This window comes from Bos mutus, chromosome 5 (assembly GCF_027580195.1).
Source record: "Bos mutus isolate GX-2022 chromosome 5, NWIPB_WYAK_1.1, whole genome shotgun sequence".
Classification (NCBI taxonomy): Eukaryota; Metazoa; Chordata; class Mammalia; order Artiodactyla; family Bovidae; genus Bos; species Bos mutus.
Genome location: NC_091621.1, coordinates 15,766,482 through 15,837,208, shown reverse-complemented (window position 1 = coordinate 15,837,208; position 70,727 = coordinate 15,766,482). Strand labels below are relative to the sequence as shown.

At 45.9% G+C, this 70,727-nt stretch overlaps 3 protein-coding genes and 1 pseudogene across 6 annotated transcripts in view; all 4 read left to right on the top strand.

Moving 5' to 3' along the window:
• The window catches only part of LOC102266587 (retinol dehydrogenase 16), a 9,065-nt gene extending 5,170 nt beyond the window's left edge, over positions 1-3,895 (top strand). The window contains exons 2-4 of one of the 3 annotated variants that reach the window (XM_005901714.1): positions 1,835-2,093; positions 2,952-3,115; positions 3,678-3,895. In XM_005901714.1, coding sequence (XP_005901776.1) covers positions 1,835-2,093; positions 2,952-3,115; positions 3,678-3,895 — 641 coding nt within the window. Of the gene's footprint in view, positions 1-1,834; positions 2,094-2,951; positions 3,120-3,677 lie in introns of all 3 variants that reach the window. The other 2 variants (XM_005901715.1, XM_070369953.1) reach the window with 2 other exon arrangements.
• A 36,046-nt stretch (positions 3,896-39,941) lies between these two features.
• LOC102267044 (retinol dehydrogenase 16) lies at positions 39,942-46,830 on the top strand. 2 transcript variants are annotated; one of them, XM_005901717.3, is made up of 5 exons: positions 39,942-40,160; positions 40,795-41,110; positions 43,132-43,390; positions 44,258-44,421; positions 44,989-46,830. In XM_005901717.3, exons 2-5 carry the CDS (start codon positions 40,798-40,800, stop codon positions 45,204-45,206), a joined length of 954 nt encoding a protein of 317 aa, XP_005901779.1. In that variant the 5' UTR covers positions 39,942-40,160; positions 40,795-40,797; the 3' UTR covers positions 45,207-46,830. The 2 variants fall into 2 exon arrangements, with proteins under 2 accessions (XP_005901779.1, XP_070226053.1); XM_070369952.1 differs by having other exon boundaries at positions 40,770-41,110.
• Positions 46,831-47,010: 180 nt separating this feature from the next.
• LOC102269472 (retinol dehydrogenase 16-like) lies at positions 47,011-51,096 on the top strand (annotated as a pseudogene).
• A 2,804-nt stretch (positions 51,097-53,900) lies between these two features.
• On the top strand, positions 53,901-62,392 carry SDR9C7 (short chain dehydrogenase/reductase family 9C member 7). The gene is made up of 4 exons (XM_005901718.3): positions 53,901-54,201; positions 57,883-58,141; positions 58,763-58,926; positions 62,175-62,392. Exons 1-4 carry the CDS (start codon positions 53,901-53,903, stop codon positions 62,390-62,392), a joined length of 942 nt encoding a protein of 313 aa, XP_005901780.1.
• The last annotated feature ends 8,335 nt before the right edge of the window (positions 62,393-70,727 follow it).

Here is a 70,727-nt window from a genome sequence, read left to right as displayed (position 1 = left end):
CTGCATTTTCTTTTTATTACAATCGTCCCAAGTTTTGAAAGGGAAGAAAAGAACTTTAATTTCTCTTATCTTACTACATGATCATTGTGGAAACTCAGGAAAGTGTAGGGATTAAGACCAAACACTCTGAAACAAGTTCCTCCCCCCAAAATAAGTAATGTTAACATTTTGAGGTACATAGTCTTCTGTTTTCATGTGTTAGTATCTTTTTCTTTCCTCTGAATAAGTATATGTAGATTTAGAACATTTCAAAAATTTCTTCAAAAACATCATAGGTTATGATTGAGAAAATACTATACTTTTAAATAGCATTACTTATGAAAAAGTACTTTATGGTATGATACATAATCATTTCCTACCTTTTATTCACCATAAATGATAACTCAATAAACGTCTTTTTACCCAAGTCCCTACACTATAACCATGTATATCGATTATGTCTCTGATAGCAAACGGTTGAAGAATATTCTTCCTACAAGGTAGCCGTGTTTCTGAGCAGAGGAGGAACTCAGCTCTCTGTGGATATTTCTGGCAGTCCTACCCCAGCAACCCTGAATGCCTGCTCTTGCTGCCCTGAGGCTTCTGGTTACTGTGTTTACCCTAAATAAAACCTTGAGATTGTCTCCATTCGTCCCACCCTCTCCTTCCCCACTGTGTTCACAAGTCTGTCCTCTATGTCCCTGTCTCCACTGCTGCCCTGCTAATGGGCTCATCAGTACCAATATAAATTACCGTATGTCAAGTGGGAAGCCAGTGGAAATTTGCTGTATGATGCAGGGAGCTCAGATCAGGTGCTTGGTGACCACCTAGAGGGAGGGGATAGGATGGCAGGTGGGAGGGAGCTTCAAGAAGGGAACTTTTGTATACCCATGGCTGATTCACACTGAAGTATCGCAGAACCAGCACAATATTAACCTTCAATTAAAGAAATTATCTTTCAATGAAAACTTAGGAAAAAAAAGAGCAAAAAAAGAAATCCTTAGGATTGTGCCTTTGATTCCCGCAGCGTAGTTTCCTTCAAGCTGGTGAATCTTTCCCGAGGAGATGGGCTAGAGTGATCTCTTATATGAGTGGGAGGACAGGTAGGGTTTTCTAGGGTAGAGGGTGAACTCTGTGTTCTGTGGGTGATGGGTAAAGAGAGGGAGCCCAGCCTCCCCTCCAAATACCCCATGTAATCCCCCAGATTCCTACAGAGACATGACTCAGTATTGATGGGGGTGTTTCAAGCCCAGGCTCTAGAGGTCAATACTAGGCCTATCCACAATTTCCCTCCAAACCAGGATTCAAGTCTTATTTATCCACACAATCTGCATCCATACTATACTCATATTTGTTTTTGTCTTTTATCCAATGTCTCTTTTTTGTCTCTCTTGCCCTCACTCTCTCGCTGTCTCTCTCTGTTTCCCTCTCTTTCCCTTATATTAGCTGTTAACCACTCAGTCCTGGGGGGTCAGAAAATCTGAGCAGCTAGGGAATATTTATCATGTCTGCAAAGAGAACAGGGACTGTGAAAGACACAACTTCACCCTCTGAGTTAGAGACTGTAGACACACAAGTTTTCCTCAAGCTCAATACTTCCCTTCATCAGCTCTGGGGTGCTAGTTCCTTGTCACCAGGCAGTAGGCGGGGTGTGAAGACTGAGTCAAGAGGGAGCACACCTTCTGTCCTCCCACTGCTCACAGGGTCTGGACTCTCCAAACCCCCAGGAGCATGTTGGTCTCTGCTCCCACCCCTCTCCTAAAGTCCTTCCGGGTTGGAGGGTGAATGGTACCATGGCCCAGTCCTCTCTCCTGGGCCCAGCACACTGTTGTCCTTTTGTCCTCACTCTTCCCAGGTCTCTGGGGTCTGGTGAATAATGCTGGCATTTGCACACCCACGGCACCCAACGAGTGGCTGACCAAACAGGACTTTGTGAAGGTTCTGGATGTGAACCTGTTGGGGGTGATTGACGTGACGCTGAGTCTGCTGTCCCTGGTGCGGAAGGCGAGGGGCCGTGTGGTCAACGTCTCCAGTGTCTTGGGCCGGGTGTCTCTCAGTCCTGCAGGCTACTGCATATCCAAGTACGGTGTGGAGGCCTTCTCAGACTCTCTCAGGTAATGGCCTGGGGTGGATGCCCTTCTGTTTTGCTTCTGTGCGCTGAGCCAGAAGCTGGGGGATGGGGGTTGGCAGGGAGTGGGGCGGAGGTTCTGCAGAGATTTTCATACATCACATATCTAATGGCTCTTCCTTCCAGGTCCCTCTCCCTTACTCTGTGTATGTCTTTCACTGGGAAGCACCTTCCTATGTTTCGCACACCCAGTTGTTCCTTGACCTGTAGAGTTTGATTCAACTTATCCTGCCTTACAGGAGGGCCCACGGTCAGAAATTATTGGAGGCACAATAATGGATAGATTTGCCTGTGCAGGCCTTCCACGTGCTCAGCTGCTGTGGTATTTAGGCTCTCGGAGCCGTGGCGGGAAGTGTACTCCTTGAAGCAATTAGTTAAGGAAGCCACCTAGTCAAATCAGTGGTAGAGACTACTGGCTGAGGAGAGAGGGTGGCTCTGATGTGTAGAAGCTCTGTCCACAGGCAGGTGGATACTCCTTAGAGGACAGAGGGGATACTGGGGTGGGAGAGGGGAGACAGGAGGCGTGCACTATGGAAAGACACAAAGTGCAATGTGGTGCTTTTTGGGGGGAGAGGAACAGGAGGAGGCGGGATTTCAGTGATGCTCTGCAGCACAGTTGGTAGGATGTAGAGCTGATGGGCATGTGGTGTTAAATAACTGGGGAAATGGTCAAACTTGGTAGAGAAGCACTAACATCACCATGAGATTCTCTCCCTGGCTTCTGCATCTCACAACTTCTGAGAGCTCCCAGCCCATCTCACCCACTCCTGTACTGGTCCCTGACTGTTCTTTCATGCTCTACTTGAACGACCTCTCAATTCCTTACCCTTTGTCTTGTCCACAGAAGGGAGCTCTCCTACTTCGGAGTGAAGGTGGCTATGATTGAGCCTGGTTACTTTGTTACCAATATGACCCAAGATGAAGGTTTTATTGGATACCTCCAGGCATTGTGGAATCGGGCCAGCCCAGAGCTGAAAGAACTCTATGGAGAAAACTTCCCTGCTGACTGTGAGTGAGCTGTGGTCCTTGGGGAGAGAAACCAACTCTTGTCTGGAAGCCTGGGTCCATCATTAATGCCTTGTCTAGTCTCAGGTCCACCCTCCAGGCTCTGAGTCCCCCCACACTATGGGGACATGAGCTCATCTCCAGGGTCCCGTGTGGTCAACTGATGACAGAAGGAAAGGATCCAGGCTTGGCAGACCAGAAGGCCAGTTTCTCTTACAATATTCTTTTATTTGGGAAAGTAACTGAAGTCATAGAGTGATGCCACCCATGGAATCATGGCAAGCTGGTGTTAGAACCACCTTGTTTCAGATGCCTCAATTTCTTATTTCTAGTGTTTTTAGAGATCTTCGGATTATGTAGTATATCTACAGGATGAGCTCTAGAGTAGGCTTACTTAGTGTGGATAGAAATATGGGGGTGTTTGGACACTTTTCAGTGAAATCAATTGATTTAATATGGAGGATGATTTTGGGAGAAAAAGGAATTTTTAGAAACTTTGAAGTTGATCTGGAATTGGGAGGGTTGGAAAATGAGAATAACTTAGATGGTGTCTCCTTCTGGACAGTCTTGAAGACATTGAGTTTACTGAAACCACGGTGGACTCAGAATCTGTCCTTGGTGACCGACTGCATGGAGCACGCCCTGACTGCCTGCCACCCCCGCACCCGATATTCAGCTGGCTGGGATGCCAAGTTCATCTACCTCCCCATGAGCTACCTGCCCAGCTTCCTGGTGGATCTCATAGTGTACTGCTATTACCCTCAGCCTGCTAAGGCCCTGTAACCCAAGACTGGGGTGCATGATAGGGGATAGTTGGGTGCTGGGTGGAGATAGGGTGTATGGGGGAGGGAAATAGAGTGGACAGGAGGCTTCTCATATCCCCAGGACACCCATCTCACCTTGCTTGCCACCTCCACCCCAGGCTTCTCTTGGGACATTGCTTAGGATTCAGAGGTATTACGAAGAAAGACACAGGTTTTGTGGCTGAGGATCTTGAGTCAGGAGTTCAGTCTCCCTTTTGTTCCTTGTGCCTTATGACCCACATCCAGCTGTGCAAAGCCATATTTTGGGGAGGGTATGAGTCACTGGGGGTTCCAGTCCCCCTTGCTTTGCCTGTGTCCACCTCTTCACAGTATCTTTGCTATATCCAGTCTCCTTCTTCCCCAGGATAGAAATGGGCAGGGGAGATAAAGGCCTTCTGGTAAATGCCTGAAGGTATCTGTTGACAGTGGAAGGTGACCAAGCCTGACCCATCAGCCTAGTGCCAACTCAGTAAACCTCGGCCAGAATAGGATCCTGAAGAGGAAATAAAGGCAAGAATTTCCATTGATTATCTTTTTCCTCAAAATTATAGTAGAACATTTCAACTACTCGAATGCATGCCAGAGCTTCATGCTTAATCTGAAGACTCCTGATTTTCAATTTATTATTTATACACACACATACATAGCCAGTCTCACAAAACCAACTAATATCAAATAAAGCGTCATTGATTCACTTTATGCCTTGGGCGTATGTGTTCAGGAAGTTTGGACTCATCCCCAGGACTCCTCTCCAGAATGTAGAGAGCTTGTGAGGTTACTAGGCCCTGGTCATCCTGCTGGTCCTACAAGTGGTGGGGGCAGGGCTTCACTGAGATGGGTTCCATGGGCAACTGTGTGGACTGTCACTCAAGGGCCCTATCTCAGACAAAACAGAATAGCAAATGCATTGAAAACAAAGTGCAGTGGATAATAACCTGCAGGTGGCAGGGGTTTAAACCCTGGTCCCTGATGATTCCACATGCCACAGAGCAACTAAGCTCATGTGCCACCACTACTGAGTATGGGTTCCTAGAGCCCTTGAGTCACAAATACAGAGCCCGTGTGCTATAAGTACTGATGCCCGTGGGCCTGGAGCCTGTGCTCCACAAGGGAAACCACAGCAATGAGAAGCCCATGCACCTCACCAACAAGTAGCCCCTGCTCCCTGCAACCAGAGAAAACCCATGGAAAGCAAGAAAGATCTAGATCAGCAAGAAAAACAAGTGCAATGCACACCATCCTGAGCCCTCAGCCTGGACATTCAGAGATCCCCAATCCTCCCCTTCCGGAATGCCTTCCCTGGGGGCAGAGCCAGGTCTGGTCTGATGGACATGAGCAGCGGCTGGAACCCGTGCCAGAGTCCACACAGCACCCACCAGGCAGTCTTCCTCTTCCTCCCCTTGGCCGTCCTGGTGGTTTTGGAGATAAGGTTCAGTGACTCCCCACCACGAATATCATCTCTTCCCAGAATCAGACACTTAGGACCTGAAGGCAGGCTTTGTCTGTCCATTCTGGAAGCTCACTCCAATAGGGGGACAGCAGACAGGTGGGGCTGCAAACAAGGTTGCACAATTAGCCCTCACTCGTGGCCCCTTCCAGCCCCTTTTGTTACCTAAGCCTCTCTCTCTTCGGAGGACTCATCCTGGGTGGAGATGAGTGGATGGGTGTGGAATGCCCTGTGTCTTGACTGCGGTCCTCTTGAGACTGGGAGAGTGCCACCAGGGGATGACAGCCCTGCTCCCGAGCGTGTAGGCTTGACAGCTGCTGACTTGGAATGTGGCCACCCTGCAGCACCCAGGACAAGGATGCAGAGATTTTTGTCAGTGAGTCTCCCTGAAAGATTTCTAGTTCTGGGCCTTGCAACTCCCAGGTGAGTGAGAGTCACCCCAGCCTCCTGTCTCTTCCTGCTCTCTTCCGACCTCCCTGTGGTTGTTCCCAGCCTGAAGCTCCTGAGACCCCCACAACCACCGTATTACTTTCAGGATTCACGAAAGGAAAGCTGATCGTGTGGGGGCTGGGATGTGTCTGGTGCATGGCCCCTTGGGAATTTATGGTTGAAGAAATTCGTGTTCACTGAGAAAAAAATCTCCTGTTTCTTTCAAGTAATAAAGTCATGACTCTACCCCTTAGTAGGGTTTGTGTTTGTCTAAGATTTTCATGGCTCCCTGGCTTCCTGCCAGTTTCCAGGGCACATCGTTCATCCTTAATTGTCTCTGCATTACTATTACCAATTCCCACCTGAGGGACAAAAATTTCAGAAAGACAGTCTGCCCCTTGCAGGTAGCTGCTGCTTCTAAGTCACTTCAGTCGTGTCCAACTCTGTGCGACCCCATAGACGGCGGCCCACCAGGTCCCCCCTCCCTGGGATTCTCCAGGCAAGAACACTGGAGTGGGTTGCCATTTCCTTCTCCAATGCATAAAAGTGAAATGTGAAAGTGAATTCATTCAGTTGTGCCTGACTCTTAGCGACCGCATGGACCACAGCCTACCAGGCCCCTCCGGCCATGGGATTTTCCAGGCAAGAGTACTAGAGTGGGGTGCCATTGGCTTCAGTTCAGTTCAGTTCAGTTGCTCAGTCGTGTCTGACTCTTTGCGACCCCATGAATCGCAGCACGTCAGGCCTCCCTGTCCATCACCAACTCTCTTCACTCAAACTCATGTCCGTAGAGTCGGTGGTGCCATCCAGCCATCTCATCCTCTGTCATCCCCTTCTCCTCCTGCCCCCAACCCCTCCCAGAATCAGAGTCTTTTCCAATGAGTCAACTCTTCGCATGAGGTGGCCAAAGTATTGGAGTTTCAGCTTTAGCATCAGTCCTTCCAAAGAACACCCAGGACTGATCTCCTTTAGAATGGACTGGTTGGATCTCCTTGCAGTGCAAGGGACTCTCAAGAGTCTTCTCCAACACTACAGTTCAAAAGCATCAGTTCTTCGGTGCTCAACTTTCTTTACAGTCCAATTTTCACATCCATACATGACCACTGGAAAAACCATAGCCTTGACTAGGCAGACCTTTGTTGGCAAAGTAATGTCCCTGCTTGCCTTCAGTAACCTGAAATTCTGAATCTGTCTTCCTCTCAGAGTTTGTTGACTGCTGGGATGAGCTCCAGGGGCATCTGAGCCTCTGTGTCCTTGGGGAAGCCTCTCCTTCCACCCATTGCCCGTCATTTTTCCTGACTTGGCAGTCACAGCTGTGATAAACGTGGGTGATGAAAGTGATAAACGCACTGACCCCAGCTCCTTCTGTCCCTGTCCCTCTCACCAGCTCCACGGCCCTGGTGGCTCACCCCTTGTTCCTGGATGATATCCCCCCTCCACATAGATGTTCTGGGGTCTAGTCTTGGGTCCTTTCTTCAGTCCCCCGAGGGGTCAGCTTCCTTCTCCTCTCCACCATCACCCTTATAGAAGCTTACTTAATTTCAAATTTGGGGGGTTTACAGCCCTCCCTGCTTAGGGGAGGCAAACACTCCGCATCCCGTGGTCCCTGTACAAAGTTGTCTCTACTCTCAGTCTTTTCTCAGTGCCTGAGAGTATGGATTCTGGGTGTGTGCTGGGCAGGGTCTGAGCACCTGAGGCACAAAGGGCAATGGAGCCGGGTACCCAGGTCTGTGAGCAGGGCATTTTCATGGAATACAAGGGCCACAACTGTTACAGCAACTTTGTGTGAGTCCTTCCAACATCCGTCCCAGCATCTGGGAGAAGTTTCACCATTGTCTGTATCCCTGCGTTCCCTTTGAGTCCCCTCTCTTTGCCTCAGACACACCCACTGCTCTTCTGAACATCTTTCTGGTCCAGAGAACCACTTCATCAGGAGAGAACTTACTCTGTTTTGCTTTCTCCTTGTAATCCTAGAGAGGCAGAACTTAGTCTTTCAGGAGGAAATTCTGTGAGCTGCTCCAGAGGAGGAAACCAGATCAGAGGCTAAGCCAGCTGCCCAGGGCACACAGCTAGTTGGCAGGAGAACTGGGTTTTGAAGCCATGTGTTTATTTTAAGTGTATCTCTTTGTAAAACTATTCATGAGATTTGGAGACCCAAGTCACAGGCTCCAATAAGAAAACGGGAAGAATTTAGTTGTGAACCATGAAACCTGGCATGTAAGGCTTAAAATGTGTGGTCATGGGGCTGAAGAGAGCAGAGCAGAGAGAAACAGGCATGGATGGAAGGACCAGCAAAAAGTAACTGGGGAAAGTATTGTCATCCCTGAGAGGCTGTGTTAGAAATGCAATGGTGTCTATTAGAAATGGGTTAATGTACTAAAGAGAATGCACTATCATTAGAGTCAGTCATACTCAATAAGGAGGGTGAACAAGAAAATCTTGAGAACACCACGCTGGAGAGCCTAGAGGCTGACTGGCCAATAATAATTGTGCATGTTCTTATCTCCTCCTGTCTGAACACTAGCCAGACTCTAGTTCACCCCCTCCTGTCTGTGTTTGTCCTCTCACCATGTGACTGTAGCTGGTGGTCCTCCTGGGCCTGCTGTACCTCATGTGCTGATACCAGCAGAAGCTGGCGATGAGTACGTCTGGGACAAGTGCATCTTCATCACAGGCTGTGACTGGGGCTTCAGGGAACTGCTAGCCAGGCAGATGGACCTGCGTGTCTTGAGGGTATTGACTGTGTGTGTGTGTGCGGGCAGAGGGTGGAGAAACTCAGGAACCAGAGGTCTGAAGGCTGGCAATGGTGATCCTGAACTTCGCCAAGACAGAAAGCATCACTGTGGCCACCCAGTAGATTAAGGAGCATGCAGGGGACAGAGGCACCATCCAGATTTCTTTTGTTTATTTCTTCTTTCTCTCTGAAGAGGAGACCCTTGACAGCAACCAGGAGAGTTTCAAGGTGTTTTCCAGAAGTTGAAGTCCTACCTGCCTTTACCCACCAGATGAGCACAGCCTCTTCCTACCCCCTCCCCCATCTTCTGATCTCGAGGCTCTGCAGTTTGGGGGACAGATTTCCCTGATAAGAATGTGTCCTCGCAAGACTTTCTGTCTGGCATGCCCTCCTCTCTCAGCAGAAGGTCTGGGTTTCTTGCTGTTGTGTGAGCAGGGTGATCAGGGCAGACTTTCTGGAGGAGGGGTGGAGGCAGGGACTCTGGCTGGAAGGCTTCATGGGTGGCTGGGGCAGAGCTGGGGCTGGTCTGTGTTCTCAGCCCTTGATCAAGTTCTTGCTGGTGACCCAGATTCTCCTGACTTGGGTTTAAATGTCACCCATTTTCAGTGATGACACTGAATCTCAGGAGTTGTCTAAGGAAGGCCTGTAAACTACTGTGGAGTTACTTGCTCTATTTTTTTTTTCCCCCTGAATGTGTAAATCTACAATTGTGCCTATTTTTTATGGGAGAAAGAAAGAACTTTAATTTATCTAAGTATAGATTTAAAACATGACATGTGGACCATGAGAATAGTATGTGGATGAAAACCAAATTACCCCAAATCCTACCATGCACAGACAAGTGCTCATAACATTTTGACATACATGATATTACATTTTGGACTCAGTCTGTATCCTAATTTTTCACTGAAAGAATGTGAACAATTTTACAGGTAATAAAAATTTCTTAAAAACAAAATAAATAATGATTGAGAACATTGTATTTTTTAATTTATTTATTTTTAATTGAAGGATAATTGCTTTACAGAATTTTGCTCTATTCTGTCAAACCTCAACATGAATCAGCCATAGGTATATATATATCCCCTCCCTTTTGAACCTCCCTCCTGTCTCCCTCCCAATCCCACCCCTCTAGGTTGATACAGAGCCCCTGTTTGAGTTTCCTGATCCATACAGCAAATTCCCATTGGTTATCTATTTTACATATGGTAATGGAAGTTTCCATGTTACTCTTTCCATACATCTCACCCTCTCTTCCCTTCTCCCCCTGTCCATAAGTCTAGTCTCTATGTCTGTTTCTCCATTGCTGCCCTGTAAATAGATTCTTCAGTACCATTTTTCTAGATTCTGTATGTATGTGTTCAGTTCAGTTCAGTCGCTCAGTCGTGTCCAACTCTTTGCGACCCCCATGAATCACAGTATGTCAGGCTTCCTTGTCCATCACCAACTCCTGGAGTTCACTCAAATTCATGTCCATAGAGTCAGTGATGCCATCCAGCCATCTCATCCTCTGGCGTCCCCTTCTCCTCTTGCCCCCAATCCCTCCAAGCATCAGAGTCTTTTCCAATGAGTCAACTCTTCGCATGAGGTGGCCAAAGTACTGGAGTTTTAGCTTTAGCATCATTCCTTCCAAAGAAATCCCAGGGCTGATCTCCTTTAGAATGGACTGGTTGGATCTCCTTGCAGCCCAAGGGACTCTCAAGAGTCTTCTCCAACACCACAGTTCAAAAGCATCAATTCTTTGGTGCTCAGCCTTCTTCACAGTCCAACTCTCACATCTATACATAACCACTGGAAAAACCATAGCCTTGACTAGATGGACCTTTGTTGGCAAAGTAATATCTCTGCTTTTCAAGCATCTTTTAATTTCATGGCTGAAATCACCATCTGCAGTGATTTTGGAGCCCAGAAAAATAAAGTCTGACACTGTTTTCAGTGTTTCCCCATCTAATTCTCATGAAGTAATGGAACCAGATGTCATGATCTTAGTTTTCTGAATGTTGAGCTTTAAGCCAACTTTTTCACTCTCCTCTTTCACCTTCATCAAGAGGCTTTTTAGTTTCTCTTCACTTTCTGCCATAAGGGTGGTGTCATCTGCCCATCTGAGGTTATTGTTTTTTTTCCCAGCAATCTTGATTCCAGCTTGTGCTTCTTCCAGCCCAACGTTTCTCATGATGTATTCTGCATATAAGTTAAATAAGCGGAATACAATATGTATCTTTCTCTTTCTGACTCACTTCACTCTGTATAATAGATTCTAGGTTCATCCACCTCATTAGAACTGACTCAAAGGTGTTACTTTTTATGGCTGAGTAATACTCCATTGGAAGGAAAGTTATGACCAACCTAGATGGCATATTCAAAAGCAGAGACATTACTTTGCCAACAAAGATCTGTCTAGTCAAGGCTATGGTTTTTCCTGTGGTCATGTATGGATGTGAGAGTTGGACTGTGAAGAAGGCTGCTGCTGCTAAGTCACTTCAGTCGTGTCCGACTCTGTGTGACACCATAGACGGCAGCCCACCAGGCTCCCCTATCCCTGGGATTCTCCAGGCAAGAACACTGGAGTGAGCGCTGAAGAATTGATGCTTTTGAACTGTGGTGTTGGAGAAGACTCTTGAGAGTCCCTTGGACTGCAAGGAGATCCAACCAGTCCATTCTGAAGGAGATCAGCCCTGGGATTTCTTTGGAAGGAATGATGCTAAAGCTGAAACTCCAGTACTTTGGCCACCTCATGCGAAGAGTTGATTCATTGGAAAAGACTCTGATGCTGGGAGGGATTGGGGGCAGGAGGAGAAGGGGATGACAGAGGATGAGATGGCTGGATGGCATCACTGACTTGATGGATGTGAGTCTGAGTGAATTCTGGGAGTTGGTGATAGACAGGGAGGCCTGGTGTGCTGTGATTTATGGGGTCGCAAAGAGTCGGACACGACTGAGCGACTGAACTGAACCAAACCGAATACTCCATTATGTATATGTACCACAATTTCTTTATCCATTCATCTGTCAATGGACATCTAGGTTGCTTCCATGATCTAGCTATTGTAAAAAGTTTTGCAATGAACAGTGGGGTACATGTGTCATTTTCAACCCTGATTTCCTCAGGGTATATACCTAGGAGTGGGATTGCTGGGTCATGGTGATTTTATTCCTAGTTTTATAAGGAATCTCCATACTGTCTTCCATAGTAGCTGTATCAATTTACATTCCCACCAACAGTGCAAGAGTGTTTCCTTTTCTCCACACCCTCTCTAGCATTTTTGATGCTGCCCTTTTTGATGACTGGCCTTTTAGGCTTTTTGATGATGGCCATTCTGACCCGTGTGAGGTGATTGTAATTTTGATTTGCATTTCTCTAATAATGAGCGATGTTGAGCATCTTTTCTTGTGTTTGCTAGCCATCTGTATGTCTTCTTTGGAGAAATGTCTGTTTAGGTCTTTTCCCCACTTTTTCATTGGGTTGTTTGTTTTTCTGGGATTGAGTTATATGAGCTGCTTCAATACTTTGGAAATTAATCCTTTGTCAGTTGTTTTATTTGCTATTATTTTCTCCCATTCTGAGGGTTGTCTTTTCACCTTCCTTACAGTTTCCTTTGTTGTGCAAAGCTTTTAAGTTTAATCGGGTCCCACTTGTTTACTTTTGTTTTTATTTACATTACTTTAGAAAGCGGGAGGATCTTGCTTTGATTTATGTCATCGAGTGTTCTGCCTATGTTTTCCTCTAAGAGTTTTATCCTTTTTGGTCTTAAATTTAGGTCTTTAATCCATCTTGAGTTTATCTTTGTGTATGGTGTTAGGAGGTGTTCTAATCTCATTCTTTTACATGTAGCTCTCCAGTTTTCCCAGCACCATTTATTGAAGAGGCTGTCTTTGCCCCAATGTATATTCTTGCCTCCTTTGTCAAAAATAAGGTACCCATAGGTGCATGGGTTTATTTCTGGGCTTTCTATCTTGTTCCATTGGTCTGTATTCTGTTTTTGTGCCAGTATCATACTCTCTTGATGACTGTAGCTTTGTAGTATAATCTGAAGTGAGGAAAGTTGATTCCTCCAGCTCCATTCCTCTTTTTCAAGACTGTTTTGGCTATTCAGGGTTTTTTGTGTTTCCATATGAATTGTGAAATCTTTTGTTCTAGTTCTGTGAAAAATGCCATTCGTAATTTGATAGGGATTGCACTGAAACAGTAGATTGCATTTGGTAGTATAATTTTTTTCACAATATTGATTCTTCCCACCCAGGAGCACGGAATATCTCTCCATCTGTTTATATCATCATTGATATCTTTAGTTAGTGTCTTATTATTTTCTGTGTACAGTTCTTTTGTCTCCTTAGGTAAGTTTATTCCTAGATGTTTAATTCTTTTTGTTGCAGTGGTGAATGGGATTGATTCCTTAATTTCTCTTTCTGATTTTTCATTGTTAGTATATAGAAATGCCAGTGATTTCTGTGTATTCATTTTGTATCCTGAAACTTTGCTAAATTCACTGATAAGCTCTAATAATTTTCTGATACTATCTTTAGGATTTTCTATGTACAGTATCATGTCATCTGCAAACAGTGAGAGCTTTACTTCTTCTTTTCCCATCTGGATTCCTTTTATTTCTTTTTCTTCTCTGATTGTTGTAGCTAGGGCTTCCAGAAGTATGTTGAATAATAGTGGCAATAGTGGGAACACTTGTCTTGTTCCTGATCTTAGAGGGAATGCTTTTAGTTTTTCACCATTGAGAATAATGTTTGCTGTAGGCTTATCATATGTTGCCTTTACTATGTTGAGGTAGGTTCCTTCAATGCGCATTTCTTGAAGAACTTTAACCACAATGGGTGCTGTATTTTGTCAAAGGCTTTTCTGCATCTATTGAGATTATCATATGGTTATTATTGAAGGAGGAAACAGAACAGGCTCCATCTTGAAAGCAGGACTTCATCTTGGCCCTGACTGTAGACTTTGAGCTATATGCCCAGTATCTATGGAAACGACATACCAGCTGGAAAACCAGAAACCCACCCCCACCCCCCCCTACCCCCCCCCCCCCCATCCTCGGATGGAAGAGTCCCAGGGCTCTTACCTAGACTCTCCGTGGCCTAAAAGAATACCCTAATTATCTGTGTAACCGAATAGAATCATAAATTCTATTATGCTTATTGGAGTATGACCCACAGGCCTATTGATAATTGTCCACTGTTAACTACCTAGGCTTAAGGCATACGAATCACAGGTTAACTTTGATTGTATCTTCCTTTTCCTTTGTTCAGACTAGTTTCAGAGAATTTGGGGAGGTGGGTTTGAGCACGTACCCTTGGGGTATATAAGGTTTTCACAAAAACTGGTCAGAGTCCTTGGCTAAGAGGAGACTCTGCCTTGGGCCCACCGGTGTAATAAACTGCACTCCACTATCTGCATTGTCCTTCTGAGTGAGTTTGTTTCCAGGAATGCGTGGCTACAACATTTGATGCATTGGCTGGGAAACTTCTCACTTTGAAGAGACAAGTCCCATTTGGGACTACTCCGAGGCCTTGTGGCTTGAATCTTCTAGAGGAGGGAAGGTGCCTCGCCCTTCTGGAAGGATTCTGTTTCTCAACACCCAGACCTTTCAAGTTAGCAGGTAGTGGGGCAGGTAGCAGGTAGTGAGGAACTGAGCACCCAGGTGAGGAGGAACCCACCCGGCAGGGTGGAAGAGGGGGCCTGATCACCGCCCTGGGAGGGACTAGAAGGGGCACGGACCCACAGGAGCCTGAAATAGGCAGTGGCAGTGATTGCTTGGTACACAGGTTGACAAGTGTGTTAGGGCTTAGGAAGGAAATTTGTGAAGGTCATTTAGGAGGTGGTGTCCAGGCCATCTTGGGGAAAATTATTACCAAGCAATTGCCAGGGGATTTTTAGAAAAAGAAACTTGGTCTTTTTGTGCTCGTATTCTGCCCTCCCCAAGGAGATGTCCCATCTGCTGTGAAATTCTTGGTGCCCTTGGAATCATCAGGCTAGAAGGGGGATACAAAAGTGAGTATGAATTGGCTTTTCCAGAGATGGCCTGGACGTGGGATATTTAACCCATATGTGTCTTCATCCACACCTGATCCAGCCCTCCAAGGCAGAACGGACTTTCGAAGTTACGGGAGAAACAGTCTTGGACCACGTGGTGTTCTGGTTTGGCAGTGCTGACTGGCAGGTGAAGACATGCCAATCCCCCTTCTCCCACTGGGATCTGGCAGGTAAGGCTCTTCTCACCCCAATTAGGAAGGAGGAGAAATGGCAATTTAAGTGTTTCATTGAGTGGAAATATCAGAAATACATAGGGTACTGAGAACTTCATAGACAGAACGAAAAGGAAAAGTAGAAGAAGGTCCGAGAAGGTAAGCAAGATGGGGGGAAGTGAATCTAAGGCAACTGTATTGGAGTGCGTGATTAAAAATTTAAAGACGGGATTTGGAGGAGACTATGGGGTGAAGATGATGCCTAACTGCCTCCACATACTCTGTGAGGTTGAATGGCCCCCTGTGGGAGTAGGATGGCCACCAGAGAACACCACGAACTTAAAAATAGTGGAAGCAGCCTATGCAGTAGTCACAGGAGAGCCAGGACACCTGGATCAATATCCATATATTGACTCATGGCTAGGGTTAGCTCAAGACCCTCCTACTTGGACAAGGTTCTGTATCCAGAAGGGAAAGGGAAAAATATTAATGGCACAAAAATTGGCTGATGATAAAAAAGGAAATTCTACAGGATTTGGACGGGGATGACCTGACCCCTCCCCCATACTGGATAATGATGCGCCTGCCTCCCAGTACCACACCAGGACCAGAGGCCACCTTAATGCCTGATCCAGGGCCAGGTGAAGTTCCTGCAGCAGCTGCTGTTCTTCTGCCAGCTCTCCCAGAGATCATAGAGCTGCCGTTCCGGCAGGCTCCGATCCCAGCAATGGAGACCTCTGGTCAATGCCCCCAGAATTCCACCTCAGCCAGATCTCCTAGATTGTATCCTCCTCTCCCGGTGAGTACTGTTGGGAAGGGGGAAGAAAACACAGGAATTAGACAGAGGCTGTGCTCTGCCAAGGAAGAGGGGGAAAGAACCCCACTACATATGTCCCTCAGAGAGCTACAACAGCCTCCAGTTCAGGACGCATGTAGGCACTACCGTCAGCCCCTTGTAGCCTATTATTACCAGCCATTTTCCTCTACGGATATATTAAACTGGCAGAGACACACTCCACCATACTCGGGGGAGCCACAAGCCATGATTAGGCTAATGGAGACTATTTTTCAAACCCACTGCCCTAAATGGGATGACATAATCCAACTACTAGTCTCCCTTTTCAGCACTGATGAAAGACACAGGATCCTAACTGAGGCCAGAAAAAATGGTTAAGATAAATGACACCTGAGGGTACTGCAAACCTGCAGTGGTGGGCAGAACTAGCCACCACCGATGAGAGCCCCAATTGGGACTGTAACACAGAGGAAGGGAGGGGCCACCTGGAGAGATATCAGGCAGCTATTTTACAAGGTCTCAAGAGGTGGGGGACCCCCAAAACCTATGAGTATGGCAAAACCCTCCGAAATGATTCAAAGGGAAAGCAAATCACCCTTTGAGTTCTACAAAAGACTGTGCAAGGCCTGTAGACTTTGTACACCAATAGATCCAGAGCCTACTGGGTCTCACATGGTGATAAATGCAGCTTTTGTGTCTCAAGCCTACCCTGAAAATGTCAGATGGGGGGGCACCAAGTGACTCATGAACTTTTTTTTTTTTTTTTTTGACTCATGAACTTTTATACATCCCTGAATGCCTAGTACCTTTGTTGGGAAGAGACTTACTGCCTAAATTGGGGGCACAAGTGACCTTTCCCCCCAACAAAAGACCCACTCTTCAAGTGGGCTCAACCACCTATTTACTCTTCCTCTTGGTAATCCCTCAAGATGAATGGAGGTTACATGATTTCCTGGAAGGGAAACTGGATGGGCTAAACAGTCAAAAGAGAGAGTTAACTCAACAATTCCCGGAGGTCTGGGCAGAAGACAACCTCTTTCCAGGCTTGCAAAACAAGTCCCACTGGTAATAGAACTCAAACCCAGTACCATTACATCAGCACCCGCCTTAGGCCTGCCAGACCTTGCTAAGCTGTTTACTCTTTACGTGACTGAAAAGGACAAAGTGGTTATGGGAGTGTTGTCCCAGACTATGGGGACATGGGACAGACTCGTGGCTTATCTCCCGAAACAGCTGAATAACGTTGCCACTGGGTGGATGTAGGGCAGTTGCTGCAGTTGCCTTACTGGTCTGGGAGGCAATCAAGCTGACTTTGGGCCAAGATTTGATCATAAAAGTCCCACATGAGGTTAACACTCTCCTGTGAGGGGACCCCCATAAATCGCTGTCAGCATCCCGGATTACTCAATACCAGGGACTGTTATGTGAGAACCCCCATGTTACTACTAAGCCTTGTCAGGCCCTGAATCCAGCCGCTCTTCTTCCTGTGGGATAAGGTGGGCCCTCACATTATTGCAAGGAAATATGCCAGCAGACCTGACTTGAGAGACCAGCCAATCCCAGACCCAGATTTGATCCTGTACACCAATGGCACCAGCCTGGTGAAACGAGGGCAACAACTGTTGGGATATACAGTAGTCATGAAAGAAACCATCATTGAGGCTAGCTCTCTGACATCACAGTGGTCTACTTGATGGGCTGAACTATATGCTCTAATCCAGGCCCTCCAGCTGTCAAAGGTCAGACGACAAACATTTACACAGACTCCAGGTATGCTTTTGCCACACTACATGTGCACTGGGCTCTGTATAAGGAGAGAGGCCTTTTGACAGCTAGTGAAAAAGATATTAAAAATAAGGAAGAAATTAAGACCCTATTAGATGCTGCCTAAGGAGAAAGCAATGGCAACCCACTCCAGTACTATTGCCTGGAAAATCCCATGGACAGAGGAGCCTGGTAGGCTGCAGTCCATGGGGTCGTGAAGAGTCAGACACGACTGAGCAACTGAACTGAACTGAACTGAACTGAACTGAACTGATACCATACCATACCATTGAAACACAGACCTTGTCCACCTAGCATGTAAATAAGGTAGATTTACCAGGGCTTGTTGTAGGGTAGGCTTTATGCTGCCATGGGCAGAAGTGAATCCCAATGTGCAGCGGCTTACCCAGCTGATTGGTAACCAAGGCCACTTCACTGAAATGAAGTCCACTCACAGACACTACCATTACCTGCTGGTCATGGTATGTACATTCTCAGGATGGGTAAAAGCTTTCCTACCCGGACTGAAAGAGCATCAGAGTAGCCCAGTGTCTGCTTAGGGAGATAGTTCCCAGATTTGGATTTCCCACCAGCATCGGATCGGACAATGGCCCAGGTTTTGTAGCTGATTTAGTATAACAAGTAAGCAAAACTTTAAACCTTAAGTGGAAATTACATACAGGATATAGGTCCCAGAGTTCTGGGATGGTGGAAGGAACCAACTGGACACTTAAAAGAGACACTCTCCAAGTGGATCATAGAGACTGACTGCTCCTGGGTGGACTTGTTTCTGATGGCTCTGCTCAGACTCAGGATAACCCCACGGTCCCATGGCTATTCTCTGTATGAAATTGTATGTGGGAGGCCCCCTCCCATAATACAATAGGTGTCAACAAATTTGCCTCAGGTAAGGGGAGATGAGATTTCACAGCAGATGGAACAACTGGGTAAGGTAATAAATCAGGTAACTAAGTTTGTATAAGAAAGGGTGCCATTCCCCCTTGGGGAACAGATTCACCAATTTGTGCCTGGGGATCAGGTGTGGGTCAAGGACTGGAAACATGACTCCTTGGCCCCACATTGGAAGGGCACATATACTGTTGTTCTAACCACCCTTACTGCAGTTAAAGTTGCAGGTGTCGCTCCCTGGATCCACCACATGAGGATGAAGAGAACATATCATGCAGACCCAGAAAACACTGAGTGGAGTGTGCAGAGGGACCCCACTGACCCCCAAGAGACTAAGATCATCCTTAAAAAGAAGGAAAAGAAGACCCCAGATGAGCTCCTTCAGGATGAAGCCGCATAATCAACTCCTGCTGCTTGGCTTCATCAACGTGATTTTGAATTTAACTTCTGTTTCAGCTCAGGACACTGTTTTCATCTCATGGGCACATTCCTACACGGACTTCCACAACACCTCCAACTGCTGGGTATGTGGGGCTATGCCTCTGTCTGTGATGGATGGACTTCCTTGGTGGGTGTCCCTGCTCTGTCAAGGAGATTTTAAACCACTCTGCTCTTTTCTGGGATGATAAAAACAGACTTTCCTTTCTCTTGTCAATCATAATCTCTCCCTGCTCTCTTGGTGTAAGCCATACCTACAGTCAATAGACTCCTGTCATGGGGTTACATTTGATGTAAACACCAGTTTCATAGGAGTAACAAAAGCCTATACCTCATATTTAAAGAACAAAAGGAAAAAAGCTCCCTGACCAGCAAAGGAGGACAGGTCTGTAGTTTGTTGAACAATTCTACCAAGTCTGGGATGAATATTTCTGGATGACTCCAGAAAAGGGTCAATTAATTACTCCCACTGCTATATGCTGGGAACAAAAAGAACAAAAGGTAGGATTTGGTGACATTCATTAGACCCAAAAGAACTAAAATATATGGGGTACCTATCCCCTGAAAAATGTAAATGAACATTTGAGGTCACATACTACCCCAATCAGTCCATCCATTGGCCAGGCTCTGATTGGAAATATGACCCTGGAATCCACTGGATGGCATCCTGCTGTTGCTGCTGCTTCTGCATCGCTTCAGTCGTGTCCGACTCTGTGCGACCCCATAGACGGCAGCCCACCAGGCTCCCCCGTCCCTGGGATTCTCCAGGCAAGAATCCTGGAGTGGGTTGCCATTTCCTTCTTCAATGCATGAAAGTGAAAAGTGAAAGTGAAGACACTCAGTCGTGTCTGACTCTCAAGTGACCCCATGGACTGCAGCCCACCAGGCTCCTCTGTCCATGGACTCTCCAGGCAAGAATACTGGATGGGGTGCCATTGCCTTCTCAGGATGGCATTCAAGGGAACCCAATGGCTTTGTGGGCCTAACCTTTGGCCTTGGTTACCAATCGGCTGGGTAGGCCGCTGCACACTGGGATTCACTTCTGCCCATGGCAGAATAAAGCCTAAGCTACAACAATTCAGTTCAGTTCGGTCGCTCAGTTGTGTCTGACTCTTTGCGACCCCATGAATCACAGCACGCCAGGCCTCCCTGTCCATCACCAACTCCCAGGGTTCACTCAAACTCATGTTTGACATCATCATCATCATGAAACATCATGAAACATCATCATCGAGTCGGTGATGCCATCCAGCCATCTCATTCTCTGTCGTCCCCTACTCCTTCTGCCCCCAATCCCTCCAAGCATCAGAGTCTTTTCTAATGAGTCAACTCTTCGCGTGAGGTAGCCAAAGTACTGGAGTTTCAGCTTTAGCATCATTCCTTCCAAAGAAATCCCAGGGCTGATCTCCTTCAGAATGGACTGGTTGGATCTCCTTGCAGTCCAAGGGACTCTCAAGAGTCTTCTCCAACACCACAGTTCAAAAGCATCAATTCTTCGGCACTCAGCCTTCTTCACAGTCCAACTCTCACATCCATACATGACCACTAGAAAAACCATAGCCTTGATTAGACAGATTTTTGTTGGCAAAGTAATGTCTCTGCTTTTGAATATGCTATCTAGGTTGGTCATAACTTTCCTTCCAAGGAGTAAGCGTCTTTTAATTTCATGGCTGCACTCACCATCTGCAGTGATTTTGGAGCCCAGAAAAATAAAGTCTGACACTGTTTCCACTGTTTCCCCATCTATTTCCCACGAAGTGATGGGACCAGATGCCATGATCTTTGTTTTCTGAATGTTGAGTTTTAAGCCAACTTTTTCACTCTCCTCTTTCACCTTCATCATGAGGCTTTTTAGTTCCTCTTCACTTTCTGCCATAAGGGTGGTGTCATCTGCATATCTGAGGTGATTGATATTTCTCCCAGCAATCTTGATTCTAGCTTGTGCTTCTTCCAGTCTAACGTTTCTCATGATGTACTCTGCATATAAGTTAAATAAGCAGGGTGACAATATACAGCCTTGATGTACTCCTTTTCCTATTTGGAACAAGTCTGTTGTTCCATGTCCAGTTCTAACTGTTGCTTCCTGACCTGCATACAGGTTTCTCAAGAGGCAGGTCAGGTGGTCTGGTATTCCCATCTCTTGAAGAATTTTCCACAGTTTATTGTGATCCACACAGTCAAAGGCTTTGGCATAGTCAATAAAGCAGAAATAGATGTTTTTCTGGAACTCTCTTGCTTTTTTGATGATCCAGCGGATGTTGGCAATTTGATCTCTGGTTCCTCTGCCTTTTCTAAAACCAGCTTGAACATCTGGAAGTTCACAGTTCACGTATTGCTGAAGCCCGGCCTGGAGAATTTTGAGCATTACTTTACTAGCGTGTGAGATGAGTGCAATTGTGCGGTAGTTGGAGCATTCTTTGGCATTGCCTTTCTTTAGGATTGGAATGAAAACTGACCTTTTCAGTCCTGTGGCCACTGCTGAGTTTTCCAAATTTGCTGGCATATTGAGTGCAGCACTTTCACAGCATCATCTTTCAGGATTGAAATAGCTCAACTGGAATTCCATCACCTCCACTAGCTTTGTCTGTAGTGATGCTTTCTAAGGCCCACTTGACTTCACATTCCAGGATGTCTGGCTCTAGGTCAGTGATCACACCATCGTGATTATCTTGGTCCTGAAGATCTTTTTTTGTACAGTTCTTCTGTGTATTCTTGCCATCTCTTCTTAATATCTTCTGCTTCTGTTAGGTCCATACCATTTCTGTCCTTTATCGAGCCCATCTTTGCATGAAATGTTCCCTTGGTATCTCTAATTTTCTTGAAGAGATCTCTAGTCTTTCCCATTCTGTTGTTCAGTGACAAGAAAATGCACTGGTCATAGCAAACACCCTCTTCCAACAACGCAAGAGAAGACTCTACACATGGACATCACCAGATGGTCAACACCAAAATCAGATTGATTATATTCTTTGCAGCCAAAGATGGAGAAGCCCCATACAGTCAACAAAAACAAGACCAGGAGCTGACTGTGGCTCACATCATGAACTCCTTACTGCCAAATTCATACTGAAATTGAAGAAAGTAGGGAAAACCACTAGACCGTTCAGGTATGACCTAAATCAAATCCCTTATGATTATACACTGGAAGTGAGAAATAGATTTAAGGGCCTAGATCTGATAGATAGAGTGCCTGATGAACTATGGACGGAGGCTCGTGACATTGTACAGGAGACAGGGATCAAGACCATCCCATGGAAAAGAAATGCAAAAAAGCAAAATGGCTGTCTGGGGAGGCCTTACAAATAGCTGTGAAAAGAAGTGAAGTGAAAAGCAAGGGAGAAGAGGAAAGATATAAGCATCTGAATGCAGAGTTCCAAAGAATAGCAAGAAGAGATAAGAAAGCCTTCCTCAGCGATCAATGCAAAGAAATAGAGGAAAACAAAAGAATGGGAAAGACTAGAGATCTCTTCAAGAAAATTAGAGATACCAAGGGAACCTACAACAAGCCCTGGTAAATCTACCTTATTTACATGCTAGGTGGACAAGTCTGTGTTTCAATAGTATGGTATGGTATCACTTCAGGTCAGTTCAGTTCAGTTGCTCAGTCGTGTCTGACTCTTTGCGACCCCATGAATTGCAGCACGCCAGGCCTCCCTGTCCATCACCAACTCCAGGAGTTCACTCAAACTCATGTCCGTCAAGTCGGTGAGGCCATCCAGCATCTCATCCTCTGTCGTCCCCTTCTCCTCCAGCCCCCAATCCCTCCCAGCATAAGAGTGTTTTCCAATGAGTCAACTCTTGTATGGTTGGTATATTGCTGCCTTATTCGTACCTTCTATAAGGACAACAGATATTATGATTAAAGTAGAGGCCTTGAGAGATGGCCCTAAGATGGCGGAGAAATAGGACGGGGAGACCACTTTCTCCCCAACAAATTCATCAAAAGATCATTTGAACGCTGAGCAAATACCACAAAACAACTTCTGAATGCTGGCGGAGGACACCAGGCACCCAGAAAGGCATCCCATTGTCTTTGAAAGGAAGTAAGACAAAAGATAAAAGATAAAAAGAGAGACAAAAGAGTTAGGGATGGAGAACCATCCCGGGGAGGGAATCTTAAAAGAAAAGTTTCCAAACACCAGGAGACCGTCTCATCAGCGGGTCTCTGGGGAGTTTTGGAATCTCCAAAGGGCAACATAACCGGGAGGAAAAAATAAATAAATAAAACCCACAGATTATGGGTCCAACTACAGTCCTAGTGGAGAAGTAGCCCAGACGCTCGCCTCTGCCACCAGCAAGCGGGGGCTGAACAGTCAGGTGTGGGCTGCACTGCTTAGGGTAAGGATGGGGCCTGAATGCCCTGAGGGCAATCTGAGGGAGCTAACATGAGACAGCAACCCAAACTGTGGGATAGCCAGAGGGGCGGGGAGAGGAAAGAGATAGAGAACTTTCCTGCGAAAAGCTCTAACCTAAGGCACTGCCAGCCCAACCACAGAACAAAGGACTGAGCAAATGCCAAAGGAGAGGTAGCTGGCTGCAGACCAGCCCATCCCCCACCAGAGGCAGGGAGGCAGGCAGGCGCCATCCAGAGCAGGAAGGAAAGGGGGCAAACTCGGCCCCAGAGATGGCATCCCTACCAAACTGCCAGCAGGCTCTCAGTCGCTAACCAAGTTTTCCTGGGATCCTGGATGGTTAACATCCATCAGGAGGGTCGCAGCCAGAGATCAGCTCCCTAGAAGAGACACAAGGCACACCTGAGATGCAGCTGCACACCCAGGAAACCGAGCGGCTGGGATGGGGAGCACCACACCTGGGGAGTGTGGGCTCGCCAAACACCTGGTCACCTGAGCTGCTCGGACCTCGGAAGGGCACAAAACGTGGGCCCAACTGAGTCTGTGCCTTTGGAGTGCCTGAGAACCAGAACCTGAGCAGCGTAGATCTGGGAAATGCCCACAACCCAGGGCCTGCCTCAGACAGTTCCTGGCAGAACAACCCAAAGCCTAAGCAGTGTAGAACGGGAAAGCACACACACCGTGAGTAGGGGCAAGCCCAGTGTGACCCAGACACTGCAAGCACTCCCCGCACATGCCAGTGATATTTCTATGCAGTGTTCCTCCCTCCCCGCAGCAAAATTGAACAAGTGAGCCTAAATAAATGACCATCTTCGCCCCCTTGTGTCAGGGTGGAAGTTAGATACTAAAGACTTGCAAACAGAGGACGCCAAAATAAACAAAGAAGAGGGAACGGCTCGGGAAGTGACAGGTGCAACAGATTCAGTTCCGTTCGGTTCAGTCGCTCAGTCGTGACCGACTCTTTGCGACCCCAGGAAACGCAGCGCGCCAGGCCACCCTGTCCATCACCAACTCCCGGAGTTTACTCAGACTCACGCCCATCGAGTCAGTGATGCCATCCAGCCATCTCATCCTCTGTCGTCCCCTTCTCCTCCTGCCCCCAATCCCTCCCAGCATCAGAGTCTTTTCCAATGAGTCAACTCTTTGCGTGAGGTGGCCAAAGTACTGGAGTTTCAGCTTTAGCATCATTCCTTCCAAAGAAATCCCAGGGCTGATCTCCTTCAGAATGGACTGGTTGGATCTCCTTGCAGTCCAAGGGACTCTCAAGAGTCTTCTCCAACACCACAGTTCAAAAGCATCAATTCTTCGGCCCTCAGCCTTCTTCACAGTCCAACTCTCACATCCATACATGACCACTAGAAAAACCATAGCCTTGACTAGACGGACCTTTGTTGGCAAAGTAATGTCTCTGCTTTTGAATATGCTATCTAGGTTGGTCATAACTTTCCTTCCAAGGAGTAAGCGTCTTTTAATTTCATGGCTGCACTCACCATCTGCTGTGATTTTGGAGCCCAGAAAAATAAAGTCTGACACTGTTTTCACTGTTTCCCCATCTATTTTCCATGAAGTGATGGGACCGGATGCCATGATCTTCGTTTTCTGAACGTTGAGCTTTAAGTCAACTGTTTCACTCTCCACTTTCACTTTCATCAAGAGGCTTTTTAGTTCCTCTTCACTTTCTGCCATAAGGGTGGTGTCATCTGCATATCTGAGGTTATTGATATTTCTCCCAGCAATCTTGATTCCAGCTTGTGCTTCTTCCAGCCCAGCGTTTCTCATGATGTACTCTGCATATAAGTTAAATAAGCAGGGTGACAATATACAGCCTTGACGTACTCCTTTTCCTATTTGGAACCAGTCTGTTGTTCCATGTCCAGTTCTAACTGTTGCTTCCTGACCTTCATATAGGTTTCTCAAGTGGCAAGTCAGGTGGTCTAATATTCTATTCTCTTTCAGAATTTTTCACAGTTTATTGTGATCCACACAGTCAAAGGCTTTGGCATAGTCAATAAAGCAGAAATAGATGTTTTTCTGGAACTCTCTTGTTTTTCCTGTGATCCAACGGATGTTGGCAATTTGATCTCTGGTTCCTCTGCCTATTCTAAAACCAGCTTGAACATCAGGAAGTTCACGGTTCACGTATTGCTGAAGCCTGGCTTGGAGAATTTTGAGCATTATTTTACTAGCGTGTGAGATGAGTGCAATTGTGCGGTAGTTGGAGCATTCTTTGGCATTGCCTTTCTTTAGGATTGGAATGAAAACTGACCTTTTCCAGTCCTGTGGCCACTGCTGAGTTTTCCAAATTTGCTGGCATATTGAGTGCAGCACTTTCACAGCATCATCTTTCAGGATTTGAAATAGCTCAACTGGAATTCCATCATCTCCACTAGCTTTGTTCGTAGTGATGCTTTCTAAGGCCCACTTGACTTCACATTCCAGGATGTCTGGCTCTAGATGAGTGATCACACCATCGTGATTATCTTGGTCATGAAGATCTTTTTTGTACAGTTCTTCTGTGTATTCTTGCCACCTCTTCTTAATATCTTCTGCTTCTGTTAGGTCCATACCATTTCTGTCCTTTATCGAGCCCATCTTTGCATGAAATGTTCCCTTGGTATCTCTCATTTTCTTGAAGAGATCTCTAGTCTTTCCCATTCTTTTGTTTTCCTCTATTTCTTTGCATTGATCGCTGAGGAAGGCTTTCTTATTTCTTCTTGCTATTCTTTGGAACTCTGCATTCAGATGTTTATATCTTTCCTTTTCTCCTTTGCTTTTAGCTTCACTTCTTTTCACAGCTATTTGTAAGGCCTCCCCAGAAAGCTATTTTGCTTTTTTGCATTTCTTTTCCATGGGGATGGTCTTGATCCCTGTCTACTGTACAATGTCACGAACCTCTGTCCATAGTTCATCAGGCACTCTATCTATCAGATCTGGGCCCTTAAATCTATTTCTCACTTCCAGTGTATAATCATAAGGGATTTGATTTAGGTCATACCTGAACGGTCTAGTGGTTTTCCCTACTTTCTTCAATTTAAGTCTGAATTTGGCAATAAGGAGGTCATGATGTGAGCCACAGTCAGCTCCTGGTCTCGTTTTTGTTGACTGTGTAAAACTTCTCCATATTTGGCTGCAAAGAATATAATCAATCTGATTTTGGTGTTGACCATCTGGTGATGTCGATGTGTAGTCATCTCTTGTGTTGTTGGAAGAGGGTGTTTGCTATGACCAGTGCATTTTCTTGGCAAAACTCTATTAGTCTTTGCCTTCCTTCATTCCATATTCCAAGGCCAAATTTGCCTGTTACTCCAGGTGTTTCTTGACTTCCTACTTTTGCATTCCAGTCCCCTATAATGAAAAGGACATCTTTTTTTGGGTGTTAGTTCTAAAAGCTCTTGTAGGTCTTCATAGAACCGTTCAACTTCAGCTTCTTCAGCATTACTGGTTGGGGCATAGACTTGGATTACTGTGATATTGAATGGTTTGCCTTGGAAACGAACAGAGATCATTCTGTCGCTTTTGAGTTTGCATCCAAGTACTGCATTTCAGACTCTTTTTTGACCGTGATGGCTACTCCATTTCTTCTGAGGGATTCCTGTCCGCAGTAGTAGATATAATGGTCATCTGAGTTAAATTCACCCATTCCAGTCCATTTTAGTTCGCTGATTCCTAGAATGTCGACATTCACTCTTGCCATCTCTTGTTTGACCACTTCCAATTTGCCTTGATTCATGGACCTGACATTTCAGGTTCCTATGCAATATTGCTCTTTACAGCATCGGACCTTGCTTCTATCACCAGTCACATCCACAGCTGGGTATTGTTTTTGCTTTGGCTCCATCCCTTCACTCTTTCTGGAGCTATTTCTCCACTGATCTCCAGTAGCATATTGGGCACCTACTGACCTGGGGAGTTCCTCTTTCAGTATCCTATCATTTTGCCTTTTCACACCATTCATGGGGTTCTCAAGGCAAGAATACTGAAGTGGTTTGCCATTCCCTTCTCCAGTGGACCACATTCTGTCATATCTCTCACCATGACCTGCCCGTCTTGGGTTGCCCCACGGGCATGGCTTAGTTTCATTGAGTTAGACAAGATTGTGGTCCTAGTGTGATTAGATTGACTAGTTTTCTGTGAGTATGGTTTCAATGTGTCTGCCCTCTGATGCCTTCTGGCAACACCTACTGTCTTACTTGGGTTTCTCTTACCGTGGGCGTGGGGTATCTCTTCACGGCTGCTCCAGCAAAGGGCCCCCACTGCTCCTTACTTTGGACGAGGGGTATCTCCTCACCGCTGCCCTTCCTGACCTTCAACGTGGGATAGCTCCTCTAGGCCCTCCTGCGCCCACACAGCCACCACTCTTTGGATGTGGGGCTGGTCCTCCCGGCCACCGCCCCTGGCATCAGGCGTGGGGTGGCTCCTCTTGGCTGCTGCCCTTGACCTCGGACTTGGGTAGCTCTCTCAGCCCTTCCTGCGCCGTCGCAGCCTGGCACTCTCAGCTGCTGCCCCGACCTCGGACGTGGGGTAGCTATCCTCTCAGCCGCGCTCAGTGAGCCGGTCGCAGCCGCCCATGCTTATTGTGCCAGAAACCCTGTGGTTAACACTGACTACATTGGAAAGGACCTATAGACCTTGAGAAGATGTATAAGGTGGAACAAGGAGCTATTTGAAACTGAACTGACCGTTCACTGCCTTCAACGTCTCCAGAGAAATTACTAGATATATTTTACTATTATCATTTTTAATTTCTTTTTAATTTTTTTATTTTTAAGTTCTTTATTAATCCTTTAATTTTCATTTTTAAAACCTATTACCTTGGGGGGGAAATATCCTATTTTTAAAGCAAGTTTCATATTTTTTGTATGCTTTTTGCAATTTTGTTTTGTTTTTTTAATATTGTATTTTTGAGAGTCTAAGCTCTACTCTAGATTTTTAATCTTTGCTTTTTGGTATTTTTTATCAATTTTGTACCTTTAAGAATTCAATCTTCAGTACCCATTTTTACTTAGGAGTGTGATTACTGGCTTGATTGCTCTCTCAACTTTTGACTTTTTTTTTCTCCCCCAGGTCACCTCTATTTCCTCCCTCCCCCTTCTCTTCCCTACTTTGTGAATCTCTTTGGGTATTTCAGGCTGTGGAGAAAACTTAGGGAACTGATCACAGGCCAGATTGGCCTCTCTCCTTTTGTCTCCCCCTCCTCTCCTCCTGGTTACCTCTATCTCCTTCCTCCCTTTTCTCTTGTCTATGGAACTCTGTGGACCTCTCTGAGTGTTCCAGAATGTGGAGAGCAAAAAGGAAATTGATTACTGGCTAGACTGCACTCTCCCCTTTTGATTCCCCCTCTTCTCCTCCTGGTCACCTCTGTCTCCCACCTCCCTCTTCTTGTCTTCATGTAACTCCAAGAACCTCTCTGGGTGTCCCTCACTGTGGAGAATCTTTTCACCATTAACCTAGATGTTTTGTCATCAGTGCTGTGTGGATGGAGAAGTCTTGAGGATACTACAAGAATAGGACTGAAAGCCAGAGGCAGGAGGTCTAAAGCCAAAAATTGAGATCACCAGAAATCTCCTAATTCCCTGGACCATTACGACAAAAGCTCATCCAAAAGCCTTCATACCTACACTGAAACAAGCTCCACCCAAGAGCCAACAAGTTTCAAACCAAGGCATACCAAACTAATTCTCCAACAAAGCAGGAACATAACCCTGAGCACAAAAATACAGGCGGCCAAAAGTCACACCAAACCCATAGACACCTTAAAACTCACTGCTGGACACTTCATTGCACTCCAGAGAGAAGAGATCCAGCTCCACCCACCAGAACACCGACCAAAACTTCCCTAACCAGGAAACCTTGACAAGCCACTCATCCAACCCCACCCAAAGGGAGGAACCTCCACAACAAAGAGGAACCACAAACTTCCAGCATACAGAAAGGCCACCCCAAACACAGCAACCTAAACAAGATGAAAAGGCAGAGAAATATTCAGCAGGTAAATAAACATGATAAAAGCCCACCAAACCAAACCAAACAAAAGAGGAGGAGATAGGGCATCTAACTGAAAAAGAATAAAGAATAATGATAGTAAAAATGATCCAAAATTTTGAAAACAAAATGGAGTTACAGATAAATAGTCTGGAGACAAGGATTGAGAAGATGCAAGAAAAGTTTAACAAGGACCTAGAAGAAATAAGAAAGAGTCAATCAATAAGGAATAATACAATAGCTGAGATCAAAAGCACTCGGGAGGAACCAACAGTAGAATAACTGAGGCAGAAGATAGGATAAGTGAGGTAGAAGATAGAATGGTGTAAATAAATGAAACAGAGAGGAAAAAAGAAAAAAGAATTAAAAGAAATGAGGACAATCTCAGAGACCTCTGGGACAATGTCAAATGCCCCCACATTCGAATCATAGGAATCCCAGAAGAAGAAGACAAAAAGAAAGGCCATGAGAAAATTCTTGAGGAGATAATAGTTGAAAACGTCCCTAAAATGGGAAAGAAAATAGCCACCCAAGTCCAAGAAACCCAGAGAGTCCCAAACAGGATAAACCCAAGGTGAAACACCCCAAGACACGTATTAATCAAATTAACAAAGATCAAACACAAAGAACAAATACTAAAAGCAGCAAGGGAAAAACAACAATTAACCCACAAGGGGATCCCCATAAGGATAACAGCTGATAGTTCAATAGAAACTCTTCAAGCCAGAAGGGAATGGAAGGACATATTTAAAGTGATAAAAGAGAAAAACCTACATCCCAGATTACTGTACCAAGCAAGGATCTCATTCAAATACGAAGGAGAAATCAAAAGCTTTACAGACAGGCAAAAGCTCAGAGAAATTAGCACCACCAAACCAGCTCTACAACAAATGCTAAAGGATCTTCTCTAGACAGGAAACATAGAAAAGGATTATAAACGTGAACCCAAAACAATAAAGTAAATGGCAATGGGATCATACTTATCAATAATTACCTTAAATGTAAATGGGTTGAATGCCCCAACCAAAAGACAAAGACTGGCTGAATAGATTAAAAAAAAAAAAAAAGACCCCCTATATATGCTGTCTACAAGAGATCCACCTCAAACCTAGTGACACATACAGACTGAAAGCGAAGGACTGGAAAAAGATATTTCATGCAAATGGAGACCAAAAGAAAGCAGGAGGAGCAAAGCTCATATCAGATAAAACAGGCTTTGAAATATAGGCCGTGAAAAGAGACAAAGAAGGACACTAAACAATGATCAAAGGATCAATCCAAGAAGATATAACAATTATAAATATATATGCACCCAACATAGGAGCACCACAGTATGTAAGGCTGCTGCTGCTGCTAAGTCGCCTCAGTTGTGTCTGACTCTGTGCAACCCAATAGACGGCAGCCCACCAGGCTCCTCCGTCCTGGGATTCTCCAGGCAAGAACACTGGAGTGGGTTGCCATTTCCTTCTCCAATGCATGAAAGTGAAAAGTGAAAACAAAGTCGCTCAGTCGTGTCCGACTCTTCACGACCCAATGGACTGCAGCCTACCAGGCTCCTCCGTCCGTGGGATTTTCCAGGCAAGAGTACTGGAGTGGGGTGCCATCGCCTTCTCCAAATATGTAAGGCAAATGCTAACAAATATGAAAGGGGAAATTAACAGTAACACAATAATAGTGGGAGGCTTTAATACTCCACTCACAACTATGTATAGATCAACTAAACAGAAAATTAGCAAGGAAACACAAACTTTAAATGATACAATGGACCAATTAGATCTAACTGATATCTATAGGACATTTCACTCCAAAACAATGAATTTCACCTTTTTCTCAAGTGGACACAGAACCTTCTCCAGGATAGATTACATCCTGGGCCATAAATCTAGCCTTGGTAAATTCAAAAAAATCGAAATCATCTCAAGCATCTTTTCTGATCACAATGCGGTAAGATTAGATGTCAACTACAGGGAGAAAAATACAAACATATGAAAGCTAAACAACACACTTCTGAATAACCAGCAAATCACAGAAGAAATAAAAAAAGAAATCAAAATATGCATAGAAATGAATGAAAATGAAAACACAACAACCCAAAACCTATGGGATTCAATAAAAGAGTGCTAAGGAGAAAGTTCATAGCAATACAAGCCTACCTCAAGAAACAAGAGAGAAATCAAATAAATAACCTAACTCTACACCTAAAGTAACTACAAAAGGAAGAAATGAAGAATCCCAGGGTTAGTAGAAGGAAAGAAAACACAAAAATTAGGGCAGAAATAAATGCAAAAGAAACAAAACAGACCATAGCAAAAATCAACAAAGCTAAAAGCTGGTTCTTTGAGAAGATAAATAAAATAGACAAACCATTAGCCAGACTCATCAAGAAACAAAGGGAGAAGAGTCAAATCAACAAAATTAGAAATGAAAATGGAGAGATCACAACAGACAACACAGAAATACAAAGGATCATAAGAGACTACTATCAGCAATTATATGCCAATAAAATGGACAACTTGGAAGAAAAGGTCAAATTCTTAGAAAAGTATAACTTTCCAAAACTGAACCAGGAATAAATAGAAAATCTTAACAGACCCATCACATGCACAGAAATTGAAACCATAATCAGAAATCTTCCAACAAACAAAAGCCCAGGACCAGACGGCTTCACAGCTGAATTCTACCAAAAATTTAGAGAAGAGCTAACACCTATCCTACACAAACTCTTCCAGAAAATTGCAGAGGAAGGTAAACTTCCAAACTCATTCTATGAGGCCACCAGCACCCTAATACCAAAACCTGACAAAGATGCCACACACACACACACACAAAACCTACAGGCCAATATCACTGATGAATATAGATGCAAAAATCCTTAACAAAATTCTATCAATCAGAATCCAACAACATATTGAAAAGATCATACATTATGACCAAGTGGGCTTTATCCTAGGGATGCAAGGATTCTTCAATATCTGCAAATCAATCAATGTAATACACCACATTAACAAACTGAAAGATAAAAACCATATGATTATCTCAATAAATACAGAGAAAGCCTTTGACAAAATCCAACATCCATTTATGATAAAAACCTTCCAGAAAGCAGACATAGAAGGAACATACCTCAACGTAATAAAAGCCATATATGACAAACCCATAGCAAACATTATCCTCAATGGTGAAAAATTGAAAGCATTTCCCCTAAAGTCAGGATCAAGACAAGGGTGCACACTCTCACTACTACTATTCAACATAGTTTTGGAAGTTTTGGCCACAGCAATCAGAGCAGAAAAAGAAATAAAAGGAATCCAGATTGGAAAAGAAGTTAAACTCTCACTGTTTGCAGATGACATTATTCTCTACATAGAAAACCCTAAAGACTCCACCAGAAAATTACTTAGAGCTAATTAATGAATACAGTAAAGTTGCAGGATATAAAATTAACAAGATATAAAATTAAAATTAACAAGAAATCCCTTGCAGTCCTATATACTAACAATAAGAAGACAGAAAGAGAAATTAAGGAAACAATTCTATTCACCATTGCAAAGAAAAGAATAAAATACTTAGGAATAAATCTATCCAAAGAAACAAAAGACCTAAATATAGAAAACTATAAAACACTGATGAAAGAAATCAAAGATGACACAAATAGATGGAGAAATATATCATGTTCATGGATCGGAAGAATCAATATAGTGAAAATGAGTATACTACCCAAAGCAATCTATAGATTCAATGCAATCCCTACCAAGCTACCAAGGGTATTTTTCAGAGAATTAGAACAAATAATTTCACAATTTGTATGAAATTACAAAAAACCTCGAATAGCCAAAGCAATCTTGAGAAAGAAGAATGGAACTGGAGGAATAAACCTGCCTGACTTCAGGCTATACTACATAGCAACAGTCATCAAGACAGTATGGTACTGGCACAAAGACAGAAACATAGATCAGTTCAGTTCAGTTCAGTTCAGTTGCTCAGTCGTGTCCGACTCTTTTCAACCCCATGAACCGCAGCACGCCAACCCTCCCTGTCCATCGCCAACTCCCAGAGTCTACCCAAACTCATGTCCATTGAGTCGGTGATGCCATCCAACCATCTCATCCTCTGTCGTCCCAATGGAACAAAATAGAAAGCCCAGAGATAAATCCATGCACCTATGGACACCTTATCTTTGACAAAGGAGGCAAGAATATACAATGGAGAAAAGACAATCTCTTTAACAAGTATTTATGGGAAAACTGGTCAACTGTAAAAGAATGAAACTAGAACACTTTCTAACACCATACACAAAAATAAACTCAAAATGGATTAAAGATTTAAACGTACGACCAGAAACTATAAAACTCCTAGAGGAAAACATAGGCAAAACACTCTGACATAAATCACAGCAGGATCTTCTATGACCCACCTCCCAGAGTAATGGAAATAAAAGCAAAATTAAACAAATGAGACCTAATTAAACTTCAAAGCTTTTGCACAACGAAGGAAACTATAAGCAAGGTGAAAAAACAGCCTTCAGAATGGGAGAAAATAATAGCAAATGAAGCAACTGACAAAGGATTAATCTCAAAAATATACAAGCAGCTCCTGCAGCTCAATTCCAGAAAAATAAACGACCCAATCAAAAAATGGGCCAAAGAACTAAACAGACATTTCTCCAAAGAAAACATACAGATGGCTAACAAACACATGAAAAGATGCTCAACATCACTCATTATCAGAGAAATGCAAATCAAAACAACAATGAGGTACCATCTCACACTGGTCAGAATGGCTGCTATCAAAAAGTCTAAAAACAATAAATGCTGGAGAGGGTGTGGAGAAAAAGGAACCCTCTTACACTGTTGGTGGGAATGCAAACTAGTACAGCTACTATGGAGAACAGTGTGGAGATTCCTTAAAAAGCTGGAAATAAAACTGCCATACAACCCAGCAAATCCCACTGCTGGGCATACACACCAAGGAAACCAGAATTGAAAGAGACACATGCACCCCAATGTTCATCACAGCACTGTTTACAATAGCCAGGACACGGAAGCAACCTAGATGTCCATCAGCAAACGAATGGATAAGAAAGCTGTGGTACATATACACAATGGAATATTACTCAGCCATTAAAAAGAATGCATTTGAATCAGTTCTAATGAGGTGGATGAAACTGGAGCCTATTATACAGAGTGAAGTAAGTCAGAAAGAAAAACAGCAATACAGTTTATTAAAGCATATATATGGAATTTAGAAAGATGGTAACGATAACCCTATATGCAAGACAGCAGAAGAAATACAGATGTAAAGAACAGACTGTTGGACTCTGTGGGAGAAGGCGAGGGTGGGATGATTTGAGAGAATAGCATTGAAACATGTATATTATCATATGTGAAATAGATCGCCAGTCCAGGTTTGATGCATGAGGCAGGGTGCTCAGGGCTGGTGCGCTGGGATGACCCTGAGAGATGGGATGGGGAGGGATGTGGGAGAGAGGGTCTGGATGGGGAACACATGTACACCCATGGTTGATTCATGTCAATGTATGGCAAAAAGCATCACAATATTGTAAAGTAATTAGCCTCCAATTAACATTAAAAAATAAATAACTAAAATAAAGTAGAGGCCTTGACTAGTTTCAGAAAACAGGCCCTCCTAGATGGTGCTAAAGCCATCCAAGCCTTAAATGAAGAACAAATCCAAATGAGAAAAGCAGTAATTCAAAATAGAATGGCTTTGGACATGCTCACAGCCGCTCAAGGAGGGACATGTGCTATAATTAAAGTTGAATGTTGTGTATATATTCCTGACTTATCTGGCAATGTATCAGCTGCTTTAGATGACGTGAAAAACCAGCTAAAAGAAATGTCAAATGAAAACATTCCTTTCTGGGCTTCAGTCCTATCTTGGGTGAAGGGTAATTGGCAGGAAACTATATTTACCATTGTTACAGTTGCCTTGATAGAAATGCTTTGTGGACCCTGCATTTTACAAGGTATTATGAACTTTGTAACCCAAAGGTTGGTGTCGTTCTCCCAAATTGGCAGTCAGAGAGCCAGGGTGCAATATATCCCTATGAGTGATGCTCATACTATGAGTTAAGAGCATCAGGAGTGGGGAATGAAGGAGGAAAGAGACAGAACAGGCTCCATCTTGAAAGCAGGACTCCATCTTGGGCCAGACTGTGGACTTTGACCTATATGCCCAGTATCTATGGAAACAACATACCAGCTGGAAAACCAGACACCCCCCCAGCCCCCATGGAAGAGTCCCAGGGCTCATACCTAGACTCTCCGGCGCCTAAAAGAATACTCTAATTATCTGTGTAACAGGATAGAACCATAAATTCTATTATGCTTATTGGGGTATGACCACAGGCCTATTGATAATTGTCCACTGTTAACTACCTAGGCTTAAGGCGTACGAATTAAGGGTTAACTTTGATTGTATCTTCCTTTTCCTTTGTTCAGACTAGTTTCAGAGAATTTGGGGAGGTGGGTTTGAGCATGTACCCTCAGGGTATATAAGGTTTTTACAAAAACTAATCAGGGTCCTTGGCTAAGAGGAGACTTTGCCTTGGGCCCGCCGGTGTAATAAACTGCACTCCACTATCTGCATTGTCCTTCTGAGTGAGTTTGTTTCCTGGAACTAGTGGCTACAACATTATCTTTCAATTTGTGAATATAGTGTATCACATTGATTGATTTGCATATATTGAAGAATTCTTGTATCCCTGGAATAAACCCAACTTGATCATGGTGTATGAGCTTTTTGATGTGTTGCTAAATTCTGTTAGCTAAAATTTTGTTGACGATTTTTGCATCTATGTTCATCATTGATATTAATTGGCCTGTAGTTTTCTATTTTATTGTTGTTATCTTTGTCTGGTTTTGGTGTCAGGGTGATGGTGGCCTCATAGAAGGAGTTTGGAAGTGTTCCTTCCTCTGCAGTTTTTTGAAAGAGTTTTAGAAGGATAGGCATTAGCTCTTCTATAAATGGAAAATATTGTATTCTTTAGAACAGCACTACTTAGTAAAAAATACTCATGGTGTGAATATAATAGCTTCCCACATTTTATTCACTGTATTCAACATAAATGATGTCTTGGAAAACTTCTTTCTATCCAATTCCTTACTCTCTAGTCATGTATATTAAATTGATATTTGGTCAAATATGGCTGGAAGATGAACATTCCTACAAGGGCAGACTTGTTGCTGAGCATCGGAGGGACTAATTATGTGTGTTAATAATTCTGACACCCTGTACCCAACTTCCCTGACCCTGCTCTTCTGCCCTGAGTTCTGTTATTTGGTACATCTTTAAATTCTTGGTATTCATCTTTGTTTCTCCTAGACAGGTTTCCATGAAGCTGGGCAACCTGTGAATGGAGGGGACTGATCAGCACTTGAGGGAGGGAACTGGGGACTGACTGGCTTCCTATGGTTGGAGGGAGGGTGGACTTTCCTAGTGCAAAGTGTAAATTCCAGTTTGGGTGATGGTGGTTAATACAGGCATGTCTGCCTCCCTCTGAAACACTACCCCTTGAAGGAATTCCTCAGATTCCTTCAGGAATGTAGTTTAGTGTTGATGAGAGTATTTCAAGCCCAGGGCCATCATCCTGAAGCTGTTTGAGAATCTGAATATGTAATGGGATATTTATAATGTCCAGGAAGACAATGGGGACTATGAAGTTTCTCACACTGACTTCCTGACTATGGATCCATCTTATTTCATTTTGTCCATCCTTGCTTTCATCAACCCTGGGGTGCTAGTTTCTTGTCACCAGGCAGTGGGCTGTGCTGTGAAAACTGAGTCAAGAGGGAGGCACACCTTCTGTCCTCCCACTGCTCACAGGGTCCAGGGTCTAATGCTCCCCAAACCAGCTGGATCATGGTGGTCTCTGTTCCAGCCATTCCCCCTGCAACCTCTGTCCTAAGTCCTCCCTGAGTTGGAAGGAATTTGGCATCACAGCTGGGTTCTGTTTCCTGGGCCCAGCACACTGTTGCCCTCTCACCCTCAATCTTCCCAGGACTCTGGGGTCTGGTGAGTAATGCCGGCAACTCCACATCCACCCCACCGAATGGGTGGCTGATACTTCATGAAGATTCTGTATGTAGACCTATTAGGGGGTGATGGAGGTGATCCTGAGTCTGCTGCCCCTGGTGTGGAAGGTGAGGGGGCCATGTGGTCAATGTCTCCAGTGTCATGGGATGGGTGAACCTTGGAAGCTACTTCATGTTCAAGTACAGTGTGGAGACCTTCTCAGACTCCCTCAGGTAATGGCCTGAATAGATGTCCTCTCTGTCCTCCTGCTTCTGTGCTTGCAGGGCACTGTTCTTCAGGGGTTTCCTCTCTCTGGAAACTGTTCCTTCCAAGTCTCTCTCTCTTGCTCTGTGTAGGTCTTTCACTGGGAAGAAACTTTTTATCTATTTGGTGTCCAGTTGGGTCTAGGACTAAGGAGTTCGATTGAACATACTCCTGCCTGCATGAGGGCCCACAGTCACACAGTTTTGGAGGCAGAATTGGAACTGAAATGATTTGAGTGTGCAGTCCTTCTGTGTACTTAACTGCTACATACAGGTTCCAGGAGCCCTGTGGTGATGGTGGGGGCAGGGATTCCCATGAAGTAACTAATCAAGGGAGCTACTGCATCACAGCTGTGGGCAAGAGACTCTGGGGCTTCAGTGAGAGGTCGCTTCTAAATGTGTAGGAGTTGTGTCCACAGGCAGGGTGATGTTCCTAGAGGAGAGATGGCCAGGGCATTACTAGGGGAGGACAGCAGAGAGAGGATAGGTTTGAAGTGTCTGAGTTCTGAGTGCTTGGTGTCAGACAGGGGAATTCTGAAGAGTCAGCATGATCAGGAGATTCTCAAGAGTCTCTGAGTCCTTCAAGGCTGTGGTGTCAGGCCCTCACGTCACTCCATGTCCCTTACTCAGATGCAGGCCTAGAACTTCATGCTTGATCTGAAGACTCCAGTTTTCATATTGTTATTTACACACACACATACACAACACACAGAATGCCAGACATATCAGACCAACTGAAATTAAATAATCATTGATTCGCTTTATAACTTGAAGGCATGTGTTCAGGACCTTGGGACTAACCCTCAGGAATCCTCTTCAGCTTGTAGAGAGTTTGAGATGTTAAACCTCATGACCCTCCTTGCTGAGCCTACACAGGGGCCGGGGAGGGCGGGCAACGGCTGCAATGAGATGGATGTCATGGTGGACAGAGTGGACTGTGACTCAAGGGCCCCAGTTCAGACAAGGCAGAACAGCAGGTGCATTAAAAGGAAGTGCAATGAACACCAGTGCACATCCTCAGCCTGGACCCTCGGGGCAGAGCCCTGTTTCTCCTCTTTCCTGGCCGCCTTCCTTGGGGAGGGAAGCGGGTCTGGTCTAATGGATATGTGCAGGGGCAGGAACCCATGCTATGAACATCCACAATAATGCCATAGGAAGCTGTGGTCACTTTTTCCTTAGGCCATCCTGGCCCACTGTGAGTTGAATGTGGTCAGTAACTCCCCATTCCCAATCCTCAACTGCGGAAATTCAGCACTGGAAGGCAGTGTTATGTCTCCAGGTAGTGGGACTGCATCCATGTGGAGCTGGAAATAAATTGCACAATTAACTCTCACTCCAGTCCTACCACCTCCCGTTGTTACAGATGCCTTCCCTTCTTCACAGGACCCTTCCTGGGTGGATGGAGAATTGTTTGTGGCCCTGACTCTTGACAAGTGCATCTCATGACACCCTGCAGGGCGTCAGCAGGGGGCGAGCCTCATCTATCCAATTAACAGGAAGCTCAGACATGTGCTGCCTTAGTACAAAGGGCAGCTGTCCCTTGTAGGACTTCCTGCAGAGATTTATGTCAGTGAGTCTCCCAGCAGGGTTCACATCTTGGAGATTTCTTGTTCTGCCCCTTGCAGCTCTCAGGTGAGTGAGTGTCACCCAGACTCCTTCTTTCCTCTCTCTTGACTTTCCTGTGGCTGTTCCCACCCAGAATGTTGTCTGAAGCTTCTGAGACCCCAGGGAGTCATCACGTTACACTCAGATTCACAAAAAAGAAGCAAATGGGGTGAAGGCTGGATTGTGTCTGTTGAATGGCCCCTTGGGAAGTTATGGTGGTGGGATTCGTGGTTATTGAGAAAAAAAAATCTCATTTCTTTCAATAAAGAAACCACAACCTTCTCCCTTAGCAGGGTTAGTGTTTGTATAAGACTTGCATGTCCTCCCAGCTTCCTGACAGTTTCCGGGGCACCATCCTACATCCTGGCCTTCTTCTGTCTCACCCTTTGGGGAGCCCTGTAGGAGGGTCCTGCTGGTGACCCGGGAAGCACACACAGGCTGGTTTCTGCAGGACTGTCTTTTCCATTACTGCTGCTGACTCCCATCTGAGGGACAACCCCTTTCAGGATGACAGTCAGCTCCCTGCAGGTGGAAATGACCAGTAAAGGCTAATCTGTCATCTCCTCTCTGTTTGTTGGCTGCTGAGGTGGATTCCAGGAGCATCTGAGCCTCTGTGTCCTTGGGGAAGCCTCTCCTTCATCCCAGCGTCCGTTTTCTTTCCTCACTTGGAGTTATAGGTGTGATAAATGTGGACGGTGAGGAGATGTCCAGGGCATTGACCCTGGCTCCTTCTGTCCCTGTCCTTCTTTCCAGCCCCACGATCCTGGTGGTCCACCCATTACTGGATGGTATCCTCCACCTCCCCGTGAACTCCTCCATGCACAGCTGTTCTGAGGTCCAGTCTCAGGTCCTTTCTTTAGTCTCCTGAGGGGTCAGCTTCCTCCTCCTCTCCACTGTTACCCTAACACAAACTGCAATTATTCCTTTCCATCATTGTGATTTATAGATCTCCCTGCTTGCCAGAGTTAGAACTCCAGTTAATGTTTGCCACAGTTCAAATCAGTCTCTTCTCAGTGTCTGATTGGTCAGGATTCTGGATGTGGTGCTGGGATGGGCAGGGGCTGAGCACAGAAGGGAGAGGCCAATGGAGCTGGGCACACAGGTCTGTAGGCAGAGTATCTGCACAGAGTAAAAGGGGAACAACTGTTAGAGCAACTTTGTGTGAGTCCTTCCAAGACCCATCCCAGTGTTTGGGAGAAATCTCACCATTACCTGTGTCCCCTCATCCCCTTCCTGTTTCCTCGTAGTGCCTCAGACACCCCCACTGTTCTTCTGAACACTTTCTGGTCCAGGGAACCAGGTAAGATCTTATTCTCTTTTGCCTTCTCCTTCTAATCCTAGAGAAGCTGAGGGTATTTAGTCTTTTAGGAGGGAATTCTGTGAGCTGAGCCAGAGGAGGAAACCAGGTCAGAGTCTAAGCCGCACAGCTAGATGGCAGACGAACTGGGTTTTGAAGCCATGTGTTTTGTGAATCTAAGTATATTCCCCCTGAAGAATATTCTTTAGATCTGGGAGACTCAGGTCCCAGACTTGAAAGGGACAAAAGGAAGAAGATAGTCGTGAGCCATGGAACCGTGCCATTGCGGGTCCAATGTATGGGGTGGGGATGGAGGGGAGAGAGGCGGGCAGAGGCAAACAGGGAGGAGTGAGAGGACAGGACAGAGGTGGTTGGGAACCTATTGTCATCCCTAAGAGACTGTCGTAAATGCATTGACATCTATTAGAATTGGGTTAAGTGTACCAAAGAGCACGTATTGGGTTTAGAGTCAGTCATACTCACTGAAGAAGGTGAGCAGGACAATCTTGAGAATTCCAAGCGAGAGAGCTTGGACCCTGGCTTGCCAACAATAATCCTGTGTGTTCTTAATTTCTCCTACCTGATCACTAGCCAGACTCTATTTCACCCCAGGCTGTGTGTGTCTGTCCCATAAAAGGCCATGTGGCTGTACCTGGTGGTCCTCGTGGGCCTGTACTACCTCCTACGCTGGTACCGGGAGAGGCAGGTGGTGAGCCACCTCCGGGACAAGTTCGTCTTCATCACAGGCTGTGACTCGGGCTTCGGGAACCTGCTGGCCAGGCAGCTGGACCTGAGAGGCTTGAGGGTCCTGGCTGCATGTCTGACAGAGAAGGGGGCTGAGCAACTGAGGAACCAGACATCAGACAGGCTGCAGACGGTGATCCTGGATGTCACCAAGACAGACAGCGTTGCTGCGGCCACCGAGTGGGTGAAAGAGCGTGTGGGGGACAGAGGTAACACCCAGATTTCTTGTTTGTTTATTTCTTCTCTCTGTGTGAGGGGACACTGGTTGGCAGCTCCCTGGGGAACATTCCAAGCTGTTTCTGTGACTTGAAGTCCCACCTGTCTTCTTCACCTCACCCAGCTGACTAGCCAAACCTCTGCCACCCCATACCCCCACCTCCTGACCTAGCTTCTGTAGTTTGGGGGAGAGATTTCCCTGATGACACTGTGTCCTTGCAGACTACCTGTCTGGTGTCCCCTCCTCTCTCAGCGAAAGTCTGGCTTTCTTACTGTTGTGTGAGCAAGGTAATCAGGGTGGAATTTCTGGAGGAGGGGTGGAGAGGGGGAACTCTGGCTGGAAGGCTGCATGGGTGGCTGGGAGCAGGGCTGGAGCTGGGCTGTGTTCTCAGCACCTGAACACGGTCTTGCTGGTGACCCATAGCCAGGCTGCTAGAGGTTTAATGTCACTCATTTTCGGTGCTGACACTGAACTCTCAGGAGTTGTCTAAGGAAGGCCTGAAAGCTACAGTGGGGTCACATTCTCTTTTTTCTGTTTGTTGTTCTCCACGTGTGATGTGTCTCTTTGTGGTACTATAGTTGTACCTGTGTTTTATGGGAGAAGGAAAGAACTTTAATTTATCTAAATACAGATTTAAAACATGACACGGTGGACAGTGGGGAAAGTATGTGGATGAGAACCAAATCACCCTAAATCCTACCACCCACAGATAAGTGCTGATAACATTTTGACATACATGATATTACAATTTGGACATAGTCTCTTTCCTAATTTTCCAGTGAAAGAAAGTGAACAATTTTACAGGTAACAAAAATGTGTTCAAAAATTAATAAATAATGATTGAGAATAGTATATTCTTTAGAATAGCTCTACTTCATGAAAATTACCTCATGGTATGAATGTAATTGGTTCCCATATTTTATTCATTGCATTGAGCATAAATGATGTCTGGGTAAACTTCTTTCTACCCAATTCCCTAAGCTCTAATCATGGCTATTAATTTGATCTTTGGTCAAATAATGAGGAATATCCATTTCTACAAGGGCAGGCTTAGTGCTGAGCAGTGGAGGGACTAATTCTGTGTGTTCATTCTGACATCCTGTTCCCAACTGCCCTGAACCCTTCTGTTCTGCCCTGAGTTCTGTTAGTTGATAAGTCTTTAAGTTCTTGATATGTCTTTGTGTCTCACAGACAGGTTTCTATGAAGCTGGGCAACCTGTGATCTGAGGGAACTGGGTCCAGAGTGGCCTCTTGTGGGAGGGAGAGGGTAGAGATTTCTGGGAAAACATGTAATTCCAATTTGGAGAAACATGGCTTCTCCTGAAAACCTACCCACTGAATTCCCAAATTTTTGTATGAATATGACTCAATATTGATGCAGGTACTTCAAAGCCAGGCCCTACAGGTCAATACCACACCTCTCAACCAGTTCCCCCAAACCTGGGACTTCAGATCTCTTTTCCTCAACCAATCTGCCTTTAACCTTCATTCATCTTTTTATTTTTGTCTTTTATCTGTTTTCTCCTTCCTTCCTCTCTTTCCCTCCATTCCTCATTATTTCTCTCTGTTTTCCTCTTTTTCCTTCATACTAGCTATTGAGCACTCTGTCAGAAAATCTGAAAAGTCAGAGGAATATTTATGTCTGCAAAAGCAATATGGATTGTGAACATTCAAAAGTTCATTCTCAAATTCCAGACCATAGGCACACTAGATCTCCTGAAGCTCAATACCTGCATTCATAAACTGTGGTTCCTTGTCACCCGGTTCCTTGTCACCAGGCACTGGGTGGGGTGTGAAGACTGAGTCAGGAGGGAGGCTGGCCTTCTGTCCTCCCACTCTTCACTGGGTCTGGTCTCCCTAAACCCCCAGGAGCATGGTAGTCTCTGCTCTATTCACTCCCACTGCGGCCTCTCTCCTAAAGTCCTCCCAGGTCGGAAGGTGACTTGGCACCATGACAGGGTCCACATTGCTAGACTCGGCACAGTGTTGCTCTCTTGCCTTCACTGTTCCCAGGGCTCTGGGGTCTGGTGAATAATGCTGGCATCTCCACGCCCACTGCACCCAATGAGTGGCTGACCAAACAGGACTTCGTGAAGATTCTGGACGTGAACCTGTTGGGGGTGATTGATGTGACCCTGAGTGTGCTGCCCCTGGTGCGGAAGGCAAGGGGCCGTGTGGTCAATGTTTCCAGCATCATGGGCCGGGTGGCCCTCCTTGGTGGAGGCTATTGCATGTCCAAGTATGGCGTGGAGGCCTTCTCAGACTCCCTCAGGTAATGGCCTGGGACAGACTGCCCACCTTGGTCCTCCTGCTTCTGTGCTTCTGGGGGAGCCTTTCACAGTATTCCTTTCATCATTGACTAGAGCTCTTTTTTCTGTAATTGCCTGTCTTACTTAACCAGGCATTCCTTGGGAAGCTCCTTCCTAAGTTTGTGATATCAGGATGGGCTCCATGACTGTAGAGTTGGCATGAACTTACTTTGCCTGGATGATGTCCCACAGTCTGAAAGTGAGGCAGAATTGTCACTGATATAATTGGCTACAGCATGTTCCACATATATTGCTGCTATAATATTAGGTAGGGGCAACCTTGTAAGCAGTGTAACCTTATGGAAGCAATTAATCAAGGGAACCAATTAATCATATCAGCAGTAGAAACCCTAACTTATGCTGGGCTGAAGATAGCTCCAATGTGGGGGAAGGGTGTACTCAGGTAAAGAGATGATATTTAGGGGATAGTTAGAACAATCCAGCTGATAGATGGCCAGGAAGTAGATCTGTTAGGAGAGGAAGAGAGGAAATTGAGGAGTATAGAGCAGATAAAATATAGAAAATTTGGTGATCAATTGGATGTGAGGGAAATATGAAGAGATGGTACTTAAGCGGTACCTTGGAACACAGCTGGTAGGATTTAGAGGTGTAGGCACATGTGTACAAAATATTAGGAAAAATATTCAAACTCTATTCAGAATAACAGCATCATTAGATTTCTCCTTTGGCTGTCTGTACTTCACAACCTCCCAGAGCTTTCTGCTTATCCCACTGCAGTCTTTCTTGTCATCTTACAATTTTTGGTGTGTTTTTGTGTTTATGTTGGAAGACCTCTGAAGTCCTTGCCCCTCTGCCTGTTTGCCTTGCAGGAGGGAGCTCTCCTACTTTGGGGTGAAGGTGGTTATGATCGAGCCTGGTTATTTTAAGACCACTGTGACCAGCCCTAAGGCACTTTCTCAGGGCTTCCAGGCATCATGGAATCAGGCCAGCCCAGAGATCAAGGAACTCTATGGAGAGAAGTTCATGGCTAACCGTGAGTGATCTGTGGACCTTGGGAAGTAAAGGGAGCTTGGGAGAGGTAAACCCTTGTCTGGAAGCCTGGGTCAGTCATTAGCACTTCCTTCAGTATCGTGTCCATCCTCCAGGCTCTGAGTCACCCACACAGTGGGGACATGGGTTCTGTCCCCAGGGTTCCATGTAATCACCTGGTGATCTAGGGAAAGTCTCCAGGCTTGGTAGACATGGGGACCACTGTCTCCCTGAACCCCTTTTTATTTTGGGAGGAAACTGAAGCCAGAGAGGGAAGACCCTGTGTAGTCATGGCAAGCTGGCATTAGAACAGCTGGTTTTCACGTCCTTGGATTTATTGTTTGTAGACACCTGCAGTTTATGTAGTCCTGATATTCTCAGGAAAAGAATTAGAGGTTACTTCATGTGGAACCATTGCTCCTGGTGTAAGAATGGGGCACTCATTTGAGAATGTAGGTTGATTCAAGTTAGGTGGCCTAGGGATTCTTAAGAACATTGATCCATAAGTTGATCCCTAAGTCAGAATGGACAGAGGTGGAAATATGTCTGGATTCTTTCTCATTCTGGACAGTCATGAAATCAGTCGACTTGTTGGAGACAACCAGCTGCCAGGATCTGTCCTTGGTGACCAACTGCATGGAGCACGCCCTGACTGCCTGCCACCCCCGCACCCGATACTCACCTGGCTGGGATGCCAAGTTCATCTACCTTCCCATGAGCTACCTGCCCAGCTTCCTGGTGGATCTCATGGTGTACTGGAGAAACCCCAGGCCTGCTAAGGCCCTGTAACCCAAGACTGGGGTGCATTGTAGGGGGTAGTTGCGTACAGAATGGGGAGAGGATGCATCGGGGGAGGGAAATATAGTGGAGAGTGGAGTTTTCATGTCACCAGGACACCTTTCCACCTCACTCCCATCTCCTCCCCAGTCTCCTTTTGGGACATTACTTAGGACTCGAGGATAGAAGGAAGAAACATGTTTTGTAGTGAGAAACTGAGATCAGTAGCTCTTATCTGTGTCCTGTTCCTTCATCAGCCTCTCAAGGCTCTGAGCCTTATGGCCCTCCTGCCACCCTGAGGAATCCATACTTAAGGGGAGGGTTGAGCAGCCAGGAGGGTCCAGACCCCTGCATCTTCTGCCCCTGTCCGCCTCTTCCAGGTGTGCCTTGGCCCTGGCCAGTGTCCCCCTCCCACTGCAATGCACATGAGAGATAAAGGCCCTTCTTCCCTAAAGATACTTGTAATCAGGGATGTGTGTGAGGGGTGACCACCAGCCTGACACATCAGCCTAGGTGCTAACTCAGCCAATCTTGGCTGGAAAGTGGTGTCATCAGTGGAGATCCTGACAGAGAACACAGAAACCAATTCTTGTTTTGTCTTGAAATCTTAAATTTCCATTGATTATATTCCCCTAAAATAAAAATTTAGACATTTACCTAGGCCCAGTGATTTTGAACAAGGCCTTGGACAGCAGTGGGTGTGTGTCTCTGAGAGGAAGAGTTAGAAGACCTCGCGGAGGTGTAGGGGTGAGTGAGAACACCTGAGGAGGATTTAAAGAAGCAAGTGAGGTCATCCCTTTGTCTGCAGAAGTGAGGGGCTAATGTGTCTTTCTGGAGATTATCGTGTGACCTGGGATCCCAGGATTAACACAAGGATGGACAAACAAGGAGAGGTCTGTAAGGGAGAGGCAGGGCCCGGACCCTTCCCTGGGGACATGTAGCATCTTCCTCACCAGAAACCTCCCTGCCGTCTTCCCTCTGTCCCCTCCTATAGAGTCACTACCCTCTATCCTTTGCCACCTGCCAGGTCCCCCAGCCCAGATCCCTTTCCCCCACCCTCCAATGGAGGTGAGTGGGAGTTACTTCTGGAGCCCGGTCTTATGTCTTTGCTAATGCTTATTGAGCACCTACTGTGATCAGGGCAGGAATTCCCCTGATGTCCCAGTGCTTCCAGAGACCCTTGCTCTCTGTGTGTCCTCTCTTCTCATGATGGTCTGACTATGGACTCAGTGGAGAGGGCATTTTTACAAAGTCATATAGATTTCTTGACTGAGTGCAAATTGAAGTGGGAGGTATCTCCCAGTCATCTTAGTTCACCTTCCTGATTATAAAAATTAGGTTATAGAGACTTTGGGGGATTTTAAGCCATTGAACAGTATGTTTTAATATTACATACCTTAAAAAAGCATTGACTTCAGATTTCCTTGGTGTTCCAGTGGTTAAGAATCTGCCTTGCAATGCAGGGTATGTGGGTTCAATCCCTGGTTGGGGAACTAAGATCCCACATGCTGTGGAGCAACTAAGCCTGAGGGCCACAGCTACTGAAGGCCACATGACACATCTACAGGTCCATGTTCCCACTGAAAGACCTCACACAATGCAACGAAGATCCTGCATGCTGCAACTAAGACCTGACACAGCCAAATAAATAAATAAATACTTTTTGTTTTTAAGATGTATTTACTTATTGAATCATTTGGAATGTAACAGAAGTAAACATTTACTGAGTGAAGTTGACATAAGCACAGACAGTTTAAACTATAAGATCTAGATCAGAAGGGACTCCAGTATGAACAGGAGGATATCTGAGTACTCCATGACAGAGAGTGCTGGAACTCTAGTTCAACTGCAGCCTTTAGGCACTGTCCCCTGCAAAGCCTTGTGGCTGTACCTGGCAGTCCTTGTGGGCCTGTACTACCTCCTGCGCTGGTACCGGGAGAGGCAGGTGGTGAGCCACTTCCAGGACAAGTTCATCTTCATCATGGGGTGTGACTCGGGCTTCAGGAACCTGCTGGCCCAGCAGCTGGACCTGCAATGCTTGAGGGCCCTGGATGCGTGTCTGACGGAGCAGGAGCTGAGCAGCTGAGGAACCAGACATCAGACAGGCTGGAGACGGTGATATTGGGCATCACCAAGACAGAGAGCATGACTGTGGCCACCTAATGGGTGAAGGAACATGTGGGGGACAGAGATACGACCCACATTTCTTTGTGTTTGTTCATTTACTGGGAAGATCCCCAAGGTGTTTTCATTTTCAAAGCCTTGATATTGCCTAGGAATTGGTGCAGGTTGTTTCAAAGCTTGTCTCCTGATGCGCAATGCAGGCCCATTCTCTAAATTCTCCTATCCGGGGTTTTCAAGTGTGTCTTTCCCAACCAGCTTGCAGAAAGTGATTATTCATGGTTGTTTTTTGTTTTTTGTTTTTTTTTTTCTGTTTGGTGTTTCTTTTTTCATTCATTTCCCTTTTCTTTTCTCTTCTCTAGTTTCCCCTTCATTTCTGTTTCTTACCATTCCTCTCTCCCAGTCTCTGTCTCTCTCCTCTGATATTTGTGAGCATCACTATTTTCCCAAACTCTGTCTGTGACCTTAATAAAGGGGCTTATTGTCTACTGATGGGCAGAAAAATGAGTAGGACCATCCCTGCCTTCCAATAGCTCAAAGAATATCCAAACCCTGACAGCCTTGCAGCCCCTACACCCTCTTTTCCTCTCCGGAACTCTTTTCCCTTCTACCTCATGGCACACTGTTGTTGACTCAATTAAAAAACTCAGTTGGAAGATGACCTGGCACCATGGCTGAGTCCTCTCTCCTGGGCCCAGCACAGTGTTCCCCTCTTGCCCTCACTCTTCCCAGGACTCTGAGGTCTGGTGAATAATGCCAGCATTCGCACTCCCACCGCACCCAATGAGTGGCTGACCAAACAGGGCTTTGCATAGTTGCTAGAGGTGAACGTGTTGGGGGTGATGAGGTGACCCTGAGCCTGATGCCCCTGGTGTAGAAGGCAGGGGGCCATGTGGTCAATGCCTCCAGTGTCATGGACCAGTTGAGCCTTTTGGCTGGAGGCTCCTCCATGTTCAAGTACAGCATGGAGTCCTTCTCAGACTCCCTCAGGTATTGGCTTGGAATGAAGACCCTCCCTTGTTCCTCTTACTTCTGTGCCTCTGGGTGGGGAGCCAACTTTTGTTGGGGTTTCCTTTCTTCACGGACCTTCCAACCCCTCTCTCTTGCTCTGTAGGTCTCTCATTGGGAAGCACCTTTCTAAGTTTCGGGTGTCAGAATGGGCTCCAGGACTACAGAGTTTGCTTCAACCACTCCCCACCTTTGATGTGGGCCCATATTCAGAAAGTATCCGAGGCATAACTGGAATCTGGATTACTTGGCTGTGGAGCCCATGTCCATAACCCTTGCAATATTCAGCTTCAGGGAGCCCTCAAAGAGGGGCTGCTGCTGCTGCTGCTAACTCGCTTCAGTCGTGTCCGACTCTGTGCAACCCCATAGACGGCAGCCCACCAGGCTCCCCCGTCCCTGGGATTCTCCAGGCAAGAACACTGGAGTGGGGTGCCATTGCCTTCTCTGCAAAGAGGGGCATGGAACACTTAACTTGAATCAACAGATACTTCTTGGTCACTTCTGTGAGTCCTCAAAAAGTGTTCCTGGTTCAAGAAGATTTGGCCCTTTACCTAAAGTGACTGACAGCTGAGAAAGGAAAAAGAGATACAGTAATGCCATTATCTCATTTTTGCTGCTTGTAACTACATTAGCGAAGGTAGGTAGCCTTGGTAGCCAGTGAAATGAGGTGAGGGTTCAGGAGATAAGGGTCTGAACTGAGGACTGAAGAAGTGAACTTGAGACTCTGGCAATTGGGCAAAGTAGGGCAGGAAGGCTTCAGGATATGAGAATGGTGTCAGCCTATGCCCAGCTCAATGAGTGACTGTGGACGGCCTAAGCTGTGGGGTCCACCAGGGACAGATAGGCATGGGTGGGCTTGTAGAAAGATGTAGGCCTTGGAAAGGCTGGAGACCATCTTTCTAATGGCAATGGAACTCCACAGAAGAGATTTAACCAGGAGAGTTAAAATAATCAAATCAGCCTCTAGAACAAGGGGTGGCTTTGAATGTGGAGGAGCCGAGACAACAGGCAGGGAGGTGTTCCTTAGAGGACAGTTATGATAACCGAACTGACAGATGGCCAGGTTGTTGGCTAGAGCAGGAGAGGGGAGAGAGAGAACTGAGGAGTATGAAGGAGGTGATATTGGCAAACTCTGATAATTGAATACATGTGCAGAGAATAGGAGGAGATAGCTTATAAGTGGTGCCTTGCACCACTGTTGGCAGGATTTAGAATTGATAAGGGACTTCCCTGGTGGTTCAGCCCATAAAGAATCCACCTGAAATGCAGGAGACCCAGGTTCCATTGCTGGGTCAGGAAGATCTCCTGGAGAAGAGAATGGCAGCTCACTCCAGTATTCTTTCCTGGAGAATTCCATGGTCAGAGGAGCCTGGTGCACTACAGTCCATGGAATCGTAAAGGGTCAGACATGACTGAGCAACTAACACACACACCCCGAGTTGACAAGCCCATATAAATAAACTATTTCAAAAATTATTCAAGTTCGATACAGAAAGAGTACCATCATCATAAGTTTTCTCTCCCTGGCTGCTACACTTCATAACTCCTCAAACTTTCAAGATTATCCAACTCCACTCTGAATTGAGATTCTATTGTTTTCTGTTTGTTTCCTGAAATTCTGAATGCCTTGCCTCTCTGCCTCTTAGCCTCGAGCAGGGAACTCTCCTACCACCTTTGGGGTAAAGGTGGCTAGGATCAAGCACAGTTACTTCAAGACCAGCATGAATAATCCTGAGGTTCTGGATGGGAGCTTCTGGGAGGCATGGGTTTGGGCAATTCCATAGGTCAAAGAACTCTGTGGGGAGCTATTCCTGGCATCAGGTGAGTGAGCTGTGGACCTTGGGGTGAGAAGCAAACCCTTGTCTGGAAGCCTGGGTCCATCATTAGCACCTCCTCTAGTCTTAGGTCCATCCTCCAGGCTCTGAGTCATCCACACAGTGAGGACATTAGCTCTATCCTCAGGGTCCCATGTGGTCAATTGGTGACAGAAGGAAAGGATTCAGGCTTGGTAGACCTGGGGACCACTGTCTCATCTGAATCCCTTGTTGTTTGGGGAAGAAACTGAATCTAGGGAGGACAGAGACTTGTGGACTCAAGACAAACTGACATTAGAGCAGATGGTTTTCATGTGCTTAGATTTCAGCGTTTATTGTTGTTTAGTCACCAAGTTGTGTCCAACTCTTTGTGACTCCATGGACTGTAGCCCTCCAGGCTCCTCTGTCCATGGGATTTTCCAGGCAAGAATACTGAAGTGGGTTGCCATTTCCTCTTCCAGGGGATCTTCCCCACCCAGGGATCGAGCCCAAGTCTTGTGCATTGGCAGGCAGATTCTTTACCAGTGAGCCACCAAAGAAGCCCACTCTAGTGTTTATAGAAATATCCAATTTATGTATGGGATATTCTCAGGAATAGAGTCAGAGGTTGCTTAGTGTGGAACAGTTATTCCTGGGATAAGAGTTTGGGTGCTTCTTGGGGAATTTGAATGATTAATTTGGAGCATGGGTTTACAGGGGAGGGAAGGGCGGGAATTCTCTCATCCTAAACAGACATCAAAATAACTGAAAATATTTGGGAAAAATACAAGCTGAATCTCTGTACTTGGTCATGAACTGCATGGACACACCCTGACTGCCTGCCACCCACACACCCAATACTCACCTGACTGGGATGCCAAGCTCGTCTACTTCCTATGAGCTACCTGCCCTCCTTCCTGATGGATGCCATGGTCTACCGGAGTTCCCCAAGGGCCAGGGCCCTATCAAGTCAAGTCTAGTTGGGTGCTGTGTGAAGGATGATGCTTCAAGAGGAAGGAGAGAAGGTGGAAGGAGGGAGCTCTCTATTTCTAAGGTCAGGTAGCTCATCCTCCTCCTCATCTCTGCCCCAGGCTTCTCCTGAGGCTCTGGGATATTGGGAAGGAAGGACAAAGTTTTGTGGCTGAGAAACAGGGATCCAATAGCATACATCTGTGTCCTGTTTCTTGGGCAGCATCTCAAAGCTCTCAGCCCCATGACCCTCTTGCCACCCTGAGGAATCTGCAATGTCTGGAGGATGTGAGCCTCTGGGAAGGGGCTCAGCCCCACGTGCTCTGTCTCTAGTCACCTCCTCAGGGCGTGACTTGGTTTCCCCATCCCATGGGATGGAAATGGCCTGGAGGAGGTAAAGGGTCCTGTCTCCACTGAAAATACCTGTGGGCAGGAGTCAAGGATGCACAGGGCACCCAGCAGCCTCATCTGAGTAGGAGGGCCAGTCATCAGAGGGGGCAGAATTCTCAGTCCTGGGAGAAGAGCTCTCTGTGTTGTCCTGCAGCCCCCCAGTCTCCCATTCCACAACCTGCCTTTTCTGATGTTGGAAGTTTGAGTCCAGGGAAGCGCTGTGTGTCCTGGCAATCAGCAGACAGGCCTGCAAGATGGTAAGTCAGGCCCAGGCCTGTGCTGGGGCAGTTCCAACTCATTCTTTTTCAGGTTTAGAGACAAACCCCTGGATTTCACCATCTGGGGCTATCTCAAGAACTGGGACATTCCTGGGCCTGCTCAGCCCTTGAGTGACATTGTCTGACTTCCCTGAGCCAAAACTTCCTTGTTCACTCACCAAGGAGGCAGATAGAATTCTGAGATGTCTCCCACATCAATTGCAGGCGGTGCCTTGGGGTGAGTAGGAAGTAAGTGAGGTTTGCCTCCACCTCCCATCTCCCATCTCCATATCCTACAGGCTTTGGGTCTGCTCCCCAGGACTGGGTCCATGAACTGTCACCACCGCCCCCCACCCCTGCCACCAAATCCCAGGACTCTTGGTATAGAATGCCATACTCCCTGCAATTTCCCAAGATGACACCTGCTTTATCTGATTTTAGAGCTAACTAACCTTGGTGGAGAGTGCAGCATACCAGCATCCTTGTCCTTCACTCTAGGGGATTTCATGGCCTCATTTCTATGTCAGACCCTCTAGACAAGGAAGGTGTAGGCAGTTGGTCCCGGGTCCTTCAGGCTGGTCACCAGGATAGTCCTGAGGAATAATGACCCTAGAGGTTTGTCCAGAGGACCAGTACAGACTCCAGCATCATTCTGTCCCCATATTTTTGCAATCCTGGGTGAGGGATTACTCACACCTCTGTCTCATTTCCTTCCTTCCTTTGCTTTACTGGCTTCCGTTCTACCTCTCTGTGAGTTCTTTGCCCCATGGCCTGTAATCTCTCCTTTCCCTCAAAGGCCTGACACAGAGAGTTTCCCAAGTCCCTGACCTGCATCCTCAGTTCTTCCTACGTCACCCCCTCTCAGAGCCAAGGGTCTGGCCCCAGGTCCTTCCTACAACTGCCCAGGGCACCCCTCCTCATCATCTGGCTGAGCCTCGGTCTCAGTGATGCTTCTCTCAGAACTCTCTATTCTCCTGCCTCCCCTCTCTGTGCCCCAAGAGTCTCCTCCTAACTTTTCTTACCACCTGTGGTTGGACCTGTTATCAGCCTCATGCCCTACAAACATTTTGGCTTCTGGCCTCCCTTCCCTCTGCACTTTCCATTAAGCACTGTGTCAGCTGACTTCATAGTCCTTTGCTTCCACTTTATAGTCCCTTGCTTCCCCTGACATCACCACCCCCCCCCCTTCAGAATCCTCAACTCAGCCTACCAGCTCCCTGGACCTGGGGGTAGAAGAAAATGCCCACTGGGGGCCCTGCCTGGGGAAGTTGATGTGTCCTCGATCCTTGAAGCCCTCTGCTTGTCCAGTTGCTGGGGGCGGGTGCTGGGCTTGCTTGGAGTGAAGTGGGGACTCCTCATTGGTGACTCAAGCATCATCTCCCAAGGATCCGGGCCCTGAGCGCCTCAGGAGTTTCTGCTTTCTAGGAGTTGGGGGTCTCACATAACCAGTTTCCCTTAAGGAGGCCCTGCTGTCTCTGACCTCGAGACAATGGAGGCACATCCGCCCTGGAGCAGACCCTTTATTTCTCATCCTCTCTCATCAGGGGAGACTTACCTAAGAACAGAGAATTCCAAAGAGCTGATGGACTGGAACTCATTTCCCTTGGGGTTTGAAGGGCACAAAACCAGTTCTGTTTGTTTTGCATTAACAGATTTGTCTTCATCTTTCCATTCAAAATAACAATTACATTTATTTACATGCTTGCATTCATAACAAATGATTTTGATCCCTGGGCTGGAGGTGGGGGATTGCCAGGATGGGTCTTCTGGGCTTAGTCCTCCTTGCTCCTTCCCCTGCTCAGGCCACACAGGTGAGCCACTTTTCAGCACCAGCATCACCACTGTGGTTTGTCCCATCCCTGGCACCTTCACCCCTAGGGCTGGAGGAGAGAGAGAGGCGGCCACCAGGATGGTCTGAAGTAACAAAGCTTCAGGTTTAACTTGAATTTCTTGCCTCTGGCTAATTGGTGTGGTGAGGCATCCACCTATACAAATTACAGGGTGGCTCATGCAGGGGCTGTGCATCTGTTGCTGGCAGCCGAAGGGAGGAGAGCTCTTCTCAGCAGGCTCTAGCAGGTTTTGGCTCAGAGGGCACACCTCTCCGGCTATTCCCTGAACCTGATTCTTCTTGACCATCACCTGTCATCGCCGGCCCCTCCATACACACCATGGCAGCTATCTCAGACCTCTCCTTTATGTACCGCTGGTTCAAGAACTGCAATCTGGTCCGCAACCTCTCAGACAAGTACGTCTTCATCACAGGCTGTGACTCGGGCTTTGGGAACCTCCTGGCCAGGCAGCTGGTTGATCGGGGCATGCGGGTGCTGGCTGCTTGCTTCACTAAGGAGGGGGCCCAGAAGCTTCAGCAAGACACTTCCTATCAGCTGCAGACCATCCTACTGGATGTCACCAAGACAGAGAGCATCAAAGCAGCAACCCAGTGGGTGAGGGACCAAGTGGGTGAACAAGGTGGGACAAATTGCATTCTTTGGTTTTCTCAGTGTATCCTTCTTTTTCTCTCTGTCTCCCACAGGCATCTGACAGTTATCAGGGACCCTGTTCAGGTAGGGTGGGAGAGAAAGGGACTGAGGCTGTAGCTTAGTGGGATTGGGAACTGCTGCGTGGTTTGGACTGTCCACATGCATGCATGCTAAGTCGTTTCAGTAGTGCCTGATTCTTTGAGACTCTATGGACTATAGCCCTGTAGATAGGCTCCTCTGTCCACGGGATTCTCCAGACAAGAATACTGGAGTGCGTTGCCATGCCCCTCTCCAGGGGAATCTTTCCTGGAGACTCAAGGATCAAACCCACATCTCTTGTGTCTTCTGCATCAGCAGGGGGGTTCTTTACCACTAGCACCACCGGAGAAGCACACTGGACTGTCCACATGAAAAGATGATTTTCCAAGGAAGTTTTCTCTCCCAGAAACTCAGAGGGATGGCAGGGTTTGGTGGTAGCTGCACTAGAAGATCAGGGAGGAACATGTGTTCCGAATGTCCAAACCTTTAAATGTCTCACTGGGACTTCAGTTGTTCTAATCATCAGCTCCTGTAGAAATGTGAGCACGTTTCTTGTTGGGATCAGGCTGGAGGGAGGGGAGAGGGAACATGAGGTTGGACTCCCTGAGTCAGGGCATTTGTTCTCCTTGACTATATCAGGCTAGATTGCAGGGTGAGGAGCGAGACCTGTCCTCTTTCTCATATCATGATGGATACTGGGTTGACTTGAGGTTAAGTGTCTATGTCAGGAGGGCTGCTCTTATTGGGAAAGGAGTCTGTGGGCTAGGGCTAGACTAGGACTGCATGGGGACCAGCCCAGGGAGTTTCCCACATACAGGATGTGGGTGTAGGAATGGGAGGAAAGCGTGGCCCAGTTGTAGAAGCAGCAGTCTGGGGGAAGTCCTGCCTCCTGAGGGAACTAAACTGGGGACTGTGCACACGAGTCAGAGCAGAGAACTCTTGGGCCGAGAAGGGGCAGACAGTGACTCTTGCTGGATTTCCCTCTTTGGCATTTACCACTATTCAGTACTCAATGTTTTACTTAGTTTTCCTACTTATCTATTTCTCCTGCTAGAATAAAACTTCTGGGGTTGGTGTGTGTGTTGGGAGGGTGTTGTTCCTTTTATTTACTATATATCCTGAGTACTTACTTGTGTCTGGCATCTAGTAAGGTGCTCAGTAAATATTTGTGAAAAGAACTAAGTAATGAATAATTCAGCAAGAGTGAGTTTCTTTCTTCAACATGCTGCCTCCCCCCAGTGCCCTACATTCAGCTTTGAGCCCCTTGTGTTAATGATTCACCAGGTAATATTAGTTTCCTATGGTTTCCCAGGCAACTCAGTGGTAAGAATCTGCCTGCAATGCAGAGATGCAGAGGGTTTGATCTCTGCGTCAGGAAGACCCCCTGGAGAAAGAAATGGCACCCCACTCCAGTATTCTTGCTGGGATAATCCCAAGGTCAGAGGAGCCTGGGCTGTATGTAGTTCATGAGGTCACAAAGAGCTGGACACAACCTGAAGTGATTGAGCACACGTAATAAATGCTGTAATAAATACACACAAACTTAGAGGCTTAAGGGAGCACATACTTATTATCTTATAGTTCCGGAAGTCAGAAGTCCAAAATGGGTCTCCCCAGGCTAAAATCAACGTGTTAACAGAGCTTTAAGGAAGACTGCTTTCATTGCCTTTTCCAGCTTTAGAGGCTGCCCGCACAACTTGGCTCATGACTTCTTCATCACCAAGGCCAGCAAGGTCGGGCACAGTCCCTTTCATGCTGCCATCTCTCTGGTTCTCTGTCTTCTGGCTTCCTCTTCCATTTAGAAGGACCTTTGTGATTATATTGGGCTCAGCAGGCTAATCCAGAATATATTCCCCATTTTAAGGTCAGTTGAGTTAAATTTCATCTGCTACTTTAATTACTCTTTCCCGTGTAATCCACCTTACACAGCTTCCCGGAATTAGTACAGTGTCTAAGCAGCACTGGGAAATGGGGGGAAGGGGTCCTCATACACTTTCTTGTTGCCCCTTAGAGTCTCTGGACATGACAAGTTGACCTGACCCTGAAGTTGTTCACAGAGTTATGAAAGTTCTCTAGACCTCTTTGCAGAGAAAAAAAAAAAGTTTAAGGCTGTCCTGGTTTACCAGCAGGCAGAGCTTTTTACCAGAACCACTCAGGTTTTACAGTCTTTGGGTCTCAGGGGCTCATGTCGTTCACTGCAAGGTAAGAGAGTCTCCTCTAGCTGGGAAGTTCTGAGTCCTGCCAGCCAGGGCTCTCCTGTGGTCTCTACTTGGAGGAAAGTAGAAAGAGAGGGTGGGGACACAGCTTGTGTGGGGACCCCTGCCCTAGAGGAAAGGGTGAACCAGGATTGGTGTGTACATCCAGACCTGCCCATGTGTGCGTGGAAGACTATCTTGAGGCTACATAGCCCAAGTGGGGTAGTGAGACAGGGGGAGGGGAAGGGAAGGAACCCCAAGCCCCTCCCCAGGTGGAATTTTACTTGGAACCTCAGTATGTAAAACAAATGAAAACTGAGGTTCTCCTGCATCTCCCTTCCTTAGCATGTTATGGGATTCAGCCTTAAAGCTCTCAGGATTGCAAACCACAGGCTAGAAATGACCGTCCTAATCCAGCCAGCAGTGAACCTGAGGCCCAGGGAAAGGAAGTGATTTCAAGGCTAGAGTTAGAACCAGTACTAGAACTTGAGGCTCTTCAAGTCTGGCCCTTGCAGAGCTAAATGATAATACCTAGCATTATTTCTCTCCATTTATATTAATACCAACTCATTTAAATATTTCAAAGAGAGCTCTTTTCACATTTTTCCAAAATTATTTAAATGTTTTATATATTTGTTTATAAATCTTATTTCTTTTCTGGTTTGTGAACTCCTAGAAAAATAAGACCCTGTTTTGTTCATTTTGTGCCTCTAGCACCTTCCTTTATAACTGACAGATGTATGAAATGAATGAATGTGTGAATGGATGAATGAATGGAGCAATTTTGGTAATGTGTGAAGTAGAATTGGTTTCTTATACTCAGATGAATAGAGAGGGGGAAGTATGATGGGGGAAGGAATTGAAACATTAATTCATTGGTATGAAAATGAGATCTCTTTTTCCCTGAGCTAATAGCTTAGATCCTATTAAGCCTGGATCATAGTTTGTACAGGGCACAGCTAAGCTGATAGACTGTGTGCATCAGCAAAAGTGCCCCTCTAGGTATATGTCTGGGCTGTCATAGCTCCCAACCCCACACCCTCAGTCTGGCTGTCCTGTACTTTATGAAATGCTTAACCCACTCCAGTACTCTTGCCTGGAAAATCCCATGGATGGAGGAGCCTGGTAGGCTGCAGTCCGTGGGGTCACTAAGAGTCGGGCACGACTGAGCGACTTCACTTTCACTTTTCACTTTCATGCATTTGAGAAGGCAATGGCAACCCACTCCAGTACTCTTGCCTGGAGAATCCCAGGGACAGAGGAGCCCAGTGGGCTGCCGTCTATGGGGTCGCACAGAGTCGGACACGACTGAAGCGACTTAGTAGCAGCAGCAACCATCCTCAGCAGCCCAGAGCTGGTGGGTAGTGGACCCTGGTGATATTCCAGAGACACTGCTGATTTCTGTCTGGTTCTCTCTCCCTCCATCTTACCCCCAGGCCTCTGGGCCCTGGTGAACAATGCTGGTGTGGGCCTGCCCAGTGGTCCCAATGAATGGCTGACCAAGGAGGACTTTGTGAAGGTGATCAACGTGAACCTGGTGGGACTGATTGAAGTGACCCTCCATATGCTGCCCATGGTCAAGAAAGCCCGGGGCAGGGTTGTCAACATGTCCAGCTGTGGGGGCCGTGTGGCTGTCATTGGTGGAGGCTACTGCATCTCCAAGTTTGGTGTTGAGGCTTTCTCTGACAGCATCAGGTAACTGGGCCCAAGTGCCAAACCACTCAGGGTGGGAGTTCCGGGGGGTTTCACCCCAGGAAAAGAGAGCTGGGTTGGGGAAGTTATGGAGGGAAGATGTTATAACAGTAGCAAGAAGAAGACTAGCCCACCAGGGGCCTTCCCCAGGGACCTAGAAAAAAAGGGATGAAAAGAGGTGGGGTGGTGATGGGTAGACTTCCCTTGGACTGCTTTGGGCCTGTGTGAGTAGGAGAGAGAGTCCCCCAAAGAGACAGAGAGGCCTGGAGGCAGATGCACTGTGGGCGACCTTCCAAGGATAATGCAAGCCTTGTATAGACCCTGCATTTCTTTGCCACCTGGATGTTGGGGGTGCGGCCGAGTGGGAGGGACCTGGTGGGAGCAAGGCGTGGTCTAGATTCTTCCGGGCTGGGCTGGCCTAATGTGAATTGCCCAGAGGCAGGCTTGGGAAAGGGCTTATTTGCATGAAAGCAGCGCTGGGCCTGGGCAGGAGTGGGGGGTCGCACCCCCAGGTTCCTGATCTCCCGGGGAGATCAGCTCCTCTGGACGTGTCAGAGGTGATTCTCTCTGATGACCCTTGGTCATCGTGGGGTCCCAGACTGAGTCCAAGCTCTTCCTTCCCAGGCGTGAGCTCCACTACTTCGGGGTGAAAGTCAGCATCATCGAGCCGGGGAACTTCCGGACAGCCATTCTGGGCAAGGACGGCCTGGAAAAGCACATGCGCAAGCTGTGGGAGCGTCTGCCTCCGGAAACCCGCGAGAGCTATGGAGAGGAGTACTTCCGGATCTGTGAGCTCCCCAGAAGGGACAGGGGTCTCTGAGAGGGGTGGAGAGGTCTTGGGAGTCACCAACCCGATTTCGTTTTCCGGATATTGGGATGGAGGCTCGGAGCGGTTATGAGCCTCAGGCCACACCGCTGGAGGCAGAGCTGGGGTTTGAGAACTGCTGGGAGTACCAGAACCATACCTGCGGGGAGATGGGGTTCTTAGGAGAGATCTCCCCACCTCGGCCTCTCCCCGCGGCGCCCGCCCACCATCACCACCCCACCCCCCACCCCGGCGCCAAACATCCCTATGCTGGTGAATCAGGTGCAGGTGAATCTGCCCTGGGTACAGAGAAGTTATTATGAGCACAGCTGCTTGGGCCAGATTGCCTGGGTTTGAATTCCGGCTCTGCCACTTACCAGCTAGAAGATTTTGGGAATGCTACCTAGTCATCGTAAGCCTCGATTTTCTCATTTAGAGAATGGAGTTAATGAGAGTGCCCACCTCCCAGGGCTTCTGTGAGGACTGATATCTATGAAGTATCTCACACGCATTAAGTGCTTGTTAGGTCAGTAAAGAGAAAAAGCACCCAGTATTTACAAGGAAGGCACTCTAGGCAGCTCTGTTTCTCCCTGAGCTAAGGGAATCCTGTGAATCTCAGGTCTCTTTGGAGAAGTGGAGAAGAGCCCTCACAGCTATTGGTTATCATGGCCAACCAAATAGCCTCCTGCCTTGTGAATCCCAGAATCAGGCCAGGTATCTTGGAGTGATTTGTGTGTGTGCGCGCGTGTGCACCCAGTCAGGCTCCTCTGTCCATGAAATGTTCCAGGCAAGAATCCTGGAGCAGGTCGCCATTTTCTTCTCCAGGGAATCTTAGACCCAAGGATTGAACCCATATCTCTTGCATTTCCTGCATTGGCAGGCGGGTTCTTTACCACTAAGCACCATTAGCCATACCCAAAATAGAACTATATTGGAAATGGCAGTTAATTGCAATCTAACCTAGGCACATTTCTGAGAATCAGCACAGAATCCCTGGAATAGGCATGTAAACAGGACACAGTGTTCTGGTGCCTAAGGGCCTGGAACTGAGCCACAGCCTGGCTTGGTTAGCATGCTTCAGAACAACATAGCCACCTGCCAAGTTTCTTTATCTCAACTCTGCCGGGGAAGCCACCCAAAGTTGCCCTTTTAGTCCACTTTCTTCCTAGGGAGGGAAGGACTGTTGGGTCCATACTAAGTGCCAAAGCCTCATCTCTGCTGTTTTATAGACTTTGCGTGTGTGTCAAGTTGCTTCAATCATGTCCGACTCTTTGCAACCCTATGGACTATAACCTGCCAGGCTCCTCTATCCATGGGATTCTCCAGCAAGAGTACTGGAGTGGATTGCCATGCCCTCCTCAAGGGGATCTTCCCAACCCAGGGCTCAACCAGTCTTCCCGACCAGTCTCTTATGTCTCCTGCATTGAGGCTGATTCTTTACCATTAGCACCACCTGGGAAGCCCCTTTATAGACTATTTTGCTTAATTCTCACAATAGCATAAACGTTTCCTGGATGTCTGAATGCAAGGCTCATGTTCTTTCTCACTGTCCAGGAGACTGACAGGGGCTAAAGGGTACCTCTGTCTCCCTTCCAATCTGTGTCAAGCTAGATGCTGAGCACAAAGCAGGAGCACAGTAAATATTTGAGAGAACAAGGAAAGAATGTGCCATAGACTATTTCCAGGTCTCAGATAGCTTCTTCCACCCTGCTGCTTCTGTGGGTCCTCCCTTCTTTCAGAACCTGGTTCAAAAGCCATCTCATCCCACCAGCCTGCCTCCCCTGATGATGGCATAGACTTCCCTGCCTCTGAGGGAGCCATGACCCTGAGCTTCTTGGATGAGGCCTTTGACACTCACCTGCCCGCATGGGCCCTGTTTGTGATGGACTCTGTGTCAGACCCATGGACAGAGCACAGAGTGTTGGATTCCTAAGACATTATCTCACCATAGACCTTCTGGCTTTAAGTCAGCATGGCTCTTTTGGTGGACCCCATTTGGGCTTAGCTCAGACTGTAAAGAATCTCTCTGCAATGCAGGCGACTCCATTGTTCCAGTTCAATCCCTGTATCGGGAAGATCCCCTGGAGAAGGGAATCGCAACCCACTCCAATATTCTTGCCTAGAAAATGGGGTGGCAAAGCTGAGGGACTTTCACTTTCAAAATGTAGTTTGCCTCTTTTCACTGCAGTTTTCTCCCTAGGAAAGAGAAAGGGAGTTCCTTGGAGTTGGGGTGGGGGGTTAAGGATACTTGAATAACTCTGTTCTGCCCTTACCAACCACCCACCAGCATCCTGCATGGAAGGGGTGACTTCTCTGCTTCCTGGACCATGCCCAAAATCAGGACAGCTTTTGCTCTCTCCTTGTTTTCAAGTTCTAAGTCCTTATCATGAATCCTGGCTCTCAGGCATCACTTCCTCCTGAGTTCTTGGGGCACTCAGTGAAGTATGAGCCCCATTGAGCTGTTCCTGTCTCAGCAGGGGTGAGGGTGCAGATCAGGGCTACATAAGCTTATCATGTGGCTTGTCTCCTGTATGTGTTGTTAGTACAGCGGACTTGGACCATCTCCACATCCATGTGCAGCAGGCTAACAGAATGGCCCTCACATTCGTCAGTGCCTTAGCTCATTAGAGCCCCATCATGACCTTATGACCAAAGCAAAGGCAGTGTTACTATTTTTTAATAACATCTTTCTTTCTCCCCTGCAGGCTTTTGTAGAAAATTTGGGAACTCCAGGAAGTTTTCCTAGGAGGAAAAAAAACCCCTCTAGTGACTAGGAATTTCACCAGACCATGTTTTTCCTTATTTCCTTCCAATTTTTCTGTGCACTTATATTCACCCATTTTCTTATCCTCTTCTCTACTGTCTACCCTGCTATTAGTCATCTTTATTATTTTCTAGGGCAGGGTATTATCATCCCCATTTTACAAATGATAACAGTTTAAGCTCAAGGTCACACAGCTAAAAAGTGGCAGAACTGGGCACAGTTCTTCTCATTGCTAGTCTAACACAATAGTAGGGATTCAATTCATAATTACTGAATTGGGGAAGGGAAATAAGATTATTTATAGTTTGTTTAAGGAACAGCCTAGAGCTTGTGAGATCTGCCTGAAATGTTAGATCTGTAATCTGATGGAAAAGGAGCTTGGATGGAATTTAGAAGACATGATCTTTAATAAAGAATAATAGAGCCTTTGTTTTTTTTTTTTTTTCCTGTCTTGTACCCTCAAACAGATACTGACAACTTAAAGAGCACAATGCAGTTAGCAGACCCAAGGATCAGCAAAGTTACCAACAGCATGGAGCACGCCATTGTTTCCCGGAGCCCTCGCATCCGTTACAACCCGGGCCTGGATGCCAAACTCCTGTACCTCCCCTTGGCTAAGTTTCCCACCCCTGTGACAGATTTCATCCTGAGCCGGTACCTTCCAAGGCCAGCAGACAGTGTCTAAGCTGGGGAAGCTCAGGGGGGTGATCAGTGGAGTGTAGGGGAGGGGGTGAGAGAAGCCACCATCAGGTCACAAGAAGAGGGATCAGATGTTCTGGGAGTATTTTGCTTAGCTGACACCCTGCCTGCTGCTGGCAAATTTATGGGTAACTTCTAACAGAAAATACATGCCTCTTCTCACTCACTGGGGCCCACAGAAAGTTGAGGTGGCCTTTGCAAGTTCAAAAAGCTATATAGCATGAGGACTCCCTGGTGGTTAAAACTGCACTTTCAATGCAGGGGGTGCAGGTTTGATCCCTGGTCAGGGAGCTAAGATCCCACATGCCACACAATGTGGCCAAAAAGTAAAATTTTTTTTAAAATTACTTAAAGATCTATAGTATAGCTCCAAGAACATCTATTTCCCAGTCAGGAAATGACTTTTCTTGACCTGAAAGAGTCAGGGAAGGGAAAACTAGCTCCTGCTGAATCATGAGCCTCCCTCAGTTATCATCACCACTGGGAAACTTTGTGGGATACTGTAGCCCACAGGAAAACCCAACCACTTTCCTCTTGTGTCTCTAAATATGCATTAACCTTATTCACATAGCCCTTTATTTAAAGTATGTATTAGGACAGACACAAAATGCAAGATTATATCACATAAAATTTATCCTAGTATTTTCTCTGTCTTTTATGGATTTCTGTATCCATAGGTGATTGGGACTCACATAAAATAACATTTATTTAATTACCATGGATTAATTCTTCAAATATTTATTGAGGACCTGCTACAGACTAGCACTGTGTAGGAGCTGGAAGGATACACTTCACTTCAGTTCAGTTGCTCAGTCATGTCCAACTCTGTGACCCCATGAACTGCAACCCGCCAGGCCTCCCTGTCTATCACCAACCTCCCTGTCCATCACCAAGGAAGGATAAAAATATGATTAAATCATGATCTTGGTTTTTCACTCTTTATTTTGTGGTTTTGTTTTTTCTGTTTTAGCATAGCATCTAGTACTAGAGATAGACAATAATAGAAGAAACAGAAATCAGTAAGTCAAATTTTTGGAGCTGTGAGGAACCCCTAAGTGAAAGTCACTCAGTTGTGTCCGACTCTTTGCAACCCCATGGACTATTCAGTCTATGTAATTCTCCAGGCCAGCATACTGGAGTAGGTTGCCTTTCCCTTCTCCAGGGGAACTTGGACTATTCCAACCCAGGGATCGAACCCAGGTCTCACACTAGTGAATTCTTTACCAGCTGAGCCGTAAGGGAAGCCCAGGGATACTGGAGTGGGTAGCCTATCTCTTCTCCAGCGGATCTTCCCAACCCAGGAATCGAACCAGTGTCTCCTGCATTGCAGGTGGGGAACCCAGGTCTCCCACATTGCAGGCGGATTCTTTACCAGCTGAGCCACAAGGGAAGTCCAAGGATAATGGAGTGGGTACCCAATCCCTTCTCCAGCAGATCTTCCCAACCCAAGGATCAAACCAAGGTCTCCTGCATTGCAGGCAGATTCTTTGCCAACTAATCTATCAGGGAAGCCCCGAGGAACCCTCAGTTCAGTCACTCAGTCGTGTCCGACTCTTGGCAACCCCATGAACTGCAACATGCCAGGCCTCCTTGTCCGTCACCAACTCCCAGAGCTTACTCAAACTTCTGTCCATTGAGTCAGTGATACCATCCAACCATCTCATCCTCTATCATCCCCTTCCCCTCCTGCCTTCAACCTTTCCCAGCATCGGGGTCTTTTCAGATGAGTCAGTTCTTTGCATCAGGTGGCCAAAGTATTGGAGTTTCAGCTTCAGCATCAGTCCTTCCAATGAATATTCAGGACTAATTTCCTTTAGGATGGACTTGTTGGATCTCCTTGCAGTCCAAGGGACTCTTGAGAGTCTTCTCCAGCATCACAGTTCAAAAGCATCAATTCTTCTGCCCTCAGCTTTCTTTATAGTCCAACTCTCACATCCATAAATGATCACTGAAAAAACCATAGCTTTGACTGGATGGACCTTTGTTGACAAAGTAATGTCTCTGCTCTTTAAAATACTGTCTAGGTTAGTCATAACTTTTCTTCCAAGGAGCAAGCATCTTTTAATTTCATGGCTGCAGTCACCATCTGCAGTGATTTTGGAGCCCCCCAAAATAAACTCTGCCACTCTTTCCATTGTTTCCCATCGATTTGCCATGAAGTGATGGAAACAGATGCCATGATCTTAGTTTTCTGAATGTTGAGTTTTAGCCAACTTTTTCACTCTCCTCTTTCATTTCATTAAGAGGCTCTTTAGTTCTTCTTCGCTTTCTGCCATAAGGGTGATGTCATCTGCATATCTGAGGTTATTGATATTTCTCCCAGCAATCTTGATTCCAGCTTATGCTTCATCCAGCCCAGCATTTCTCATGATGTACTCTGCATATAAGTTAAAGAAGCAGGGTGACATTTTACAGCTTTAACATACTCCTTTCCTGATTTGGATCCAGTCTGTTGTTCCATGTCCAGTTCTAACTGTTGCTTCCTGACCTGCATATAGGTTTCTCAGGAGGCAGGTAGGTGGTCTGGTATTCCCATCTCTTTAAGAATATTCCAGTTTGTTGTGATCCACGCAGTCAAAGGCTTTGGCATAGTCAATAAAGCAGAAATAGATGTTTTTCTGGAACTCTCTTGCTTTTTCAATGATCCAGCAAATGTTGGCAATTTGATCTCTGGTTCCTCTGCCTTTTCTAAAACCAGCTTGAACATCTGGAATTTCACAGTTCACTTACTGTTGAAGTCTGGCTTGGAGAATTTTGAGCATTACTTTGCTAGTGTGTGAGATGAGTGCAATTGTGCAGTAGTTTGAGCATTCTTTGGCATTGCCTTTCTTTCGGATTGGAATGAAAACTGACCTTTTCCAGTCTTGTGGCCACTGCTGAGTTTTCCAAATTTGCTGGCATATTGAGTGCAGCACTTTCACAGCATCATCTTTCAGAATTTGAAAAAGCTCAACTGGAATTCCATCACCTCCACTAGCTTTGTTTGTAGTGATGCTTCCTAAGGCCCACTTGACTTCACATTCCAGGATGTCTGGCTCTAGGTGAGTGATCACACCATCGTGATTTTTTTGGGTCATGAAGATCTTTTTTGTATGCCTCTTATGTGTATTTTTGCTACCTCTTTTTAATATCTTCTGCTTCTGTTAGGTCCATACAATTTCTGTCCTTTATTGTGCCCACCTTTGCATGAAATATCCCCTTGATATCTCTAATTTTCTTGAAGACATCTCTAGTCTTTCCCATTCTATTGTTTTCCTCTATTTCTTTGCATTGATCACTGAGGAAGGCTTTCTTATCTCTCCTTGCTGTTCTTTGGAACTCTGCATTCAAATGGGTATATTTTTCCTTTTTTCCTTTGCGTTTCACTTCTCTTCTTTTCACAGCTCTTTGTAAGGCCTCCTCAGACAACCATTTTGCCTTTTTGCATTTGTTTTTCTTGGGAATGGTCTTGATCCCTGCCTCCTAAACAATGTCATGAACTCCACATGCCCCCCCCACCCCCGCCCCATAGTTCTTCGGGCACTATGTCTGTCAGATCTCATCCCTTGAATCTCTTTGTCACTTCCACTGCATAATCGTAAGGGATTTGATTTAGGTCATACCTCAATGGTCTAGTGGTTTTCCCTACTTTTTTCCATTTAAGTCTGAAATTGGCAATAAGAAATTCATGATCTGGGCCACAATCAGCTCCCTGTCTTGTTTCTTTTGCTGACTGTACAGCTTCTCCATCTTTGGCTGCAAAAATATAATCAGTCTGATTTTGGTATTGACCATCTGGTGATGTCCATGTGTAGACAGAGTCTTCTCTTGTGTTGTTAGAAGAGGGTGTTTGCTATGACCAGTGCATTCTCTTGGCAAAACTCTGTTAGCCTTTGCCCTTCTTCATTCTGGCCAAAGCCAAGGCCAAATTTGCCTGATACTCCAAGTATTTCTTGATTTCCTACTTTTGTACTCCAGTCCCCCATGATGAAAAGGACATCTTTTGTGGGTGTTAGTTCTAGAAGGTCTTGTAGGTCTTCATAGAACCATTCAACTTCAGCTTCTTCAGCATTACTGGTCAGGGCATTGACTTGGATTACTGTGATATTGAATGGTTTGCCTTAAAGCAAACAGATCCTTCTGTCATTTTTGTGATTGTATCCAAGTACTGCATTTTGGACACTTTTGTTGGCTCTGATGGGTACTCCATTTCTTAAGGGATTCTTACTCACAGTAGTGAAAGGTTGTTGCTGAACCATGAAAGACGCCGGGATTCTTGGCCTCCAGAGGAGAAGAATTCAATCCGGGCCCAGAGATAAGGCTTGATCGCTCAGAGCTTTTGTGTAGTAGAGTTTTATTAAAGTATAAAAGGGATAGAGAAAGCTTCTGACATAGACATCAGAAGGGAGCAGAAAGAGTACCCCCTCGCTAGTGTTAGCAATGGACTTATATACTTTTTAATTACTTATTACAGTGAATCAAAAGAATGTCTGGAGGTTGTAAAGACCTCACTAGACCCACTCCCATAATTTACATTTTAAGATAAAGGATTAGCCAGAGAGTTTTTTCCAGAGACTATCCTCAAGCAGGATACATTATTGTTATATAATCCTAAGGAATGCAGAGGTAAAAAAAAGTTTGTATTTTCTTCCTCCTTGAGAATTCTGGACCCCTCTCTCCTTGGTCACCCCTGGACTTCTTATCAACCTGCCTAGGAATTGACTCTCTCAGTAGTAGATACAATGGTAATCTGAGTTAAAGTCACCCATTCCAGTCCATTTTAGTTTGCTGATTCCTGAAATGTCAATGTTCACTCTTGCCATCTCCTGTTTGACCACATCCAATTTGCCTTGATTCATGGACCTAACATTCCAGGTTCCTATGCAATATTGCTCTTTACAGTATCAGACTTTACTTCCATCACCAGTCACATCAACAACTGGGTGTTGTTTTTGCTTTGGCTCCATCTCTTCATTCTTTCTGGAGTTATTTCTCTGCTGATCTCCAGTAGCATATTGGGCACCTACCGACTTGGGAAGTTCATCTTTCAGTGTCCTATCTCTTTGCTTTCTCATACTGTTCATGGGGTTCTCAAGGCAAGAATACTGAAATGGTTTGCCATTCCCTTCTCCAGTAGACTACATTTTGTCAGAACTCTCCACCATGACCCATCCATCTTGGGTAACCCTACCCAACCTTGGGCGTGCCTCATAGTTTCATGGACTTAGACAAGGCTGTGGTCCATGTGATCAGATTGGTTAGTTTTCTGTGATTGTGATTTTCAGTCTGTCTGCCCTCTGATGGAGAAGGATAAGAGGCTTATGGAAGCTTCCTGATGGGAGAGACTGACTGAGGGGGAAACTGGGTCTTGTTCTGATTGGCAGGGCCATGCTCAGTAAATCTTTAATCCAATTTTCTGTTGATGGATGGGGCTGTGCTCCTCCCTGTTATTTGACCTGAGGCCAAACTATGGTGGAGGTAATGAAGATGCCTGGTGTGCTGCAGTCCATCCATGGAGTTACAAAGAGTTGGACAGGACTGAGCAACGGAAATGAACTGAATGAAAATAATGGCGACCTCCTTCAAAAGGTCCCATGCATGTGCTGCTACATTCAGTGCCCCCAACCCTGAAGCAGGCCACTGCTGACCCACACCTCTGCTGGAGACTCCTGGACACTCATGGGCAAGTCGAGGAACCCTAGAGATAATCTAACTCAGTAGTTTTCCAACTTGTCTGTATGACATAGTCATCTGGTTAATTAAAATACAGATTTCTGGGCCTCAGTGTTAGAAAATCTGATTCATTAGGCTTAAAATGGGGCCTAGGAATCTGTATTCATAACAAGGACCTAGATGATTCTGATACTTCTGGGTAGTTGAAACTGCTGATATCCACAGGAGTAACTAATGCTCAGAGGAGAAGTGACTTACAAGGGAACCCTCCACCATAGTAGCCTTGACATAGCTCAGGTGTTCAGATCCCCAGACTAGAATTCTAGTTGTAGAAGAATAAATTTCTGAAATTTGTAACATTGCCATGAGTCATGAAACTCAATTATTATTTTTTTTAAAGCCTTAAACTCTTGAGCCATGTGAAGTTCTGTTGAAAAGACTTGATCTTGAGAAATGATCATGTAATAAAAATCAAATGTGAATTTTATTTAATTAAATCTTTAGTCTGTCTCTTCAATATCCAGCTGAACTTGAAAATAACTAAATATAACTTAATTACATCTGCAGAAGACCCTGTTTCCAAATAAGGTAATACTCACAGCTTCTAGGGATTAAGATGCAGAGCGCCAGCACACAACCCACTAAGTCTGTTAACTGCATCACTTCTATTCTTGGCGCCAAATTCTGTATCAGGTAGGACGCATTGAGCATTAAGTAACAGAAAAGTCAACTCACATTGGTTTAAACAACAAAGAAAGGAGCAGGACCCCACAGCTATTAACTGCATCATCTTACTATTTCTTTGCTCTGCCATCCACAGTGTAGTCAAGTCACGTCAGACTCTTTGCAATCTCATGGACTGTAGCCCGCCAGGCTCCTCTGTCCATGGGATTCTCCAGGCAAGAATACTGTAGTGAGTTGCCATTCCCTTCTCCAGAGGATCTTCCCGATTCTCCTGTGTCTCCTGCACTGCAAGTGGATTCTTTATCGCTGAGCTATTGGGGAAGCCCTGTAGTCATTTCCCAAATCCAGTTACCTTTATTGTCATGGCATTACTGCCAATGGGAACTCATTCACAACTTATAAGTGAAGCAAGAGCCTATCTTTCCATGACACTATAAATCAAGGAAGTTTCTTTCCCAGAGCCCTCACCAGTGCGTTCCTTGAATCTCATTGACCCAAAAGAGACCCAGATGGCTCAGATTTGTGCATCTGTGAACCAGCATTGACAAGGGGCTAACTTGCTACAAATTGTTTAGTCATGAGACAGAATGGGAACGTTAGTCACAGTGCCTATCTCCTTGGAAAATTCAAACCTCAGACTCCATGCTATTAAGAGGGTTAAATCTAGGTCAAAAATAAATTTTCTTGTTGAAGACACAAAAATTTATGAGGGTGATTGGCCATACTACCTATAGCTAGATAATACTTTGAGATATTAATTTATAGATTTTCATTGCTCCTTGGTTTCTCATTTCCCCCTTCCCCACTCAAGTAAGGAGCCAATTTGGTACAGCTTTGCCTGAATGTGAATGTGAAGTCGCACAGTCATGTCTGACTCTTTGCGACCCTATGGACCGTAGCCTACCAGGCTTCTCCGTCCATGGGATTTTTCCAGGCAAGAGTACTGGAGTGGGTTGCCATTTCCTTCTCCAGGGGATCTTCCTGACCCAGGGATCGAACCCATGTGTCCTGCATTGCAGGCAGATTCTTTACCACTGAGCCATTTAAAAATTTCATATAACCCTAGAAATCGTACGCAAAATGTTCTGTGTTTATGTACATTTGTATATTTGCCGGGGAGATTTTTGAAGGGGTCCACAACATGCCAAAGACTAAGACTCTCTAGGTAGACTCTGCTAGTGGGAAGATCACCAAACAGGCAACCATGAAACCTGGGCATCCTGACTGACAGTTTCAGAACCCCAGGCAGGCCACCTGCTTTCAGATCTGTCATCTGTGGGAAGATTTAGGGTGTTCCTGGTATTCTTTATTTTCACAAAGAAAAATCCCCATGGTACTGTCATTCGTCTATATAATACCACAAGTATTATATGCCAAGCTCAGTGATCCAGAACTGAGGACAGTGCCTGTCACATGGTAAGCTTAACAAAGAGGGGTTAAATAAGTAAATAAACTCTCAATTTTCTCCTTGCGCCATTAACACACTGTCAATCTAGTAACAAGTTTACTTATTCAGAAAGATGGCTTAATTCTCTGTACGTCAACGTCCCCACCCTCCTGAAGGTACTAAGAGAAGAATAAGACTGGTGCAGCAGTTTCTGTGACAAACAACTCTATGGCTAGCCCACTTTTAAGTAACAGGTTCAAAATCTTTGCACTTCTATTAATCACACTGCTTCACAGTAAACCTAAGACCCCAGACATCACCACATTCACTCCCTCTCTCTTACACACATAGACAAGGGCTCAGCAGACTTTCTGCAAAGGGTTAGAAAGTATTTTCGGTTTTACAAGCCATACGGTCTCAGTCACAACTGCTCAATTTGGCCACTACAGGGCAAAAGCAGCCACAGACAATATGTAAACAAATGAACATTGCTGTGCTCCAACAAAACTTTATTAATGAACTGAAGCTTGAATTTCATATACTTTTTATGTGTCAAAAAACACTTGATCTTTGTTTAAACCACTTGAAAATGTAAAAA

What these genes read in the sequence shown, in the direction of transcription:
- LOC102267044 (XM_005901717.3), top strand. Translation starts at nt 40,798, where the DNA reads ATGTGGCTGTACCTGGTGGTCCTCGTGGGCCTGTACTACCTCCTACGC. An exon ending in AGAGCGTGTGGGGGACAGAG is followed by an intron (nt 41,111 to 43,131) that starts GTAACACCCAGA and finishes CACTGTTCCCAG; the next exon opens with GGCTCTGGGGTCTGGTGAAT. An exon ending in GCCTTCTCAGACTCCCTCAG is followed by an intron (nt 43,391 to 44,257) that starts GTAATGGCCTGG and finishes TTTGCCTTGCAG; the next exon opens with GAGGGAGCTCTCCTACTTTG.
- SDR9C7 (XM_005901718.3), top strand. Translation starts at nt 53,901, where the DNA reads ATGGCAGCTATCTCAGACCTCTCCTTTATGTACCGCTGGTTCAAGAAC. An exon ending in GGACCAAGTGGGTGAACAAG is followed by an intron (nt 54,202 to 57,882) that starts GTGGGACAAATT and finishes TCTTACCCCCAG; the next exon opens with GCCTCTGGGCCCTGGTGAAC. An exon ending in AGAGGAGTACTTCCGGATCT is followed by an intron (nt 58,927 to 62,174) that starts GTGAGCTCCCCA and finishes ACCCTCAAACAG; the next exon opens with ATACTGACAACTTAAAGAGC.